Source organism: Cnephaeus nilssonii (genome assembly GCF_951640355.1).
Source record: "Cnephaeus nilssonii genome assembly, chromosome: 10".
Lineage (NCBI taxonomy): Eukaryota > Metazoa > Chordata > Mammalia > Chiroptera > Vespertilionidae > Cnephaeus > Cnephaeus nilssonii.
The window spans coordinates 30,633,844-30,705,254 of NC_137081.1; the positions used below are offsets into that span (position 1 = coordinate 30,633,844).

Consider the following 71,411-nt stretch of genomic DNA (forward strand, 5'->3'; position numbering starts at 1 on the left):
ACAAAAGCCAGGGATTTTTGTGCTGAAATTTTTTTGTGAATGGAAGAATGAAACCAGCAAAACAGAAAGGGCATGATATGTCCTAAAAATGCATAGAGATGAAGGGGGGTTTTATGTAAGAAAAGCTCAATTCAAAAAACCTGGAATACTTCCAACTCTTGGATTGGCTACTTCACAAGAAGCTTTTATGAAAGCATCCTCTAAGATTGCTTACCCGAAGGCCAAAGAAAATCTCCCACACTCTTAGGGAGGCATGTCAGAGTGTCGGGACATGCGCACAGAAATTATTGAGCTACTTTCTGGATTGAGTCAAAAGAAAACATTGGAAGCAGTTCCCCCATCAAATGATGTAACGTGTAGAATAGATGACATTTATTTTAACATTTTAAAGTAGGTGTTTCAGGAAACAGCAGCCTCACTATTCCCCAAGGAGGCCTTTTGCTCATGCTTTTGCTCACTATGAGCATGCTGACGCTACTGAAGAATTCTTACTTTGTAAATCGCCTTTGCAAACTACAAAGGCTGTCAACATTTTGGAAGTGGTAAAAAGGTTTTTTGCCAAATAAAACTTCGCCTGAATAGAAAAGGTTCATTCTCTGAGCAGATGGGCCTCCTGCAAAACTGATTTTGCAAATTTAGCGATAAAGCTCTCCTTGTCGTCATTTTACATAGACGTGCACGGGCAACAAAGACTTTTCCAACATCCTGAAAGATGTTTTGTCAACATTTCTAAAAGTCATTGACTTTATCAGAAGCAGGTCTCTCAATCATTGCATTTGAAAAAAAAGTTTATCAGCCCTAACCGGTTTGGCTCAGTGGATAGAGCGTCGGCCTGCAGACTCAAGGGTCCCAGGTTCGATCCTGGTCAAGGGCATGTACCTATGTTGTGGGTACATACCCAGTAGGGAGTGTGCAGGAGGCAGCTGATCAATGCTTCTCTCTCATTGTTGTTTCTAGCTCTCTATCCCTCTCCCTTCCTCTCTGTAAAAAAATCAATAAAATATATTTTTTTTAAATAAAAAAGTTTATCAGGAAATGGGAAAACAGTCATTTGAAGCACTTCTTAGTGACTTTTGAAGGACAAGTTCTAAAGCATTTGCTCAGAATGACAGCAGAAATCTTTTTCTGAGAGGGAGAAAGCCCACTTCTGGAAAGACTTTGAAGAAAAAAATTGTATTCTTAACATTACCTTATTTGGTGGACACTTTTCACCATCTAAATGAGATGTCTTCGCATTCGAGGTTCTGAAACAACCATTTTGATCTAGGAAATTTACAAGCTTTCTTGGTAGTGCTTTCCACATAGAAGAAAATAAAGCCAAGAACGGCCTTGCAAAGTTCAAGTGCTGAGGAGCACTTTACCCAGAGAGCAGGCACAAAACACTATCAATTTCTTTGCAAAGAGAAATTGGACAACACCTGAAAACACTACAACCACAGGCTAAGCATGAATCTCACCTAGTGTCCTTATCTTATTTCAATGATAGTGTCTGCTTCAGTTTCTGGTATTGTTTGTCCTTCAACACCTCCAAAAGTTGGTATTTTACATTTGTCCAGTTCATAATTATCAGCATAAGGGTTAGTCTGTTAGAAGCCAGTCCACCATTATCAGAACCAACTCTCTAACAGTATTTTAAATGTCAATACATTTTATCTAATGCATCAATACATATGATTCTATCACAAAAGCTGTTCTTAAAATATTTTAGTAACTATTCTAATAGTTTCCCCTTGAAATTAAAAAAAAAAAAATGATTTTGAGACCTGGCTGGGTGGCTCAGTTGGTTGGAGCATCGTCCCATACAGCAAAAGGTTCCAGCTTCAATCATTGATCAGGGTACATATCTACATTGTGGGTTTGACCCCTGGTTGGGGCAGCACAGAGGCAACCATCCTCTCTCAGTTGATGTCGCTCTCTCTTTCTCCCTTCCTCTCAGAAAACTCAGTAAGAACCTGTCCTTTATGAAAATTAAAAATAATTTTGAAGACATTTATTCTAATAGGGGTTCAAAGGCTTTACCAGACTCCCAAAAAATTCCCAACACAAAAAAGAACTTTATACTTAGGAACTCCTGGCCATAAGATCCTCTCCCACTGCCACCATAGGGTTCCCTGCAGTCAAGGGAAGGAGTTTCTCCAGGGTTCCTTCATTCATCGCTGAGTACCTGGTATGTCAGGTACTGTTCTACACCCACAGGACAGAACAGTGAACAAAACCAAGTCCCTTCATTCAGAGTTTGCCAAGAACATGTTCATGTTTCCATGTAGAGCAGTGGTTCTCAACCTTTCTAATGCGCGACCCTTTAATACAGTTCATGTTGTGGTGACCCCCAACCGTAAAATTATTTTCGTTGCTACTTCATAACTGTAATTTTGCCCGTTATGAATCGTAATGTAAATATGTTTTCTGATGGTCTTAGGCCAGGCGTCCTCAAAACTATGGCCTGCGGGCCACATGCGGGTGTTTTTGCCGTTTTGTTTCTTTTACTTCAAAATAAGGTATGTGCAGTGTGCATAGAAATTTGTTCATAGTTTTTTTTAAACTCTAGTCCGGCCCTCCAACGGTCTGAGGGACAGTGAACTGGCCCCCTATTTAAAAAGTTTGAGGACCCCTGTCTTAGGCGACCCTGCTAGCGGTTCTCAACCTGTAGAGCCTAAGACCATCGGAAAACAGATATTTACATTACAATTCATTAACAGTAGCAAAATTAGTTATGACGTAGCAACGAAAATAATTTTATGGTTGGGGGTCACCACCACATTAGAAATGTTGAGAACCACTGATAGAGGGACCAGCAATGAACCAGGCCTGTCTCCTGCCATTACAGGTTACCTGGCCTATGAGTAACAGCCATTGGTTCATATCCATTAATTGGTGAAAATCAGTCTGCTGAGATAAGCCCTAATCCCAGGATTTGTTATTTTCCTTCCCTTTCCACCTCAGCCTACTGTCACAGAGCCACCACTCTGGTGTGTCAGCCCACCTTTGAAGGGTGGAGAGGGGGTTTCAGGCAAAGAAAAGGGATCATCTGTCAGATGCTCCAGAGAAGCCATAAACTGGAGGAAAGACTGATCACTGATTTTCAGCCTTTGACTCTTAATGAGCACCAGAGGGGTAGGGGTATGAGGACTGAAGCTACAATGCTGAGAGCCAGATTGTGGTATTTCTGTTTGGCAATGAAAGGAAGAGGGAACAGCTTGGTGGGGAGGGAGGGTCAGGGGACAACCTCTTTTTGGAAGGAAGATTTGGGCACTTCTTAAAGCTGAGGAGAGACAGAGATTGAGATATAAGGAGATAGTAGACCATAGAAGGGATAACTCAAGAGAAAAGAGCACAGAAACATTCTGATTTTAGTTCTTGGATCCAATTGGAATCCATTTAGGGGCTTCCGCAACATCTCTCAGTGTCTTTTTTTTTTTTTTTTAATTGATTTTTTACAGAGAGGAAGAGAGAGGGATAGAGAGTTAGAAACATCGATGAGAGAGAAACATCAATCAGCTGCCTCTTGCACACCCCCTACTGGGGATGTGCCCGCAACCAAGGTACATGCCCTTGACCGGAATCGAACCTGGGACCCTTGAGTCTGCAGGCCGACGCTATATCCACTGAGCCAAACCGGTTTCGGCATCAAAGTGTCTTGAGTAGACTTCCTGCAGATTCCCAGACCCTGTCACTAATCTGAGGGAAGAGGATAAGAGTTCAAGATCCACTGGCTTGAAACTAATATTCATGCTTCCCTGACACATCAGGTTTCCACATTCTTGTGGATGTGCTGCCACCTGCTGGAAGAATGACAAAAGTAGCGACAACCATTTCCTGAAAGGGACTGCTTTTCTAAAATGGCAGCAAAGTCCTCACCCAACCCACCAAATTAGAAACCAGACAGGTACCAGCAAGGCCTGGGATGTTCACACGGCCTGACCCTAAATGCAAGCCATAGCACTCCTCTCCAGCCTGCAGGGTAATCACCCTCCATCCTCACCTTTTTAAAATATTTTTATTGATTTCAGAAAGGGGAGAGGGATAGAAATATCAATGATGATCATCATTAATCTGCTGCCTCCTGCACACCCCCCACTGGAAATTGAGCCCTCAGCCTGGGTATGTGTCCTGACTGGGAATCGACCAGTGACCTCCTGGTTCCATAGGTCAAAGTTCAACTAGGATCACGCTGGCTGGGCCTCCATCCTCATCTTCATTCTACTGTAAACCAGCACACCTCTGGAGTTAAAAGGACCTGATGTTTTCATCCCTTAATGGGAAGGAAATAGCAAGAACCTTAACTTTCCTGCCCATATTGTGGACACAGTATCAGCATTATCAGAGACTAGCTCTAATGGCAGGACAGGTATCTTATAGTACAGGCCCTACCCTAGCAGCCAAGAACTCCTCTTGCAATTATCATGTCAGGCTCCTTTCCCTTCCCTTCAACAAGCCCCCAAAACCCTACTCCAAGTTTCCAAGTCAGACAAACATTGAGTAAGCACCGACTGTTGGGCCTGAGCTAGTTGCGATCCTACTTAATGCTCCTGGATTCCCAAATTGCCTATTGCACTCTTAGGCCTCTTAATAGCAGAGCAAAGCAGCCAAGCATCTGCTTGGGAGAAGGCCCTAGTCAATGTAGATGGGTCCCTGGAGGCCCACAAAGATCCCTCACAGGCCCTTGACAGTCAAGGAGGGATTAAGCACCATTAACAAAACAACTTTTGATATGTTCAGTTCTAACTGCACTCAGCCTTTTAAGAGTTGAAATTTAATGACATGCATAGACTAATTGGAACTTTTAAAGTCTAGGAAAATACTGGCTCCCAGCTCGTTTTGGTTCCCCGATCAGAGGACAGACCTCCCTTGGCAGCACCACTTTCATTAGCACTTGCCATCCCTCAAAAGCAGTATCTGTTTTGCTCTTAAGTCCTTAGTACTTGGAACAGGACTGGTAAGTGGCTGATGTGCAACGTGGCTTCAACATCCCACTAGCAAAAAAAGACAAAACTACCCATTTACCTTTTAGGTTGGTTTCCCTGTAAGTTTATTGAATTCTACCAGTATTGCATTTTTATTTCATTTTTACTAGTCTGATTAATTAGTCAACAGGTAGTTAAGTCCACCTGCTTTTCAAGTTGGCAGATTTCAAAAATCTCAGCTGTGCCCTAGCCCGTTTGGCTCAGTGGATAGAACATCGGCCTGTGGACTGAGGTCCCATGTTCAGTCCCCAGTAGGGGATATGCAGGAGGCAGCCGATCAATGATTCTCTCTCCCTCTAAAATCAATAAAAATAGGTATTTTTAAAATCTCAGCTGTCACCTGGGGCACTTAAAAATTTTTTTTCTTCTCTATTTCAGTGGGAGGGAAACATGAGAATTACCCCTAATCAGTTTGGCTCAGTGGATAGCGCTTCAGCCTGTGGACTGAAAGGTCCCGGGTTTGATTCTGGTCAAGGGCATGTACCTTGGTTGGGGGCACATCCCCAGTGGGAAATGTGCAGGAGGCAGCTGATCAATGTCTCTATCCCTCTCCCTTCCTCTATAAAAAATACTTAAAAAATAAACATGAGAATCATTGATCAGTTGTCTCCTGCATGCCCCCTACTAGAGAGCAAGCCTGCAACTCTGGCATGTGCCCACACCAGGAATTGAACTGTGACATCTGGCTCATAGGTCTATACTTAACCATTGAGCCACATCAGCTGGGCTGGGACACCATCTCATCAGCCTTTAACTTCTAACAAAAGTGTGTATGTGTAACAGGGACAGGGAATGTTTAATAAATCAGTTAGAATGTCTGGGTACTACATAGTGCAAAACCAAAGGCCTTCTTATAGTTCCACCTAAGGTTGCTGGTAGACAAAAAAATGCCAGGCCCATCTATTGGATTGGTAGTTTCCTCCCCAGCCACACAGTCCCCATTGGTCCATCCATCTGTCATGAATTCTATCCGTTAGTCACTGACTATTCCAGAATCCATATTCTCAGTGTGTATCTAAGGAGGCCTAACCACCATCTTCCATGGCTCCTGTTCCTCTTTCCAGAGCACTTGTCAGAACACACTGGACTCCCAAGAAGCCAGAGGAAACTTCCATTTCACCAAACTTTTGGCTAGAGCATTTGAAACCTAAGCACCAAGCATTTCCATCAGGGGGTGGGGGTGGATCTGAAGTGGGTTTACCATGCTCGACCTTCAGCAATATTCCAGGAGAAACACTCTAGGAAGTACAAGTCTGGCACCAGAGTTTAGGACTTTTAATTTGTCCCATAGCTGCTGAAGCAAAATTATGATAAAACATTCTGCTTTCCTTTATACCCCAACACACACAAAAAAAACTATTTGTAGGAAAAAAATGGTTTTGTACACGGGAAGAAACAATATAAATTCAAAACTTACAGATAAGGGTTAGCTCTACCACTCATCTCTTTAAAAAGTTTATACGAATATCCAGTCAAAACCAACAGGGTATCTCCTTTGAAATGTTATCTAAATGGATATCCAAGTAGACCACAGGACTGTATACTGTCTTGGAATGTCCTTAGAAGGCTCTGTCATTGATCAGGTAACAGAGTAAAAACACCAGAGTCCTTTCTTTTTCAAATGGAAGAGGGAAAGACGGGGATAGAACTATTCAAACTTTGTCTTCTTTCCTTGTGGCTTATGGTCTCCTCCTCCTCCTCTGCCTCCTCGGAAGCCTCCTCGACCTGGAGGAAGGGAAGACATTATTAAAGAACAGGTGCAAAGCTGCCAGGTTTCCCTCCCCCAGTGACAGTGACCACTGAATGCAGACCTTGATGCTCCTTACCTCCAAAACCTCCCCGGCCTCTGCCACCAAATCCACCTCGGCCTCCTCTGCCACCACCTCTGCCTCCAAAGCCACCTCTGCCTCCACCACGACCTCCGAAGCCACCTTCACCCTTAGGCTTGGCCCAGTCCAAAGTAACTTTGTTTCCATCAATTTCACCATCTTCCATGGCCTCCTTAGCGGCTTTGGCATCTTCCTCACTGTTGAAGTCTACAAAACCAAACCTAAAATACCAAATGGAATTGTCCATTATAAAGCAAAGATATATGGAATACAGTGGAACCTAGGTTCTCTAATTCATTCTAGAAGGCTCTTCAAAAAGCAAATTGTTCAAAAATGGAATCATTTTTCCCCACTAGAAATGTAAACTGAATCCATTCCAGACTACTAAATGATTCCATTTTAACCTTTCTTATATATAGTACATGTCTAACATATTGTTTAATATATAAACAAACATTTGTCTTCTTACTTTTATGGAACCACCCCTACTAGCTTAATTTACTTAATATATATTTTTATTATTAATGTTAGAGACAAAGGAAGAGGGAGAGAGAGAAACATCAATGATCAGCAAGGATGATCTGGGGATCAAGCCCACAAGCCCAGCTTGTGCCCTGATCAGGAATGGAATCGTGACCTCCTGGTTCATAGGTCGATTCGGCCTTAACTGGCCTTCACTTTCAGCACCCATTCCAGTGGTGCAGCATCTTCTTTCTCAGAAATCATGGCCTCAGCCAGCTGCTTTTCATTTATCCAAATCAACAACAGTTTTTCTATCTCAATTTCCTGTGATCATTGTTTTGCGAACACTTTCACACAGCAACATCAGCACTCGTTTTAAAATTATGCTAATCATCCATTTCACCAGCAAAACACACAAAAATATTCACAGCACAATTTCCTGAGATGCTAACAACTAGAACAGTGGTCGGTCCTCAACCTTCCTAATGCCGCAACCCTTAAATCCAGTTCCTCATGTTGTGGTGACCCCCCAACCATAAAATTATTTTCGTTGCTACTTCATAACTGTAATTTTGCTACTGTTATGAATCATAATGTAAATATCTGATATGCAGGATGATGTCTTAGGCGACCCCTGTGAAAGGGTCGTTCAACCCCCAAAGGGGTTGCGACCCACTGGTTGAGAACCGTAGTTACCAGAAGTTTAGAGGTAAACTGACTTACATTATCTCCTGTTTGTAGTCTGAGAGATGCTTTTTTTCATGCTAATGTATCAGCATGAAAGGGTTATCAGGTCTAGATGAAAGGGTTATCAGGTCTAGAACTGCAGTTTTGTTATTAGAAAAAAATTTTCTGTGAACAAGTTGGTCAAGAACAGAACTGTTTGAGATGGGAGACATTTGAGAACTGAGGTTTGACTGTAAATGCCAAAGTTAACCCCTAGAAAGTAGCCTTGCTCAATTGAGAAAAGACCAAAGTGGTAAGAGTAGCTCTCTCCAAAAGTTGAAACTGGGTTTACCGACAGCTTAAATGCAAAAATGTCTCACAAAACAGCAGCATATACCTCTGAAGACAGGAGGCAAAATAATGCTAGCTCTGTGAATTGTCTCTTCTTCTCGTGCGAATCCATAACTGCCACAGAGCGACAGAAAGGAGCTCAATGAGAAGACACATTGGATGAGAGGTCCCCACTCAGTGGACACTGTACCCTCCTGCACCTTACCCTTTGGAAGAGCCCGTCTCCCGGTCAGTGACTATCCTTGCCCGGACAGAGCCATCAAATGACTCCTTCAATGTCTCTTCCGTAGTCTCCTCAGACAGACCTTTGACAAATAGAGTTTTGGATGGTTCTGGGGAAGAACAAAAAATAACACTTCATTCATAATGATGACATGGACTTATGTAATATTCAGAATAACTACTAGCCAAGAATGCTTGTCATATTGGAACCCTAAAGTGTCTCTATGAGAAAAAGAAGGTTATCTTAGCTAACTAATATTTAATGAAAGCAAAGGGCTTAAATCAACTGCTATCTCAAGTCTACCTTGACCACCAAAGCAGATCTTTTATAGAAATCAGGAGAGCCAATCCAAACAAGTGAGACAGATCTTAAGCAGGTAGCGACAACCACCACACAGGCAGTAAACCATGGGCAGATCTGTTGCTCAGAGATGACATGGCTGGATCAGAACTTGACTATCTAGAGGAATTTTCTTGGATTTCATCAATTATTTCTCAGATAATCGGTCATCATATCCAGTGTCATTTACTCGGCAACAACAGAAAAAAAAGTTCACTTCTAGATCTGACCCAAGTTAAAGCATGGCACTGAGGAGTTATCCCCCAACCACAACACCCTGGTAATTGTAACTTACGGCTTCTTGCATTAGGCGATCCTCTGGGTCCTTGCAATTCAAGTCTGATTGCTCTGCCCTCGATTTCTCTTTTATTACAGGAATTTAAAGCTTCTTTAGCATCTTCAAATGAAGCAAATTCTATAAATGCATACCTGAGGATGAACAGTATTTAGAATACGTTATCAAGCTCATGGCTCCTCTGCAATCACATCTTGATGCCATAAGCCAGGCGTCCTCAAACTACGGCCCGCGGGCCACATGCGGGTGTTTTTGCAGTTTTGTTTTTTTACTTCAAAATAAGATATGCGCAGTGTGCATAGGAATTTGTTCATAGTATTTTTTAAACTATAGTCCGGCCCTCCAACGGTCTGAGGGACAGTGAACTGGCCCCGTTTAAAAAGTTTGAGGACCCCTGCCATAAGCCCTTTCCCCCCCTCAAGCAAATAAATGAGGCTCTTTTTATTTTATACTTATTTATATAGCTAAAAATGATCCAGCTTCTAACAGACAGGGTTAGAGGATTATATCTATTATTCAAGACACTCTTACAGCAATGACTGACAACATAGAGATACAAATTATTATACCCTTTAGATTTGCCATTTTGGTTCTGGGGCACTTTGATAAATGTTGCCTTCTCAAATACTTCCTGAAGAGTTTCTTCTGTTGCACTGTAGGAAAGGTTGCTTAAAACCAGAGTTTTTGATTCACCTACAAATAAAGAGATGCCAAATTAAGACTGTCAAACAGTGGTTTGCAACTTCAGTCATAGCTATATCTTGTTAAGAATTTCTGTGCTTAGGAGAGTTAACATATGAATGTTGATGCAGATAGAATCCTATTCCGAGTGTCTCAATATACTGAGTACCTATAATGCAGTTATGTCTGGCTTCCTTTCATTCCTGTTATTCAAAAGTGTAAGCTGACTACTGATCTATATCTTCCTAGAACAATATTCTAATTTGAAAATGTACATTAAAAATTTGAAAATGTACATTCAAGACACAATTACTATTACAAATATAAGCGTAACTTGCTTAGCTTAACTACATCTACACTCAGTCAACTTATATAAAGTTCAAAAATGCAAAGCATTTCGCTCCATCAATTCTGGAACCCTGTAGGAAGACTATAAATTCTTACCACTCCACGTACTGTTCTTTCCACCTCTATGGTCTTGATTTTGACCTTTCTCTCCAGTATAGTACAGAGAAATGGATCGCCCATCTATTTCTGTTCCTTGCTTTTCTTCCAAGGTTTTCTCTGCATCAGCTTCTGTCTTAAATTCAATATAAGCAATCCTGCAAAAGGGTGTTTTTTAAAAAAGAATTTGCTTGAATTTTAAAACCATATTAATTTTTTAATTATATATTTTTTATCTATTTCAGAGAGGGAGAGGGAGAGGGAGAAACATCAATGATGAGAGAGAATCTGACTGGCCACCTCCTTCACGCCCCACACTGGGGATTGAGCCCGCAACCTGGCTGGCCTCAATCAAACCGTGACCTCCTGGTTTGCCATGAAGGTTGGACAATGACATTAATTTTTAACAAATGTTTTAATCTCAGCAATGACCTTACTTCAGCTGAGTACAACAAAAATGTCCAATTTTACACTAGTTGAAATGTTTGAGGTTTCTGCCATCTTCCACTTTTCAATTAAAACTTTCCTCCCACCCAGGCTGGTGTGGGTTACTGGTTAGTGTCAGACTCACTAACAAAGGCTCAGGGGCACAGCCGGAGGCAACCAGTCTATGTGTCTGTCTCACATCAATGACTCTCTCTTCCATTCTCCGAAAAAGAAAGGGACAAAAATGTCCTCAGGTAAGATTAGCAAAAAACTTTCCTCCCATTAAGTTTGCCAAGTATTCCTAGAAAATGTGTTCACAGTTAAGCCCACCTCATTTCAAAATAATTGCCATTCCTTACAAAGCACACACTATACATTTTGTAATCCTTTTTTCACATTAACTCGTCTTTTAAAATCACTATGAGTTAAGTACATTATCCCGATTGTATGGATAGAAAATCAAGGCACAGGTTATAGATTTGCCCAAATCATATACATAGGAAGTTGGGTCATTCCTTTTATAAATTAGAATCACACTGACTTATAAAACTTGTAACATTTGGATAGACACAAAACATACCCTTTACTTTTTCCATCCTTGCTGACTAATCTGATTTCCATAGCATCTTCAAACACTTCTTTTAATTCGTCCTGAGTAACTTTATAAGGCAGATTTTTTGCCAAAAGTGTTCTTGCATCTCGATCTAGATTTAAAAAAACACAAAATGAATAGGATGGGTTAAAAGACCTTTCTCCTTACCTCCAAGATAATGACCAATAGAAAAGTTCTGTTTAGGAAATAATTTGGGGTCCTATAAATGTACAAGAAAGACACTAATAGTATGGCGATACAGAGGTATCAAGACACAAGCTCCTGTCACACCCGACATCAAACTATGGGCTGGATGGATACTTAGACCTCAACCTAGTAGGTGCTTAGCAGTTTATTTTGTTTCAAAAATATACTATTTTCGCCCTAGATGGTTTGGCTCCATGGATAGAGCATCAGCCAATGGACTGAAGGATCCCAGATTTGATTCCAGTCAAGGACACATGCCGGGTTGCAGGCTCAATCCCCAGTGGGGGGCTTGCAAAAAGGCAGCCGATCCATGATTCTCTCTCATCATTGATGTTTCTCTCTCCACCTTCCTCTCTGAAATCTAAATATATACATATTTTTAAATATATTTTTATTGATTTCAGAGAGGAAGGCAGAGGGAGATGGAAACATCAATGACGAGAGAACCATGGATTGGCTGCTTCCTGTACGCCCCACAGGGGGTATCGAACCGTGACCTCCTGGCTTATAGGCCAATGCTATCCACTGAGCCACACCAGTGGGCAGTTTTTAATTTAAAGTCATGAGCAGCCCTGGCCAGTGTAGCTCAATTGGCTGGGCAAAGGCACAAGCCTGGGTTGTGGGCTTGATCCCCAGTGGCCGATTGATGGATCTCTCTCTCCCCCTTCCTCTCTCAAAATCAATTTAAACATCTTAAAAAAGTCATGAACACACATGAAACATGACAAAGTATATGAAGGATACAAAAAGAATAGTCGGGGATTTGATCTAATTCCAGTGAGGAAAGATCTCCCCATATTAGGGTATGCCTGTACATCTAAACAATTACATATTTTTTAAATACATTTTTATGGATTTCAGAGAGGGAGCTAGATTAGAAACATCAACAATGAGAATCATTGATCAGCTGCCTCCCCCCACGCCCCACAATGGGGTTCAAGCCTGCAACCTGGGCATATATATGCCCCGACCAGGAATGGAACCCTGACCACCTGGTTCCCTGGTTCATAGGTCACTACTCAATGACTGAACCACGACGCTAGGCTATTATATTTCTTTTTAAGATTTTTTAAAATTTAGGAACGGAGGCATCAATTGGCTGCCTCCTGCACACCCCCTACTTGGGGATCAAGCCCCGCAACCTGGGCATGTGTCGTGACTGGGAATTTGAACAGGCAACCTTTCAGTGCACGAGATGATGTTCACAAACTCAGTCACACCGGCCAGAGCTAAACAGTTATTTTTTGTAAGTTAATTATTGCTTGCTGACTCAGGAATTCCTAGCACCAGCAAACACTGCCAGGCACTACTGTAAACATTTAACATTCTAACTTATTTAATCCTCACAACACTGGGGGGGGGGGGGGGGGAGGAAAAAGTAATTATTTAACCTGGCCAATTAGACTAGAAACACATCAATTAAGGAATTACCTATCAGTATCATAATTACCTAAAGCAGTACATACCTTTTTTACTGTCTTTTCCCTTTGGTTTTTCTAGTTTAATTTCATTGCCAAAGACTTTTAAACCAGTGAGTTCTAAGGCTTTTTCCAGGTCCTCAGCAGATTCAAAATCCACATAGCCAAACTTCCTTTAAGGTGATAAGGCAAAGGATAAAAATTACAGGTTTAAAAAAAGCAAGAGCCCCATTTACATGTATACTAGACAATCAGCAACACTAATGCAATGGGGCAAGCAATGATTAAGTTAAAAAGCAGCATACTCTATTAACAAAACTAAGACACTGAAAGCTCAGGATACAGACTGAGGTTTAAGTACCAAGCAAGACCTGATGCAGGTCCATCTCTGAGTTTGTCTTTATTAACTACACTGCTCATAACAGCTAACAAAAGAACCTGTTAAAGCATCAAGGAAGGAGAATCCTGTCTGGTTATTTGGATCTAATAGTTTTACATATTTTTAAGAATAAAAGCTCATAGCTTATTAAAAATTGTTTTGTGCTATATCAAAAGTTAAGGGAGATTATGGAAACTTCAATTGGGGAAGGTCATACAATTTAATAATCAAAGTAATAGTTCATTAATGTCTAAAAACTTTGAAGACGCATTCATGCTTAAGAGTAAAGTACTAATATTCTAAAAAGGGAGGGAAAAAAGCATTAGCGGACCCAGGAATTCGGTTGGCTTAACTTCCCCTTACTTACCTGGACACACCAATTCTGACATCCACAACAGCAAGATCGTTTTTAGCAAAAACATCACTGATACCCGTTTTTAATTCAGGAGCAGACTTGCTAGAGTTCAGGTTTCCAACAAAGAGATTGAAAGCCGTAGTTGGTTCTGTGGCTGCACAAAAAATTAACTCAAATTAATCTGATTTATAAAGTATGGGATGAATTTCATTTCCAGCATAAATTTCTATACTCAGCACATCAGCATACTGCAATGTAACATCAGGTTTCAGTATTAAGTCCCTTTGTGGTTCATCACTTGTGCTATCAGGTGCAAATGCCTCCCCCTCTCCATTCTGACAAGTTACCTTCCACTTTCTGTTTCTTGGCCTCAGGAGCAGCTTTCTGTTTGGCCATTTCCTTCTTTCGTTTTCCAGGTGCTTCTTTGACAGGTTCTGGACAAGATTTCAATCAATCTGTGTTATCCATAAGTAGCCACACATATTCAGTACCTTCTTTAAATAAAACTCACACCAAACCACTTTAGAATCTAGCTCAATTACCTTCCTCCTCCTCTTCATCATCCTCCTCCTCTTCATCATCTTCATCGTCCTCTTCGTCATCTTCATCATCCTCTTCATCATCCTCATCGTCCTCTTCATCTTCATCCTCAGCTGTGCTCTTAGCCTTCACAGGAACAGCTTTTACAGGAACTTTCTTGCCTTTGGCTGGTGCAATCTCCATAGGTTCTTCCTCAGAGTCTGAAAGAAAAGCTACCTAGTCAAAAACTCAAGAGAATTATCCCCAAACCAACATTAGTTCCAGATAAATCTAAAGAAAAAAAATATAATACAGTACTGTGCTTAGTAGTTATAGCAAGAATTAACTGATTACTTGGAAGTGAAACCCTGTATTATGAAAACTACTCATAGAATGTGCTGTTAAACATTTTATCAGGGGCAGGCAATCATTCATGGCTACCATCCTAATACACAACCAGAAGAGAACCCCTGGGAGGATTTTTATCTACCCCCAAGGTGTCATGGAAGGAGTATGTTGGCATGTTGCTCACCCATCCCACAATCTCACCCCTAATGTACCTTGCAAACAAGAGCCCAAAGACTACCAATAGAACACCTTACCATCTTCTTCGTCATCATCCTCATCCTCATCTTCGTCCTCATCTTCGTCATCATCCTCATCATCTGAGGCAGGAGCAGCAGCAGTAGCTTTCATCACTGCTGGCTGAAATTCATCCTCATCTTCATCCTCATCCTCCTCATCGTCGTCATCATCCTCTTCACTGTCGTCATCATCATCCTCATCACTATCTTCCTTCTTGGCATTCTTGCCGTTCTTTGCTCCCTTGACTGGGGTGGCTGCTCCCTTCTTACCAGGGGTTGCTACCAATGCTTTGCCTGGTGTGCCTCCTTTCTTACCAGGTGTAGCTAATGCTTTGGCTGGTGTAACTGCTGCCTTTTTGCCAGGGGTTGGCACAGCCACTGCCTTTTTGCCAGGGGTGACTACTGCTTTCTTGCCTGGTGTGGCAACTGCAATCTTTTTTGTTGGGGAAACCATCACCTTCTTTCCTGGAGTTGTAGCCTTCTTGCCTTTTTTCTGAGGAATGATAACCTGGAAATTAAATAAAATAAACATATATCTATTTTTAAACTGAGTGACCACTGGTTCCCACATAAATGAGTGCTAAATTCTGGCACTACCTCTGGTTCAAGACCACATGCATTAGATCTATACTAGCATGCTGAACTATAGCATCATGTTACATGTCCTTCTCTGTACCTATGAAATCACAATCCTCATTTTCAGGTAAACTATCCAATCATAATGATCCCATAACACTTCAAATACCTCTGGACCCAGACTTGTGAATTTCTGTACCTCATCCTCTAGTAATTGCTTCAGCTTTGGCGAAGCTCTTCATATCACCAAAAAGTGCCCAAATGCAGTCTGAAAATAGACTGTCTGGATCTCATCTGCTACTGTGTGACCCGAGGAAAGATTTTTTACAGCCTCAACTTTTTTTCTCTTCTGACTATGATAACCAATGTTACATGTTGTTTTAAGGATTATGAATTAATTCCTATAACTAAAATCTCTGTTAAGTGTTATTAATTCATTTGAGGAGGTGGTATAAAGTTCACTGAACGCTCAGAATTAGGACCAGAGATAAAATGAGTATCAAATAGGCTGGACAGTCCTTGCAAAATTAATACAGAGTGAGCAGTTAGCTTGATAAAAACATTATCTACATTCAAGTCACACTCAAAGGTACTTTTTGTTGACCACCAGTTTTATCAAGTTATGTGTTAAAATAAAACTTGTAGTAGTCTTTACAGTAAGCAACACTAGCCAGGAGTACCAGAGTATCATTATCAGCACAAAAGGAGGTGGCGTTCCTCACTCCACAACATAAAATTGTGACTAGTATTACAAAACTCATACAAAAAAACAAGAAAGGAAAAAAAGACCTGCTTGGCAGCTAGGAAAGAAATCTGGTAAGGCTAACCTCAGACTTGAATAGAATGCTCAGCACTGCCACACACAAGACAGCTAAGTGTCCAGGCTGTTTCCTCCCCTAGCATGTGCGGCTAGTATGTTGAAATTGGAAATGATTTAATACATCATCACACTAAGCCCTGTAGAGGGCACATGAAGAGGCTCCAGATCTTTTCTCTCAAGCTCATCCAAATACCCTTATGGTATTTTTGACACTCAACCATTACAAAAGGGCATATATGAAGGAATACAATCTTACCTTTGCCAGTATTTTCAGACATACAACATGACTGTATAGGACTCTGCATTAAATTGTACATAATTACCTCTTCTCCACTGCTTTCATCTTCTTCATCTGACATTTCCTCATCTTCACTATCTTCTTCTACCTCCTTTGGAGGAGGAGCCATTTTCTTGGACTCACCTTGATTTTTACCAGCCTAAAACAGACAAGATTATTAGCACATTACACCTCCCACATTTCAGGCCACTACCATTTTGCTCACATTCCTCATAGTACAATGGTCATCTCCCTTTCTCAGAACCCACTTTTCATTCTGTTAAATATTACAAATAACATAAACCAACTTTAGGAAAGAGAGAATTTCAAAGAAATCATCTCCCTCTTCCTGTTTGCCTAAGCACATCCGTTTTAAAATTTATACTTCCAAAATCTACTCTTATATCAGGCACAATTTCTTAATACTCACTAGCCTACAATGGGACCATTTTAATGGCCAATAACTCAAAACCTCACCTGGGGAAAACTACCTTAAAAAACCCTTTGATGGCCCTAACTGGTTTGGCTCAGTGGATAGAGTATTGGCCTGCGGACCAAGAGGTCCCAGGTTCGATTCCAGTAAAGGGCATGTACCTTGGTTGCGGGCACATCCCCAGTAGGAGGTGTGCAGGAGGCAGCTGGTCGATGTTTCTAGCTCTCTATCCCTCTCCCTTCCTCTGTGTAAAAAAATCAATATATTAAAAACAAAAACAAAAAACCTTTGGTGATGGCAATAGGAGGGGAAATATATGGTGACAGGAGATTTGACTGCGTAGTGAACACATGGTGCAATACACAGATCTTGTAACATAGAAATCCACACCTGAAACCTATATGTTCACGTTGACCAATGTCACCCCAATAGTTTAAGAAAAAAAAGCCTTCAGTAAATTCTGGCACCTTATCCCACCACTCCTCTGAAATTAAATTAGGGCAACATTAAAGAAAAATCACCTCTTAAGCTAAGTTTAAGACCATTGGTCTTATAATTTTCCTTTCCCGGGGAAACCCCGCCCCAGGGCCACGTGGGGCCATCTCCACCATGTGCGCACAGCCAGGCACTGAAAGCACGCGGCGGGGCCTCCTTCCGGGGCCCACCTCATATTTAAGATCCTATAGGCCGCGGGCCTCCAAACGAAGAAATCCCGCCGCTCCCCACCTCACGGAACGGTCCCCTCCAGAGATGCCAGGACCCACGCGGCACGGCCCACGTGGCGGGCCGCCCGCCGAGGCACGTGCGTCAGGAGGCGGTGTCCGCTCGCACGGGTCCCAGGAGTTTGGCCTCATCCCTCTACCGAGGGGCAGCGCCCCCTCGGGACTACGCTCACTAGCGAAGTCTTTCCACGCCAAATCGGCAACACCTGCCGAAGCTCTCCACCTCGCCAAAAAGTACCCAAAAAACGCGAGACGTCCGCACTAATCACGCGAGACTTCCCGCAGCATGGCGCCCTCGAATGCGCCTGGGACAGCGCGCAGGCCCTCCTCCTCGCGGCGCCGCGCGCGCGCTCCTCAGAAAATAGGCCTCGGCGTCCGTGATTGCGCGAGGAAGGCCTCTTACCTTTGCGAGCTTCACCATGACGGCGGCTTATGACGGTGGAGTGTGTGGCGGGTGAATGGCGTAGATGTGCCCAAAGGAATCAAACGGCGACGATGGCGGCCGCTGGTACTGAAGAACCGGAGCGCGTACGTCTCGCTACCAGCTAGAGCTCGAGACTGAGGCGAAAGACTGAGCCTGCCCAGTAATCCCCTCTGGAAAGGCGACGACTCTGCCCTCGTGACTCCACTTCAACCAACCAGAGTTTGCGCTCATCCCACAAGCCAATCGCGAATCTCCATCGAGGACGTTGCGAGGCGGAGCCTGGGCAGGAGTGGGCGGGACAAGGCCGCCAGAGGAAAGGGTGGAGATTCCGTTTGGGCGGCCTGGGGGGAGGTTCGCTTTGTGCAAGGCCGACGTTGATTGGGTGGTGGGCGCGCGGTTACTGAAGTGCCCTCCGCGGAGCCTGCGCCTTGGAACGGACATTTTTTGGCGCCGCGTGTGCCGATTTCGGGGGGCTGTGGGAACTGGCCCTTTCCTGCTTCCGATGTGTCCGGATCCTGTCGATTCGGGCAGAGTTTTTCGATATCCCCGTCCCGCACTCCATGCTTAGCTTCTCGGCTGCCATGGAGAAAGGAATTCGCCCATATTTTCTTGATGAGCCCGAGACCTAGGTTCACAACGCCAGAGTGGGAGGCCCACCTTAGCCCGGGTCAGAAAATCCCCCGGTCGCTCTGCAAGGGATTCCTTCCCGGCCACGTGCCTAAAGTTGCCTCCTGAGAGCAGTCAGGGCTAGTGTGGGAGGCAACCAATCGATGTGTCTCTTGCATTGATGTTTCTCTCCCATCCTCTCCCTCCCAACTCCCTGAAAAAAAGAATGGAAAAAATACCTCCAGGTGAGGATTAAAAATAAACATTGGTTCCAAGGTTAATGGAATTGCTGAGAAGCCAAATGGGACCTAAGACACAAGCAGGAAGTTGCTGCCTCCCACAGAGGATCCCTTTCCAGGGACAAGGAAACCGGGCCTCAGGCGGCAGAGTGAAAGGACCTGGCCTTCCTCTCCTGGAGGCAGCCTGAGAACTTCACCTGCCAGCTCAGGGCTCAGCCCTCAGCTCTCAGTGAGGAGAGAAAATCATTGATCGGCTGCATCCTGCATGCTCCCTACTGGGGATCCAGCCTGCAACCCAGGCATGTTCCCTGACCAGGAATTGAACCAGGGACCTCAGGGTGGATGGCACCACCCTTAACCAACTGTGCCAGTGACCAGGGGACCCCTGAGCCTGCTGGAGGAGGGCTGGTCGTGGGCTCAGTTGCTCACCCTCCCTGACTCTCCTGCTGCACCTCCTAGTCCGGGCCCGTGATCAGCTTTCCCTTCTACCTACAGAAGGCTGAGCCCTACCGGAGAGAAATCCTGCTATACACAGGCCGGGGTTTCTAACCATACTGCTCAGCAGCAGCTCAGAAAATCTTCCAGGAGCTTCAAATGGATCTTGCCTCTGGTTTCCATCTCCCCAGCATCTATTCCCTGTCTTCTCTCCAGGGATCCTCACTTCTCCCCCACCCCCCACCCCCATCATTTACCCACTTTCCACTTCACAGGGAAAAAACAGACCTCCCCAGGGTGTCCCCACCTTGGAGTTGCATACAGCCCTGGTCCTTAGCTTTCCCCTCCAGACCCTGAGGAAGCTGGAGTCTCTCTAAAACAATATCCTTTCACTGGGGACAGGGGAGCCTCTCTCCACCTCTCCCTCACCCTCCTTTCCTTCTCTTGTCCTTCACAAGAGCAAGCAGCAGGGAAGAGGAGAAAAGTTGCTGCCAGTCCCTCTCAGGACCCCCAACACCCCCTTGATTGCTAGCCCAAAGGACACTTCTGAACCTTCTCGTTCACCTCTCTGTGGCTTTTTCCTTGACCATGTCCTCCATGGAACCTTTCCCCTGCCTCCTTTCTCTTCCTCCACATTCTTCCTCCTCCCTGTAAGTTCTCTCGTTGGATAATGCTCTTGGCTCTGTGGTCTCAACTCCTTTCTGTATATACCCCTACCTCCTGCCCTCTGCTTGGGGCACCTTCTCTGGCAGCAACTGTGGCTCCACCTCCCAGTGGGGGGCTGCCCCTAACCCCCATGGTGCCCAAATGGTGTTCCTCTCCAGGAACAACTTGCCTCCTGGGATCCAGAAATCTCCCTTTGGTGTTCTATAACTCTTCATATTCAGAATGTCACAAACTGAACCCAGCTTCTTCTTCCACCCCAAACTGCCATTTTTCATACCTCATTAAATGAGACACATTGACCAATTGCCTTTATTCACAGTGCCAAGAACCAGATGTTACCTTAGACCCAACCTCTCCCTCAACTCCCACAGCAGGGGCTTCCCAAGGCCTGGCCTTCAGTTGTCTTTGGGATCCATCCACTGCTCTACCCACTACTTCCATTTAAGCCTTCATCGTTTCCTGCCTGGATCGTTGCAGCAACTCTGAATCAGCCTCCCTGGCACCTGTAGGATAATCCACCACACTGCAGCACACCTGGTTTTATTTTATTTTTTTTTTAATATATTTTACTGATTTTTTACAGAGAGGAAAGAAGAGGGACAGAGAGCTAGAAACATCGATGAGAGAGAAACATCAACCAACTCCCTCTTGCACACCCCCTACCGGGGATGTGCCCGCAACCAATGTACATGCCCTTGACCGGAATCGAACCTCGGACCTTTCAGTCCGCAGACCGACGCTCTATCCACTGAGCCAAACCGGTTTCAGCCACACCTGGTTTTTAAATCAACGGTTATGGGTTATGGGTGAGAATGCTTCTTGAGGTCATGTGGAATTCATCCTCTAACAGCGTCAGCAAATGATTGGTGCTCAATAAATGCTGATTCCATGAAGGATGGCTTAGAGCAGTGGTCAGCAAACTCATTAGTCAACAGAGCCAAATATCAACAGTACAATGATTGAAATTTCTTTTGAGAGCCAAAAACCGATTTCTGCACATGGGCCACGAAGTTTCAATCGCACTGTAAGTGCGCGCCCGCACGTGGTATTTTGTGGAAGAGCCACACTCAAGGGGCCAAAGAGCCGCATGTGGCTCGCGAGCCGCAGTTTGCCGACGACTGGCTTAGAGCTGTTGGAGGAATGTCAGGATAAGCCAGGGAGGTCCCAGGAACTCTGGTGAGTATTCCAGACAGTGTGGGATCACAGATACTCCAGAGAACAGGGCATCTGCTCTAGGTCCTCCAGTCTAACCCCAGCCCATGGCCACCTTGCCTGAGCGGGAGCAGGCTTCCCAGCAAAGGACTGTCTTTCCTGAATCCCCACTGTTCCCCACCTGGGCCTCAGCCTCTGTTCCTGTCCAGTCCTCCAGCTGCCCTACTGTGCAGAGGATTGAAAGAAGGTGAGGTTGAAAGTAGCTGAGGATCTGGACCTCTGCCTTGTAAATTCAGAAACCTGAACTTTTAAAAGATCATTTACACCTCACACCCGTTAGGATAGCTATTATTAAAAAACAAAACAATCCCTAGCCAATTTGGCTCAGTGGATAGAGTGTCAACCTGAGACTGAAGGGTCCCGGGTTCCATTCCAGTCAAGGCACATATCTCGTTTGCAGGCTCCATCCCCAGCCCCAGTGGAGGTGCCTGGAGGAGGCAACCAATCTATGTGTCTCTCCCATCCATGACACTCTCTCTCTGTCTCTCCCCTTCCCTTCCACTCTCTTTAAAAATCAATGGAGGCGACCCAGTAATCCCACTCCTAGGAATATATCCTAAGAAACCAGAAACACCAATAAGAAAGGATATATGCACCCCTATGTTCATAGCAGCACAATTTACAATAGCTAAGATCTGGAAACAGCCTAGGTGCCCATCAGCAGATGACTGGATCAGAAAACTATGGTACATCTACACAATGGAATATTATGCTGCCATAAAAAAGAAGGAATTCTTACCATGGAATTGGAGAACATTATGTTGAGTGAAATAAGCCAGTCAATGAAAGAAAAATACCACATGATCTCACTCATTTATGGATAATAAAGAACATTATAAACTTGAACAAAAAGATAGATACAGAGGCAGTAAAGCATCAAACAGTCTGTCAAATTATAGCAGGAAGGTTAGGGAGAGGTGGGGAAGATAAGAGATCAATCAAAGGACTTGTATGCATGCATATAAACATAACCAATGGACGCAAAACTCTGGGGGGTGAGGGCATGTATGGGAGTGGGGGGGGCAATGGTAAGATATGTACACATATAATACCTTAATAAAAAAAATTGAAAAAAAAATCAATGGAGGCGCCGAAGCTGGTTTGGCTCAGTGGATAGAGCGTCGGCCTGCAAACTAAAGGGTCCCGAGTTCGATTCCGGTCAAGGGCATGTACATTGGTTGCGGGCACATCCCCGGTGGGGGGTGTGTGGAAGGCAGCTGGTCGATGTTTCTCTCTCATCGATGTTTCTAGCTCTCTATCCCTCTCCCTTCCTCTCTGTAAGAAATCAATAAAATATATATATTTTTAAAAATCAATGGAGCCCTAACTGGTTTGGCTCAGTGGATAGAGCGTCAGCCTGCAGACTGAAGGGTCCCAGGTTCAATTCCGGTCAAGGGCATGTACCTTGGTTGCGGGCACATCCCCAGTAGGGGGTGTGCAGGAGGCAACTGATGGATGTTTCTCTCTTATCGATGTTTCTAACTATCCCCCTCCCTTCCTCTCTGTAAAAAATAATAATAATAATAAAATATATTAAACAAAAAAACAAACAAATGCTGGACACTATTTTTAAAAAATCAATGGAAAAATATCCTTGGGTAAAGATTAACAAAACAAAAGAACAAGTGTTGGTGGGGATGTGGAGAAATCAGAATCCTATACTGTGCTAGTAGAAATATAAAACAATGCAGCTGCTTTGGAAAATAGTCTGGCAGCTCCTTAAATGGTTCAACAGTTACCAGATAATCACGCAAATCCACTGCTATGTATATACCCCAAAAATGAAATCATATGTCCATATAAAAATGTGTACATGCCCTAGCTGGTTTGGTTCAGCAGATAGGGCATCAGCCTTTGGACTAAAGGGTCCTGGGTTCAATTCCTGTCAAGGGCACATGCCTGGATTGCGGACTCGATCCCCATTAGGGGGCAAGTAGGAGGCAGCCTATCAATGATTCTCTGTCATCATTGATGTTTCTATCTCTCTCCCTTTCTCTCTGAAATCAATTTTAAAAATATATAAATAGCCCTAACTGGTTTGGCTCAGTGGATAGAGCGTCGGCCTGCGGACTGAGAGATCCCGGGTTCGATTATCGTCAAGGGCATGTACCTTGGTTGCAGGCTCATACCCAGCAGGAGGTGTGCAGGAGGCAACTGATCAATGTTTCTCTCTCATCGATGTTTCTGACTCTCTGTCCCTCTCCCTTTCTCTCTGTAAAAAATCAATAAAAAATATATTTAAAAAAACAAAACAAAACAAGCCATATCCAGTTTGGCTCAGTGGATAGAGTGTCAGCCTGAGACTGAAGGGTCCTGGGTTCGATTCCAGTCAAAGGCACATATCTCGGTTGCAGGCTCCATCCCCGGCCCCAGTGGAGGTGCCTGCAGGAGACAACCAATCTATGTGTCTCTCCCATCCATGTTTCTCTCTCTCTCTCTGTCTCTCCCCCTCCCTTCCACTCTCTTTAAAAATCAATAGAAAAATATATTTGGGTGAGGATTAACAAAACAAACAAAACAAAAGAACAGGTGTTGGTGGGGATGTGGAGAAATCAGAACCCAATACTGTGCTAGTAGAAATATAGAACAGTGCAGCTGCTTTGGAAAAGAGTCTGGCAGCTCCTTAAATGGTTAAACAGAGTTACCAGATAATCCCGCAAATCCACTCCTATGTATATACCCAAGAAAAATGAAATCATATGTTCACATAAAAATGTGTACATGCCCTAGCTGGTTTGGTTCACCAGATAGAGCATTGGCCTGCGGACTGAAGTATCCCGGGTTCAATTCGGGTCAAGGGCACATGCCCGGATTGCAGGCTCGATCCCCAGTAGGGGGCAAGCAGGAGGCAGCCTATCAATGATTCTCTGTCATCATTGATGTTTCTCTCTCTCTTTCCCTTTATCTCTGAAATCAATAAAGAAATATATTTAAAATAAAAATATAAAAATACATATAAATATATGACCTGGTTCATAGGTTGATGCTCAACCACTGAATTGTACACTAAATTGTCAGGCTGAGTTGTACACTTTTGTGGATGAAAAAGGGGTTCTGTGGAAAGTAACCTCACAGGATGGTCTGATCATAAACTCCTATCTGGGCAGCTCATGGTGAGCAGTCACAGCCCAAATCTATAACTTTGTTTTTTAAATATATTTTTTATTGATTTTTTAGAGAGAGGGAAGGGAGAGGGAGAGAGAGCTAGAAACATCAATGATGAGAGAAAATCATTGATCGACTGCTTCCTGCATGCTCCCTGCTGGGGATCCAGCCTGCAACCTGGGCATGTGCTCTGACCAGGAATTGAACCAGGGACCTCAGGGTGGATGACACCACACTTAACCAACTGAGCCACACTGGCCAGGGCAGGCCCACAACTTTTTAGTAAAAGGTTTATCTTGGCCTTAAACAAGCCCTTTCCATTGTTTTTGTGCATCTAGGTTAACATACTTTTGAAATAACCACCCTCAAGAGCACATAATTATTACATAATTATCCTATAATGCAATCCCTGCCTCTCTTTCCCACCTCCATGTAATCTCCCTTATTTTCCCTCCTTAATTTCAAGTACATACAAAATGCTGCTAAACTGTTATTTCTTGGAGCCTTTGAGGTCTTGCTCCCCAGTATGTCATCTGTTTGGCTCAAATAAACTCATAAAACTTCTCCATAGGTTCAGACATTTTTTACGTTGATACTTTAAAAGGGTGACTAAAAAAAAAAAAAAATAGCCCTAGCCGGTTTGGCTCTGTGGATTGAGCTTAGGTCTGCAGACGAAAGGGTTCTGGTTTTGATCCTGATCAAGGGCAAGTACCTTGGTTGCAGGCTCCTCCCCAGCCCAGGCCGCTGGTCCAGGGTTTGTGCAGGAGGCAACCAATCGATGTGTTTCTCTCACACTGATATTTCTCTCTGTCTTTCCCCCTCTCTTCCACTCTCTCTAAAAAAATCAATGGAAAAATATCCTCAGGTAAGGATTTAAAAAAAAAAAAGGTGACTATTATGGCATATGAATGATATCACAATAACAAATTCTATATAAAAATATATGAAGTTCAAGGAGAAATACATGAACCATGACCATTATTTGGAGACCTGCAATGGAAGCTGAATCAGAGGTAGTTTGGCAAACATGGAAGGCCAATTGACTGACTACCTTCACAACATATCCAGAATCCCAACCCTCCTCAGCATCGCCACACTGCCAAGACAGTGAGGTCTGTTCCCAACTTCCCCCCTCTGCTTTCCAGCCTCATGGCTTTCTTTGACATCTCCGGAATCACCCAGGTACACTCACTTCCAATCCAGGTCTCATTTCTCTCATCTGAGGACAAGAGTGTGGCCATTTGATTCCTGTTGCCTCCCATGAGATCAGCAGCAGCTCCAGAGCTCCCCATGGGGAGCTGGGCCTCACCTGCTGCCTGGGAGAGCAGGAGCTCAGCAGATGTTTCTGGAGTGACCTGGAGCCAGGAAGAGACTTATCGAGGAGATGTCATTTAGGTTGAGACCATAAGGGGAGGGGAGAGTGTCCTGGGCAGGCACAGCAGCTTGTACAATGGCCCTGGAAAGAGGGCAGGTGCCCTGTTGAGGACTCAAGGGAGACAGAGGGACTTGAAGACTCTGGATCCATGTCAAGGAAGAAGATCCACAGCAGAGGGAGCTAGAGACCCAGATAGAGGTTTGAAAGACATGCATGAGACACCTTTCAATGCAGCTGCTCAAAACTGTTTACATACTCAAGGGGATTCACTGGCTCCCAGTACTGCAAAGTGCTGGGCACCCTGACTCAGCACATCAGGGCTGGCTTGATCCAGCAGCTCAAAGATATCATCCTAGACTCTATTTTGTGTCTTTCTTCCCCCACTTCTCCATGTCAGCTTCATGCTCAAACCAGCTTTCATCATTGTGGCAAAATGCCTCTCTTGTTGCGGTTCAAGCAATAAACCTCATGTCTATATATCTTAGAGTCAGGAGGGAGCTAGAAATATCCTTCCCAGCTACCCAGCTAAAAAGAAAGTCTACTCCACTGCCCTTGGGTAATAGGCTGACCCTGAAGCCAGGTAATAGGACTGTGCTGATAAGTGTGGGCCTGAGCCACCACCCTGCCCCTAGGCTCAACTGGGTCCGTATTTGGGACAGTGCGTATCCGAGAATAATCAGGGGAGTGGCTAGACAACAGAGAAGGGTCATGTGAGACAACCACAGTAGCCAAAATGCTCAAATTCTTTTTTTTCTAATAAATCTTTATTGTTCAGATAATTACAGTTGTTCCTCTTTTTTCCCCCCATAGCTCCCCTCCTCCTGGTTCCCATCCCACCCTCTGCCCTTACCCCCCTGCCACTGTCCTCATCCATAGGTGTACGATTTTTGTCCAGTCTCTTCCCACACCCCCACACCCCTTTCCCCCCAAGAATTGTCAGTCCACTCCCTTTCTATGCCCCTGATCCTATTATATTCACCAGTTTATTCTGTTCATCAGACTTTTTATTCACTTGATTTTTAGATTCACTTGTTGATAGATATGTATTTGCTGTCACTTTGTTGTTCATAAATTTTTGTCTTTACCTTTTTCTTCTTTTTCCTCTTCTTAAAGAATACCCTTCAGCATTTTATATAATACTGGTTTGGTGGTGATGAAGTATTTTAGCTTTTTCTTGTCTATGAAGCTCTTTATCTGACCTTCAATTCTAAATGATAGAATTTGCTTTGCTGGGTAATCTTGGTTGTAGGTTCTTGCTAATCATCACTTTGAATATTTCTTACCACTCCCTTCTGGCCTGCATAGTTTCTGTTGAGAAATCAGCTGACAGTCATATGGTACTCCCTTGTAGGTAACTAACTGTTTTTCTCTTGCTGCTTTTAAGATTCTCTCTTTGTCTTTTGCTCTTGGCATTTTAATTATGATGTGTCTTGGTGTGGTCCTCTTTGGATTCCTTTTGTTTGGGGTTCTGTGCGCTTCCTGGACTTGTAAGTCTATTTCTTTCACCAGGTAGGGGAAATTTTTTGTCATTATTTTTTCAAATAGGTTTTCAGTATCTAGCTCTCTCTCTTCTTCTGGAACCAACGTAATTCGGATGTTGGTACGCTTGAAGATGTCCCAGAAGCTCCTTACACTATCTTCATATTTTTAGATTCTTTTTGCTTTTCCAGTTAGGTGTTTTTTGCTTCTTTGTATTTCAAATCTTTGACTTAATTCTTGGGATCCTCTAGTCCAGTGGTTGGCAAACTGAAGCTCACGAGGAACATTCGGCTCTTTGGCCTTGAGTGTTCTAATGCCACTTCTTCAAAATAGACTCGCCTAGGCCGAAAACTGACTTCTGCACATGGGCCATGAAGTTTCAATCGCACTGTACGCGCGCCCGCACCGGGTATTTTGTGGAAGAGCCACACTCAAGGGGCCAAAAAGAGACTCATGTGGGTCACAAGCTGTGGTTTGCGGACCACTGCTCCAGTCTACTGTTGGATCTCTGTATATTATTCTTATTTCAGTCAGTGTATGCTTAATTTCTAGTTGGTCCTTTTTCATATCCTAGAGGGTCTCACTAAATTTCTTGGAGGTTTCTAGAAGACTCTTGAGTAACCTTATAACCGTGGTTTTTGAACTCTATATTCAGTCATTTGCTTTCCTCCATTTCTTTCATTTGTGACCTGTTTCTTTGTCTCCGCATTTTGGCTGCTTCCCTGAGTTGATAGAGTGGCTTTGTGTGCTACGTGTCCTATAGGGCCCAGTGGCTCAACCTCCCTTATTACCTGAGGTGGACACTCTTGGTGCACCCCTTTGTGGGCTGTGTGCACAGTCTTGTTGTAGTTAAGCCTTGATTGTTGTCAGTATCACTGGGAGGAATTGACCTCCAGGCTAATTGGCTGTGAGGATCAATTGTGTCTATGATGGGAGAACTTCTGTGCTGGAGACACCCTTATGGGGCAAGGCTTTGGCGCTCACTGAATCTGCACCCCCCGAGTGTGTCTCTTATGGATCTGAAGAATTGTAGTCTCGATGGTCTCTCTCTGACCACTGGGTACACTGGCTCTTGGATCTCTAAGGAGAGAGGCCACCCAGCAGGAGAGATCTGCAGATTCCTCTTCTTTGTTTGAGGTTTAGAGGTGCCCAGATGAGGCCCAGCTATGAAGCAATGTAAGCTGCTGTCGAGCCTTGGGTCTTCTTTTGGAGGCTCAGGGGCTCTTTGACCCAGCTGCAGTATGTTAGGTTTCAGATTGCAAAGGGCCAGGCCATTCATATGCAAAAGCCTCTGTGCACAGCTTGGGTGGGGTTGTAAATTGGGTAGGGCCGGGTCTCAGGAAATCACCAGGGTGGAGCAAACAGCAATGGCTGACCATCAGCCCTGCCTGGAAGAGGTCCCGTGTCTCTGTGTCCTGCGGCACTGTGCAGGAACAATGATTGCTGCAAGCACTTGAGAGAAAGCCACCCTCGAGTTCCGCCCAATGCCAGACAGTCCAGTTTCTCCCCGTATGAGTCTGGGTCCCCTGAGTCTCGCCCGGAACTGGAGTTCAGAGCAGTCGGGAGCTTGTATCTTCCTCCCGATTGAGAAAGACAACAGCTTACTCAGTTGCCAGCCCTTTCCACGCACGTGCCTCCATACCTCTGCACTTCACTTCTGCACCTCCGGACCTCCTCCGAGTCTCAGTGTGCTTTTCTCTTTCCTTCTAGTTGTATAATTTCCACTCAGCCATCCTTCCTGTGGTTCTGGATGATACCTGTTTTGTCTTTTAGTTCTAGTTTTGAAGTGGTTGTGCGAGGCAGCAAGTTCAGGTGTTTACCTATGCCGCCATCTTGGTTTCTCTATCTCTCTGTCTTTTTCCAAAATGCTCAAATTCTTAACCCACCAGTGTGGCTCAGTGTTTGAGCATCTACCCAGGAACCAAGAGGTCACTGGTTCCATGCCAGCTTTTGGGCTTGATCTCCAATAGTGCAGAAGGCAGCCGATCAATGATGCTCTCATCAATGTTTTTGTCTCTCTATCCCTCTCCCTTTCTCTCTCTCTAAAAAACAAAACAAACAAAAAAACACAATAAAAATGTCTTAAAAAAGAAAGCTCAGCCCTAGCTGGTTTGGCTCAGTGGATAGAGCGCTGGCCTGCAGACTGAAGGGTCCCAGGTTTGATTCTGGTCAAGGACACATGCCTGCATTGTGGGCTCGATCCCCAGGAGGGGTCGTGCAGGAGTCAGCTGATCAATGATTCTCTCTCATCATTGATGTTTCAATCTCTCTCTTCCTCTCCCTTCTTCAATAAAAATAAAAATAAAAAAGAAAGCTCAAATTCTTTTTTTAAAAAAAAATATAGTTTTTTTTAAAACTATCTCTTGCATGCCCCCTACTAGAGATCGAGCCGCAACCCAGGCATGTGCCCTGGCGGAGAATCCAGCTATGATCTCCTGGTTCATAGGTCAAGTCTCACTACACTGGCTGGGTCAAAAAGCTCAAATTCTTAATTTCATTTTCTCATCTATATGGGGGTATCATCTTTACTTTGAGGGATTGTAAAGAACAGACAAGTAAGTGTCTGAGGTGACCTCAGACAGAATACCCTGTCCTGGGAAGGAGGGGGTGGGAGTGGGGGTGCTGATTCCCCTTCAGTGAAAGGAAAGTCTGAGTGACCTGGCCATCACTATGCCAATTTTACTGCTTGCTCAAGGTCCTTCTTGCTGAAGAGAGGTGCAGTGGCCCTGGTTGGCCAGCAGGTGGCAGCGCTGAAGCGAGCCCTAGTTCCGGTGCAGCTCCAGAGCCTGCGCTGGGTGAAGGCTGCTGGGCCTCTCCAGGCTCAGCGCCAGTGCTTTCTTCAGAACCTGAACTCTAAGGTGCCCGCAGGGATGGCTTCGTGGGCATGTGACTCACACTTGGAAGGGCCCTGGGACTGATTTAAACCATATGGTTTCATATGTTTGAAACCATAACAGTGTTGCACAGGAGCCCTGAATTTTCATTTTGCACTAGTCCCCCAAATTATGGTGCAGGTGGCAGGGCTGGTCCTGCCTCAGGATCCCCATCACTATTTCCCACAAATGTGCTGAACCTTCTTCCCTTTGTTGGGCCTTTGCTCAGCCTCCCAGGGCTCCTGATCATGCTTGTCTCCATCAGCTTACCTTCTGCTAGAAAGCTAGAGAGGATGGGAGCCCTACAGGGGGAAGATGGGACCCTATATCAGTGGTTCTCAACCTGTGGGTCGCGACCCCTTTGGTGGTCAAACGACCCTTTCACAGGGGTCACCTAAGACCATCGGAAAACACATATTTCCGGTGGTCTTAGGGACCGAGACACCGCTCCTCTATCCGTCTCCAGGCGGGTCCGCCCACATGCAGATACGCCCACATAGGAGTACCCGGCGGGATGACATCATCGCGCCAACCCCATCACATACACCCCGGTACAAATACAGGTGTATGTGACAGGGTTGGCGCCATAATGTACTTACGCGGACCAGTCACACGTGTGTAGAGAGCAGTTACTGTGTAGAGAGCAGCTGCTGTGTTGAAAGCAGCAGTATTGGAGGTAAAACGACACTTCATGAATTATAATTACTGGGTAAATGTAAAATCATCAACTACTGCAAAAAAATATCTGTACCACGGGAACTCTATTAAAGGGTCGCGGCATTAGGAAGGTTGAGAACCTCTGGCCTAGAATAAAAACTTTTTATTTTTTCTATATTTTACTGTGATAGTTTTATGTGTCAACTCAGTGGAAGGCAGGCCTGAGAGGTACCAAGCTAGGCTACAGTGCCCAGTTACTTATTCAAATACTAACATAAATGCTGTCCTGAGCCCTAACTGTTTTTCTCAGTGGTTAGAGCATCAGCTGGAGGACTGAAGGGTTCGATTCTGCTCAAGGGCACATACCTCAGTTGCGGACTCCATCCCCAACCCTGGTCAGGGTGCAAGTGGGAGGCAACCAATTGATGTGTCTCTCTCACATTGATGTTTCTCTCTCTGTCTCTCCCCCCTCCCTTCCACTCTATCTAAAAATCAATGGAAAGAATATCCTCAGGTGAGGATTAACGAAAACAAACAAGCAAAAAAAACCAGAAAGATAAATGCTGCTGTGAAGGTATTTTGCACAAGTGGTTTACATCCACAAGGAGTTTATTACCCTCATAATGTGGGTGGGCCTTATCCAATCAGGTGAAGGCTTTAAGAGCAAAACCTGAGTTCCTTCCAGAGCAGAACTTCTGCCTCAAGACACATCATCAACTCCTACCTGAGTCCAGCCTGCCAGCCTACCCTATAGATTTCAGATTTGCCAGCCCCCACAAACACATAACCCAATTCCTTAACATAAAATATAGATGTAATTATAGGTAGAGATAAATGAGATAGAGATAGAGATAGAGACAAAGGCAGAGATAGAGATAGATCTATTGATTTATCTATTGATTCAGTTTTTCTGGAGAGCCTTGTCGGATGCACCTACCCTCAGTGGAAGGCAGGCCTAAGAAGTGCTGAGTGGCATGAGTGTCCCTCTCAGCGGAGACAATCCTCGAGGTCACAGAGAAACATCTGGGACATTTGCTGAAACGTGTTCTATTGCTCTGCATCCTGCTGTTGGTTCAACTGGAATGGCCAGACATCCAAGAATAACCTTCATAAAGCTATATCAATGCTGTAAACAGAAAATTGCAGAAACCACTCAAAGGACTCACGAAGCACAGTTCTCATAGTCAGCTCCCATATAAATCAGACCAGGTCACGCCACTGCCCTGCCAAAAATCCCCCCAAGTCTCTTGGAATAATCCCAATTTTGTTTTCAATTTAAATTTTTATTGTTTAAAGTATTACACGAGTCTCCTTTTTCACCCATTGACTTCTCCCTGGCCACCCCCACCCCCCAGCACATTCCCTCACCCCCCTACTGTCTGTGTCCCTTGGTTATGCTCATAATAATCCCAAATTTAATTCAGCCTGTAGCCCAGCCCTGCCCACCTCTGCTCAGCTTCCCCTCCCTGAGCTCCACCAGACCACTCTGCCACCTCGGGGCCTTTGCACGTGCTGTTTGCTCTGCTGGGAATCCCTTTTCCTGCTTCTTTGCCTGCACCTTCTCATACTTCAGGGTTCTAAGATAGTTTCCTGACCACACATTCTGACACAAACACCCCCCTCAGTGAAATCTTCTACTAAATCCCATTTATCACAGTCTGGAATGATTTTATTTGTTTGTTTTGTTTATTGTCAGCCCCCCTGTTCTGGTCTGGAAGTTCCAGGAGAATGTGCCCTGTCATTCTCTTGTGTCTCCCCAGTACTGGATCATAGGAGGCGCTATGACACATCCTATATAATAAAACCCTAATATGCAAATCAACCGAACTGCAGAACAACACAGGAGCTGCCCCCAGCCCACAGGCCCCAACCGGAAATGGTGGGGGCGGGGCTGGCGAGTGGGTGGGACCAGGCCAGCCAAGGTTGGTGCCAGGGGGAGCTCCCTGATTAACCTGCCAGTTACCCCGAAGATTAGCCCTGATCGCCGGCCAGGCCTAGGGATCCTACCGGTGCATGAATTTCTAGTATTAAATAAAAGAATGATTCCTCAGCTCCTAAGCTCATTCATATTTGGGCCAGCTCCCTCCCCATATCCCACAGTACCCTGGGCCTACCCCATCATGTCCCTTGGTGATGGACAGTAGTAGAGCATGACATTCAGCTGTCCAGTGGTGTGGACCCCTGACTGGAGGGTGGAGGAAGGACTTGGTTACCCTGTATGGGGTTGCGCCTCAAGAAGAATGTGCCACTGAACTAAAGGGAACTGACCTGAGCCCTGAAGGACGGGGAAAGAGGATTCCAGGGGAGGGAACAGCAAGGAGAAGGTCTGGAAGAGGGAGCATCTCCAGGAACTGGTTAGAAGCCAGAGCACCTCCCACTATGAGCCAGGAGGAGGGTGGCATGAGCTGAGGGCAGAAATGGGGGCAGGGCCCAAGAGCAGATTCTGAGATCCATGGAAGGGACTTCACCAGGGAAATGACAGGGTCCGGTTCATACATTGAAAATTCAGTCCGGGTGAGGCCGTGTGCCCCTGGATCCGGGTGAGGCTGGATCCTGGGTCCGGGTGAGGCCACGTGCCCCTGGGTCTGGGAGAGGCCACGCGCCCCTGGGTCCGGGTGAGGCCACGCGCCCCTGCGTCCGGGTGATGCTAGATCCCGGGTCCGGGTGAGGCCGTGTGCCCCTGGATCCGGGTGAGGCTGGGTCCCGGGTCCGGGTGAGGCCACGCGACCCTGGGTCTAGGAGAGGCCACGCGCCCCTGGGTCTGGGTGAGGCTACGCGCCCCTGGGTCCGGGTTAAGCCGGATCCCGGGTCCGGGTGAGGCCGTGTGCCCCTGGATCCGGGTGACACTGGGTCCTGGGTCCGGGTGAAGCCACGCACCCCCTGGGTCCGGGTGAGGCCACATGCCCCTGGGTCCGGGTGAAGCCGTGCCCCTGGGTCCGGCCGAGACCAAACCAGAGGGAGTCGGACCTGCATTACCACCATTTGTCCACCATCCAGAGCTGAGGGGTCAGTGCTGACATGTACTCATAAGGAACTGGTGGACATTGATATTGGGTCTCAAAAGAACTGTTGGTCCAGAAAGAAACTCACTACAGACTGATTCATTTGCCTGTCAGCATAACTATTATTGCTCGTCTCACATTCAGTTCTTATAAGTATATCTCTAGTGACACATGATTTCGCTCATCTAGGGGAAATGATGAACAACATAGACTGATGAACAACAACAGAACCAGAAACAAGGAGGCATCGATCGGACTATCGGGCCTCAGAAGGAGGATAGGGGAGGGTGGGGGGAGTGGGGAGAGATCAACCAAAGGTCTTGTGTGCATGCATATGAGCCTAACCAATGGTTAAGTTCAACAGGGGGTTGGGGCATCCGTGGGGAGGGGTGTGGGATGGGAATGGGGGGATGAGGACAAATATGTGACACCTTAATCAATAAAGAAATTTAAAAAAAAAAAGAGAATGAGAAAAAAAAGAAAATTCAGAGATTGTTTCTGGCTGAGGAAGTGGGGAACAGGCACAGTAGGGAGACTTATTTTTTACTGTAGTATCAGCTACACTGCTAGCATTTTTTTTGGAAAAAATTATGTACATGTATTGCCTTAAAATTTAAACAAGTAATCATCTGGATGCTAAGCAGAGCCTGGACTGTAAGAGACCGGAGGGAATTTTGGTTGGTACCCAGGACAGAGACTGCAGGCTGACCACCTAGTGACCATTCTCCTCTCTCCCTCGTTCCTCACTGACAGATCCTAGTTCCTTTGTTTTCCCAAGTGACCATTTATACAGCATGTGTCCAGCCAAATGATGTTTCCCAACTAGGGGGTGCTATTGAGTAGAAGATGTTGAGTGGGAGTTAAGGAAAAATTCTTTAAAAGAGAAACAGAGAACTGACAAGGGCCATTTTTACCCTCTTCTTAGCCTCTGCCGCCTGCTGTGTTTCCAGGATATTGCACTGTCCTGGGGGTCCCACCTGCAGAGAAGATGTGTTGCCAAGCAGATTTGCCAACACAGCTGTTTATCCCGAAGCAAAGAGGAAGGCTGGAAGCAAGCAGGAAAGTCAGCCCTTGGCACAGAGCTCTATAGCACCCTCTGCCACGATAATGACGATGCTCACTAACACATAGCACTCAACTAGGGCCAGTCACGGCTCCAAGCACATGACTCATTAACTCGGGTAATCCTCACAACAGCCCAATGCAGTAGGTGCTATCATTGTCACTTTACAGATGAGGAAACTGAGGCACAAGGAGATAAAACTAACACAGCTAGTACGAGGTAGAGCCAGGATTCAAGGTGGCCTGGACCCCAAGGCCATACTCTTTACAACTCTTCCAGCTTTAACACATGTCCTGTGGGGATCCCCCAATTCTTGGCTGACCCTGGCTCCAGAGGTAGGCGTGAGGCCCAGGCCAGATATCCCGTCCCCTTGGCCTCAGTGCATGGTTCCAGGAGAGAGCATGGGAGCCAAGCCAGGCCCTGTGGGACCCTCCCCCAGGACTCTCCTGCCAGAGCCAGTGGGAACAAGGGCCTCTCTTTCCAAGAAGGTGTCTGAGCCACCTGAGAATAGAGCCAGCACAGACTGGGGGAGGGGGGTTGGAGCTGGAAAGATAGAACCCTGAGGACAAGGCTGAACCCTGGGCCCGGCCACACCCACACTTGGCCGTTGTGCTAGTCAGCTAATCCCTTCACCCAGTCAGGGCTGGTTTCTGTCCCTTCTGAACTGTTGGTTACCTCTGAAGTTCCAGTGTCTAGTAGTAGCTGGCACATAGTGGCATTTACCTGGCTCAGAATTTTTTATTGACAGCCTTTGGGGCCTACGCCGGCAGCTTTATCGCCCATTCTCTGCTCTGGGCTCAGCCCAGGTTGAACTGCTGAACTACCCGCCCCCACCAAGTACCCGTCACATCCGCATCAGCTTTCCTTCCTTTGGCCTCTGTCGGGGACCCCACCTCTCCTCTCTTTCTGGGTCTGATTCAATTGCTTCTCCAAGGGGCCTTGATCACTGGGAGCTGAATTGACATCCTCCTTCCTCTGAACCTTTGCTTTCACTACATGGAAACCTACAGCAAGTGGCAGCTGCTCGAGGAAAAAGGTAGACACACCGGGTTCACCTGGTACCCCTCCCCTTGGGGCTTGGTATTAGATTTCCTCGCGAGCCATCTGCAGGGTAGGGGTGGCGAATATGCACCTCTGGGGGCCGGCAGGTGACATCAGTCACTGATGCAGGCCAGGTAGGTCTCTCTTAAAGCGGGCAGCTCACCTGCCAGTTGCTCTGAAGTAATAAGGCCCCTGGATTTTTTAAGAGAAGCAGAAATTTATATGTTTATATAAGCATTCTGGGTATTTAAATGTTAGCAGTTAATTCACAATCTGAGAGACACTGTGTAGGGCAAACACATTTGGAGACGCTGCTAGAAGTGAGGAGTGAATGACTCCGCGTCCAGGGCTGCAGCACGAAGGAGTGCGGGGTGTGACCTGCCTAAGGCACCGGGCCAAGGGCAGGAGTGGGGCTCATGTCCAGTAGGAGCTTCACTCACCAAGTCACGTGACCAGTGTGATACTGTATCCAGCCAGAGGGCTAGTGGATTTCCAAAGCAGGCGGCTGCCTTCCCAAGGTGGACAGCGTCACAGACAAGAGTAAAAACCACAGAAACAGACCTGGGTCTAGGGTGACCCACTTGTCCTGGTTTGCCTGAGGTTTTCCTGCTTTTAAAGCTGAAAGTCTCACCTCCCAGGAACCTCTTAGTCCCAGGCAAACTGGGACGGGCAAACTGGGACGGCTGGTCACCCTACCTAGATCCCTGTTCCCACCGTGTCCCTGGCCCGCTAGAGGATATCGTAGTGACAGCTGAAATGTTCGAGCTCATCAAGTGCCAGACCCCATGTGTTAGGACCTGCATGGTTTCCCTTCTGTCTCATAACATCTTCGTGGTGTGGTTCGTTATCCGTCCTGCAGAGGGCAGTCGGAGGTTCAGAGGTGAAGTGACTGGCCCAGGGCCAGCAGTGGCGCTGGGGTTTCCACCCACGTTGGTCTGGCTCCGTGTCCGCAGGCCCTCGCAGAGAGCCCCAGCCTCCCAGGCCAGGAGGCCTGGGGAGGGTCAGGCCCCTTCCTCAGGAGCACACTTACCCGGTTGGAGGTCCCGCCAGGATCAGTTTTATATTTTATTGATTTTTTACAGAGAGGAAGAGAGAGGGATAGAGAGTTAGAAACAACGATGAGAGAGAAACATCGATCAGCTGCCTCCTGCACACCCCCTACTGGGTATGTGCCCGCAACCAAGGTACATGCCCTTGACCGGAATCGAACCTGGGACCCTTGAGTCAGCAGGCCGACGCTCTATCCACTGAGCCAAACCGGTTTCGGCGAGGATCAGTTTTTGCAGGTCTGAGACCTCTACTCCTGGCCCCCACCGCTGCCCGGCTCGTTCATTTCTGCACTTTGGCTCCAGCCCCTGAATGGGACCACCCGGGAAGCCCTCAGGGGACCCCTTTCTGTTTCCAGACACCCTAGCCCGCTCCTATCCCTCTACCCAGTGCCCATTGCAGAAACCAGCTTGGTCTGGGGAGAGCTATCGCAGGCTGGCAGGGGCAAGGGGGCAGGGCATGAGTGTCCCAGGGTTTCAGGAGGCTCCTGAGCCAGTCCTTTGGGGGCTTGCTGTGCAGGGTCTAGTCATAGTTGAGGCCAGAGTGGGTGAGTTGGCTGGTCATGTAACACACGGCTGAGCGGTTGCCTTCTACAGTCCTCTGCTCCGTCCGCTCCAGCATGCAGTTGACAGAGCGAAGGACCTAGCCAGTCCCGGCTACCAGCCCGGAGGAGAAGGCCGACCTGGCGTTCCCCAGGATGATGGAGACCGAGCACAGGCTGGGCCCTGGGCTGTGAAGCAGGTCTGTACGGAGCTGTGTCCCGAGGCCAGGAGGCCCGTGGCCATGCTCATGGTGGCCTCAGACCAGACCAGGATGTCTGCCAGGGAGCTGATGGACCCCTCGCCCCCTCCCAGCAAGCTGGTCATGGAGCGCATGTAGGCGTTCTCCTCACAGGCTGTGTACAGACTGGAGTCCAGATGCCTTCTCCCCAGGGCCACCGTGGGGGCGCCAGGCAAGCAGGTCACACTGCTTCCTGGGGAGGGCGGGACCAGTGGAGCCTGCAGGTCTCTTGAGCAGTCTATCAAACCCCCCTCGGTCACTGCCTGGGACTCAGCCGATGGCAAAGCTTCAGTGTCAGGGTTCACGGCCTCCGGACCCTCAGATTTCCCAACAGCTTCAATGGTGTCAAGCTGGCTGTCTGCATCTGCAGTGCCCGCGGCAGGCACGTTTGGGGGGAACTGTGCTCCAGCACTTGGGGTAGATGGGGCTAAGTCTTGCTCCCTGTCTGGGACACCCGCTGTTTGTGGTGTCTCTTCCTTAACCAGGGAGTCACTTTGGGAAATCTGAAGACTCCGGGTCTTCCTCGAATCTCGCACCGGCCCAGCCCACACTAGGTTCTGGAGACTCAAGGATGTTTGCAGGGCATCTGGGGCCGGGTGGGCCAGCTAGGCCGTGGCCTCCTTGGGCTCCTGCCTGTGCCCTGCATCAGCTTCATCTTCATGCTGGTTCTGGTCCCAGATGCTGCCGTGGCCTTGGAGGCGGCTGGCTTGATGGAGGCCGGATCTACATCCTGCTGTTCAGTTGACGCTGCACCGCCAGCCGCTGGGCCAACTGCAGGGAGGGAGACCTGACTTTGGGATCCCACTGCAGGGCTGTCTGAAGACCTGCCGTCACTGCGCGTGGGGGTGCCGGCCTCTCCCCAGGGGACAGTGGTCATCCAGGCCTTCTGTTACTTGTGCTGCTTGAGGGAGTAGTGATGGCCCTGCTGGGTGAGTTGTCCAGGTGGTGAGGTCACAGGGGGCTGAGGGCCTCCAACGATGTCACAGGCACCAGCAGAGCAAGGGTAGATGCTTTTAGTGGGCTCAGTCCCCAGGACTGTTTATAGCCAAGTCTGCCAGTGCATAAGGAGAGAAAGACAAATACATTAGAAAAAGGTGGAGGTTTGTATGCAGGTGCAGGTGCCACAGGAATCATGATGGCTGTGACTCTGATGAAAGAGAATGGGATGCAGTTGCTCACTTATAATAAACTAGAGGCCCAGCACGCTATTGAAATCGCCCGAGGAGGCACCCCGAGGGGGGCCGGGACCCGCACCTGACTCACGCAGCACCGGCGCTGCAGGAATCAGGCCAAATCGGCACCACGGGAGGCCAGATTGGTGCCACAGGGGGCCAGGACCCGTGCCTGACTCACAGCGTGCCCTGGCCCCCCTGCCTGTGTCTGCTCCGGGGCCACCCGAGCCACCAGCTGACTCGGGCAGGCCCCCTGCCTCTGTCTCCGTCTCTGCTCCAGGCCTCACCTGCGTGCACAACCTCCTCCTGTCTGGTCGTGACCCGTTACAGAGTTCTGTCCTAATTTGCATACTACCTCTTTATAATACAGATGTTATAAGGGACCACTCCCAGCACCTCCCCAAGAAGATGTAGTCCTCTGCTCCTGGACACAGTCACATCTCGTTGTGCCTCTTCTGACCACAAGGGACCTGGCCTGAGAAAAAGCCCCATGTAGAGGATGGTGGAGCCAGGGGGATTGCAGAAAAGTAGGGCAAAGCCTTGATCAAACTGCACCTGCAGCCCCCAGCCCCCAGCCCCCAGCCCCCAGACTTCCTATGAGGGCAGGAGATTTACTTCCAAATTGCTTTAGCAAGTTGAGCCAGGGCTTGTTGTTACTAGCAGTCACGGGCAGCTTCAGGGATAACATCTAAAGTCGTCCAGGGAACCTGAGTAGTAGAGACCCCACCATCCTATCTCCCCTGAACACCCTGGCTCCTCTGGCCACTAGGGTGGTTGCTCTCGTGTCACCTCTTTCCTGCCTTGGCTTCAGACCTCTCCTCCCGGGACCTCTGTCCACACTGGTCCAGAAATCACCCCACAGAGTCCCTCCCACCCCCTTCCTTGGATTCGTCCTTGGCACTGGCGCTCAGTTGAAGCAGTTGAAGCTATCTCCGCGGACTAAGCACTACAGGGCTCACCATTTGAAGCAGCAAAGATGGTCATTTCTCCCCCAGAGTCTACACTAATGAGCAGAGAGCTATAAACCAATCTAGTCAATTGGCCCCTGGGCTCCCCAGTCTTTGGCTGGCTGCTCCTCAGGATGCTCCATCTCAGCTCTGGGCTCCCAGGGCAGCCTCTCTGAATATCCGCTCTGTAAGAGGGTCTCCAGGTTCTCCTTCTTCCCAGAACTCCACTTCTTGCATGTTCAAGGCACAAGGAGAGAGAGTAACCTGGGTGCCATTAGCAGATGGTATGAGAATTCCACCTAGAACATCACTGGGTTTGTTTGCAAGAAACAGGATAATCAGCCCCAGGGGGTGGGGCTGAGACCCCAAAGGCATTCTCAAGTGACAAGGAAGTTGCTACCCAGCTTTCTAAGGAGGCAGATGCCATTAGCCAGAGGGCCTTTGTTTGGAAAGAGCTGGGTTTGGGCCAGGGGCCTACAGCCCAATTGTTCCGCTGGAGAGGGGGCAGGGTTCTGGGAAATGAAGGCCGAGTTAGAGGGGAGCAGCAAGGCAGCTGTGCTGAGAGGGAGGGTCAGGCTTCCCTGGGGATGCAGCAGGTGAGGCTTGGGGAGAATAGAAATATCTAGAGGGAATTTTTAAGTTGTTTGTGTTGAGGTCTCCAGGGTACACCCCTTACCTTCTCCACACATCAGAAATCATACCTTGTTTGCTAGTGCTTTTGGGTAAGTGCTGGCAGTCAGGGGACTACAGGTTTTTGTTTTTTGTTTTTTGTGTTTTTTCTTTTTCTTTTTTTTTTTTTTTTTTTTTTGTGTGTGTGTGTGTGTGTGTGTGTGTGTGTGTGTATCTCCTAGACATTGGCTTGGAGCAGATGACTGTCTTTGGGGACACAGATACAGAGATAGTGGAGGGCTGAGTAACAAAATGGTGCTGGGACAATTGGTTAAGTATTTGGAAAAACACTAAGTTAGTTTCTAACTTTCACTTTCAGTTTTTAAAGAGGTAAATGCAGAGAGAGGGGATCAAAGACAAACTAAAAAAAAATTTTGATTTTGTGAAGGAGAAGTACTTTCTAAGCTTTAAAGCCCGTAAAAAAAAATTCTGAAGGGGAAGATAGAGATTTAAAAAATGCTCTAAAAATTTTAAGAGCAAACCACAAACTGGGAAAAATATATTTGCTACAAATACAACTGAGTTAATCTTATATGCATACTAGGGACCCAGTGCACGAATTCGTGCACCTTGAAAGGAACTCTGGGCCACTGATTCCGAGCTCCCCCTGCTTGGCCCCTCCCACCAGGGCCCCTGGGCTCCTGTCTGCAGGCAGCCCTGCTCCTGCTCCCACCACGGCTGCTCCCACATGCTGACGGAGCCGGCCCCACTTGCATCTGCTGATGGCGTGAAGCGATTGGGGCCCTGCACCAGCAGTGGGTGTGTGTGCCAGTTGGGACCACAGCACACAGGAGGGCGGAGTGTGTGGGAGCAAAGAATTTTCAGTAATCACCAGAGGCTCGCCTCCATGACAGTGACCCGCACCCCACCTTGGTCTGGCGCCCCCGCTCACCTGCTCCACCATCCTGCTGCAGCCAATGCCCGTCATGTTCCGCACATGCCCCCTGGTGGTCTGCACACATCATAGCGACCGGTTGTTCGGTTGTTCTGGTTGTTCCACCGTTTGGTCTATTTGCATATTAACCTTTATATATATATGTGTGTGTGTGTGTGTGTGTGTGTGTGTGTGTGTGTGTGTGTATTCCAAGTGATGGACCAGACACCATTAGTTACCCAGTAACACAATATGCAAAAGATGAGAACAGACCATTCATCCAAGAAATCTAAATAACTAATAAACAAAGGAAAATATTCAAATGTATTAGCAGTCAAAGAAATATATGATTAAAAAATAAACTATCTGTAGGTAGTGGTATTATAAGTGACTTAAACTTGTTTTCTTTGGCATTTTGTAATTAATTGTTTTACAGTAACATTTATTGCTTGCATGAAGAGAAGATCCTAAAAGGTAAAAGCACAGGATACCATTAAATAATGAGTAGCCAGAGTCAGAGATTTCTAGTTGTGGTGGATCACGGGCAAGTTTTTTCTTTCAACAATGAGTAGGTATTACTTTAAGTATTAGAACTAATTTGCAAGTTAAAATAAATTCCTTCTTTCTAACCTCCCAGAAGCCTGTGCTCTGCATGCAAATAGGATTCCTGGGGCCACCCAAACGCCCACTCCTCAGTGGGAAGGCAACTGAACTGAGAGACCACCCCTCCCACATCCATCCCTAAAACAAAGGGGTGCATCAGCCCCCCCCCCCCACACACACACACCACATACACACCCCCAGGGCTGCCCAGGCCTTAGACATCCCCATCTCCAGGGCCCACCTAGTTTCTCCTGGCCCTTAGGTCTGGCTTGCCAACTGCTAGGAGAGGACTCAGGGCCAGAGTAGGACTGCTTGAAGGCCCAGGGAGGAGGGGCGGGCCACCCCAGGCCCCTCAGAGGCCTGGCTGGTGGCTGTGCAGTGGCCTGAGGGGGCTCTGAGGGGCTCTGGTGCAGACCAGCCTTGAGAGGGCGGAAATCAAACCATGATCCCTCTGCCTGCGGCATGTCCCCCCACCCATCCTTCTCATTTACTCCTGGGTGTCTGAAGTGTGTCCCCTTAAAAGGCACGTGTTGACGTCCTAATCCCCAGTATCTCAGAATGTGACTGTATTTGGAGACTGGGCCTTTAAATTCTAATTGAGTTAGAATGAGGCCATTGGTGTGGGCCCTAATGCAGTGTGACTGGTGTCCTTTTAAGAAGAGGCAGTTTGGACACAAACACACATAAATGTCTATAAACCGAGGGGAGAGGCCAGGAACAGCTCCTTCCCTCACAGCCCTCAGAAGGAACGAACCCCTCCAACATCTTGATTTCTGTCTCCTGCCTCCAGAACTGTGGGAAAATACAGTTCTGCTGTTTCAGCCCCCAGTCTGTGGTACCTGTAATGGCAACCTTGGCAGACGGATACAGTGCTCTTGAGCCGGATTGGGCCTCAAATAGAATTTTAAAAAATATATTTTATTGATTTTTTACAGAGAGGAAGGGAGAGGATAGAGAGTTAAAAACATGCATCAGCTGCCTCCTGCACACTCCCCACTGGGGATGTGCCCGCAACCAAGGTACATGCCCTTGACTGGAATTGAACCTGGGACCCTTCAGTCCGCAGGCCAATGCTCTATCCACTGAGCCAAACTGGTTAGGGCTCAAATAGAATTTTAAAGAAGTTAAAGATAGATGTCTGCTCGAAAAAAAATTATTATCCAGTTTGAGAGACAGGTCATCAGTCTGTTGTCACAACACAGCCCAGTGGGCCAAATGCACAATCACAGCAGTGTGCAGTGGCAAGATCCAGGATGCTGGCTAGACTTACAGATAAGGCCAGCTGGGAGCCAAGCCACAGGGTACAGGGAGGTCACAGTGTTTTGCCCTCAGGCTGCCCAGCTCTCTCCCAGGCCCAGGGATCTGCTAGTCATCTACAGGGTAGCAGTGGGATGGGGTGGGGGTGCTGTGACTCTGCATGGAGCCAGCTTTGTTCCATCCCTGGGGCATCCTGTGGATGGTGACTCCTTTGAAATGCCTGTGTCTCCCAGGATTGAGGCTCCTCAGCTCAGATGGAGTGGGAAGGAGAAACCAAGATGGTGGCATAGGTAAACACCTAAACTGCTGCCTCGCACAACAATTTCAAAACTACAACTGAAAGACAAAACGGACGTCACCCAGAACCACTTGAAAGCTGGCTGAGTGGAAATTCTACAACTAGAAGGAAAGAGAAAAGCACACTGAGACTCAGAGGAGCTGCGGAAGGCAGAGGTATGGAGGCGCAAGGGTGGAGAGGGGCAGCAACTGAGTACGCAGCTGGCTTTCTCAATCGGGAGGGAGACAAAAGCTCCCGACTGCTCTGAACTCCAGTTCTGGGCAAGACTCTGGGGACCCAGACTCATACAAGGAGAAACTGGACTGTCTGGCAGTGGGTAAAACTCAACGGTGGCTTTCTCTCAGAGGTGCTTGTAGCAATTACCGCAGGACACTGAGACCCAAGGGCCTCTTAGGGCAGGGCTGAAGGGAAGCCATTGCTATTTGCTCTGCCCTGAGATCCCACCCCACGAAGCCATTGCTGTTTGCTCTGCCCTGAGACTCCGCCCCATCCAAGCTGAGCAGAGAGGCTTTTGCATATTAATAGCCTGGTCCTTTGAATTCTAAACTTACCTAACAAACTGCAGCTGAGTCAGTGAGACCCAGAACATCCAAAAGGCCCAAAGCCCTGCAGCAGCTTACATTGGTTCACAGCTGGGCCTCATCTGGGCACCTCCAAAACCAAAACAAAGAAGAGGAATCTGCAGATCTCTCCATAGCCCCTGCTGGATGGTCTCAGGCAGAGGCTAAATTAGCACCTCCTTAGAGATCCAACAGCCAGTGTACCCAGGGGTCAGAGTGGGACCATCCAGACTACAACTCCTCAGATCCATAAGGGACACACTCAGGGGGCAGACGCAGTGAGCACCAAAGCCCCACTGAAGCAAGTTTGCCCCATAAGTGTGTCTCCAGCACAAAAGTTCTCCCATTGTAGACACAGCTGATCCTCACAGCCAATTGGCCTGGAGGTCAATTCCTCCCAGTGATACTGACAACAATCAAGGCTTAACTACAACAAGACTGTGCACACAGCCCACAAAGGGGTGCAACAAGAGTGTCCACCTCAGGTAATAAGGGAGGCTGAGCCACTGGGCCCTAGTGGACACCTAGCACACAAAGCCACTCTATCAACTCAAGGAAGCAGCCAAAATGCGGAGACAAAGAAACAGGTCACAAATGAAAGAAATGGAGGAAAGCAAACTTCTGGATATAGAGTTCAAAACCACGGTTATAAGGTTTTTCAATAATTTTCTAGAAAAGGCTGATAAATTTAGCAAGACCCTTGAGAATATGAAAAAGCACCAACTAGAAAGTAAGCATACACTGATTGAAATAAAAAATCATATACAAAAATCCAACAGTAGACTAGAGGATCACAAGAATCAAGTCAAAGATTTGAAATACAAAGAAGCAAAAAACATGCAACCAGAAAAGAAAAAAGAATCCAAAAATATGAAGATAGTGTAAGGAGCCTCTGGGACAACTTCAAGCGTACCAACATCCGAATTACGTTGGTTCCAGAAGAAGAGAGAGAGAGCAAGATACTGAAAACCTATTTGAAGAAATAATGACAGAAAACTTCCCCCACCTGGTGAAAGAAATAGACTTACAAGTCCAGGAAGCGCACAGAACCCCAAACAAAAGGAATCCAAAGAGAACCACACCAAGACACATCATAATTAAAATGCCAAGGGCAAAAGACAAAGAAAGAATATTAAAATCAGCAAGAGAAAAACAGTTAGTTACCTACAAGGGAGCACCCATACAATTGTCAGCTGATTTCTCAACAGAAACTATGTAGGCCAGAAGGGAATGGCAACAAATATTCAAAGTGATGAATAGCAAGAACCTACAAGCAAGATTACTCTACCCAGCAAAGCAAATTCTATCATTTAGAATTGAAGGTCAGATAAAGAGCTTCACAGATAAGAAAAAGCTAACGGAGTTCATCACTGCCAAACCAGTATTATATGAAATGCTGAAAGGTATTCTTTAAGAAGAGGAAGAAGAAGAAAAAGGTAAAGATAAAAAATATGAACAACAAATACATATATATCAACAAGTGAATCTAAAAATCAAGTGAATTAAAAATCTGATGAACAGAATAAACTAGTGAATATAATAGAATCAGGGGCATAGAAAGGGAGTGGACTGACAATTCTCAGGGGGAAGGGGGTTCAGGGGGTTCGGGAAGAGACTGGACAAAAATTGTACACCTATGGATGAGGACGGGGGGGGGGTGCGGTAAGGGCAGAGGTTGGGGTGGGAACCGGGTGGAGGGAAGCTATGGGGGGGAAAGGAGGAACAATTGTAATAATCTGAACAATAAAGATTTATTTTTTAAAAAAAGGAGTGGGAAGAGGGGTTTCCCTGGGGTTACTGCTCTAAGAGAGAGTTATTCACTGAGCCGTAGTTCTTAACTAGTGGTTTTTAGCCGCTTTAAGTCTGGAAGAACCATTTGGAGAAGTGATGAAAGATATGGACCCCTCCCCAGAAATAATGCACACACATGCATTCCCTGAGCCCCACCTCTACGATCTGAGCCATCTCTGGTTATTTGCATTCCAGGGACCTGCAGATCCTTGAAACCCACCTGCCGGGTGGCTTGTAGGCAAGCAGAGTGTGGAGCGGCGGTAGGGGTGGGTGAGCAGGGATGCAATCCAGGCGGAAGACACCAGAGAAGCAAGAAGTGCCAATAGGCCCTAGCTGGTTTGGCTCAGTGGATAGAGCGTCGGCCTGCAGACTGAAGAGTCCCAGGTTCTTTTCTGGTTAAGGACACATGCCAGGGTTGCGGGCTCCATCCCCAGTAGGGGGCGTGCAGGAGGCAGCTGATCAATGATTCTCTCTCATCATTGATGTTTCTATTTCTCACTCTCCTCTCTGAAATCATTAAAAAAGACATATTTTTTTAAAAAAGTGCCAACAGTAAGAACACTCAGGCTGGTCCTGGAGGGAGGAGGTCTCACTTCCTCCTGGAGGCTGAGAGGGTGGGGCAGTGTTCTGGGCAGGAGAGAGGCCTGGAGGAAGGAGGAAGCAGAGCTTTGAGAAGACTTGGGGAGAAAGCCTCTAGAAGCACAGCCCTGTAAGAGCCTTCCTACCACATTGCTACAATGGCTGAGCATCAGTTTTTGTAAATGTTTCCAGCAATTCAGGCCTTATCTTCCAGGACAGAGCAGAAAGAACAGGGTCAGAAAGTCCAGTTCAGGTTTTGAATGAGTAGAACAGTAAGTCCTGACCTGCCCCAAACAGGAATGTGATCATGGGGGATGGTCAGCAAGGAGTTCAGGAAAGGAGGGTTTGTGGATCCAGCATTGCTGACAGGAGAGTGCTCTTCCGAGTGTGTCCCTTGGAGGGGATGGACCCTGAGCTTGCACACGCCTAGAGGAGTCCCACTCACCCTGCTCTGTGTCCACACTCAGCCAGCACCTTGGGTGTCCTTTGGCTTCTGCAGTGAATGCTGTTATGTTCCCCAAAGACATGTCAACCTGCAACCTTAGAATGTGACCTATTTGGAATAAGGGTCTTTGCAGGTGTAATTAAGTGAAGGATGGTCAGATGAGGTCATCTTGTAGGGTGGGCCCTGAATCTGATGACTGGGGCCCTTATAAGAGAAAGAGGAGGGAGTTGAGAATGAGACACGGAAGGGAAGGTCTTGTGAAGATGGAGGCAGAGGTGGGGGTCAATGATGCATCTACAAGCCCAGGACACCGAGGGTTGTCGGCAACCACCAGAAGAGAGGAAGGAGGCGGAGGGTTCTCCCTCAGAGCTCCAGAGGAACCAGTCCTGCCACCGTCTTGATTTCTGACATCTGGCCTCCAGACTGTGAGAGAATAAGGCCATCAAGTTTGGGTTGTTTGTTACATCAGCACTAGAAGTGAATATAGCTTCTGATGGTGATCAGAGGTGCTGGCAAAGGACCTCATATTTGAATAAAATTGGGAAACACTGTGTTAAACTATAGGTTTCTTTTTTTTTAAATTGAGGTATTATATGTGTACATATCTTACCATTACCCCCCCCACCCCACACCCACACATGCCCTCACCCCCCAGAGTTTTGCGTCCATTGAGAGTCTTTTTTTTTTTTTATCCTAACTTGAGGATATATATTTTTTTTCTTTTTGTGTGTGTGTTTTTATTTTGAGGCTATTTCCCCATTGATTTTTCAGAGAGAGTGGAATGGAGAGGCAGAGACAGAGAGAGAAACATCGATGTTGTGTGGCTCCCACATGCACCCCGACCAGGGCTGGGAGCCTGCAATCGAGGTATGTGCCCTTCACTGGAATCGAACCCAGGACCCTTCAGTCCACAGGCTGACACTCTATACACTGAGCCAAACCTGCTATGGCTCTCAGAGTCTTTAATAGGCCACAGAGCTTTATGAATTTCCAAGGGTGGAGGATCAGTATTGAACATGCATTTCCCAAACTTATTTAACCAAGAATCCCTTTTGTATTAGTCAGCTTGGGCTGCCATAATAGAATATCACAGACTGGGTGGTACAACAGACATTTTCTACAGTTCTAGGGGCTGCAAGTCTGAGATCAAGGTATTGGCAGGATTGATGTCTGGTGAGACTTCTTTTACTGGCTTGCAGGTACCCACCTTCTCATTGTGTTCTCACATGGCCTTTTCTCTGTGCATATCTGGAGAGGGGGAGGGGTGGTGGGAGGGAACTCAGGAACTCTGATATCTCTTCAACTTCTTATAAGAATATGGATTTTATTGGATTAGGGTCCTATGAATCTGGCCTCATTTAATCTGGTTGTCTCATTAAAAGCCTATCTCAAGCCCTGACTGGTTTGGCTCAGTGGATAGAGCGTTGGCCTGCGAACTGAAGGGTCCTAGGTTCGATTCCGGTCAAGGGCATGTACCTCGGTTGCAGACACATCCCCGGTGGGAGGTGTGCAGGAGGCAGCTGATCGATGTTTCTCTCTCATTGATGTTTCTGACTCTCTATCCCTCTCCCTTCCTCTCTGTAAAAAATCAATTAAAAAAAAAGCCTATCTCGAAATATAGTCATACTGGGGTTAGAGTTTCAACATATGAATTTTGTTGAACACAATTTAGCCCCTTACTGCATATTGATTTTCTGGGGGATTGGTTTACCCCAGACACACCTGGGGAAATGTAGAATTTAATCTCAGGAGTATAGGGTATGGGTAGTATAAGGATGCCCTATATAAGGATGTTCTCAGTAACAGGAGGAGAGGAGAAAGAGCATGTGTTAAGATATTTCTTAAAGCTCCTCCTGTCAAAAGATGGAATCTATGTTCTCTACCCCCTGAATCAGGGCTTGGCCATGTGACTTGCTTTGGTGCAGGGGACAGTAGGAAATATGACTCAAGCAGAGACCTAAAAAGTGTTTGTGCACGGGGGCTTGGCTCCTCTTGTTCCTTTTGGAACCCAGCTGCCAAGCGACAAAGGCTGGCCTGCTGGGTAATGAGACCAATGTGGCCCAGTTGCCCTCACCACCCTAGCCAAAAGCCAGGCATGTGAGCGGGGCTATCAGGGACCTGGACCATCCAGTCCCCCTACTGCAGCCAGGTAGACTAGCAGAAGAATCAACCAGCTGAGCCCAGCCCAAATAATAATAATAATAATAATAATAATAATAATAATAATATTATAATAGTTTCTTTAAATTATCAAGTTTTGAGGTGTTTTGTTCAATAGTAGCTAAGGCATTTCAGAAGAGACCTGTGACTATCACTGATTTATACGGAATAGTTTTCTCAGGGTGTCTTTGTACCAAAGTTACTGGTAACTTCAGTTCTATGAAGAAGCAATATTTGCCACCAGTCTTGCTTCTAAAGTTTTCTATCCTCTTAAACTTTAAGACTTAAAGACATCAGCATGATGAATATAGGATGTGAGCTTTATTAAGCCAGTCCCTGAAGTCAGCCATAGACTGAAATTGAAAACACATTTTAAATGATAGAACGTGTTAAACATGTAAAAACTGAGCTATCTTGAATAGTCCATGGGAAGGACGTGGTGAACACTTAGGTTTTACTTGCAAAGCAATTTCCTTTTGAGAAATGACACCATCTTCTGAAAACCAAGCTGAAGTGACTGTCTTGGTGGTTAAGGGTCGTCAGAGATGGGGGGTTGGGGGAGAGCAGTGGATGTGCAAACAGCTCCCACGTGCCCCTCCAGCTTGACTTAGCTCTCTGCTGCCCCCCAGTGCTGACTCTTTGGAATTGCAGGAGGGTGCCACCCTTCATTCAGCCTCCTGGCTCTGTAGACAGCTGATCCCTCCCAGGGTCTGGGCTTAGACCCAGACCCCGTGTCACAGGGTGAGGAGGAGGTTTGTGATCCATACTTCCCTTCCCCCCCCCCAAGCTAAACATGTCCACCAAGCCAAACCATCTAGGGCAACAGTTCTTAACTTTTATTAACATTTATTAACCCAGGAATTATACTTCAATTTTTATATTTGAAGCCAATTAATCTTTTTTTTTTTTTTTAAGTCACACATATTCTCATAGGACCTTAGCTGCTAGGTTTATGGCTGTGCCTGGGATGCCTGGTATAAGGAGACCATCCCCCACCAGGACCTACTGGGACCCTGGACCCTGCTGCCTTCCCAGGGCTCCCTGCCTTCCACATTGCCATCAGCTATTGATTATTTTAAACATACTTGTATAACCATTTTGCTAAGTTACAAAATCATGATATGATAATTTTAGACAAGTTGGAAATTATAGATGAGTATAAAGGAGGATAACCACCCTTCCTGATTTTACCACCTTGAGATAACCAGTTAACATTTTTTAAAAATATATTTTTATTGATTTTTTACAGAGAGGAAGGGGGAGGGATAGAGAGCTAGAAACATCGATGAGAGAGAAACATCGATCAGCTGCCCCCTGCACACCTCCCACTGGGGACGTGCCCGCAACCAGGGCACACACCCCTGACCGGAATTGAACCCGGGACCCTTCAGTCCGCAGGCCGACACTCTATCCACTGAGCCAAACCTGCCAGGGCAACCAGTTAACATTTAAGGGTCTTCCCCCAATCCATTTTTTTAGGTAAAATTACCACCCAACTTATCTCAATCAATATTTACAAGATATGCCCTATCCGGTTTGGCTCAGTGGATAGAGCGTCGGCCTGTGGACTAAAGGGTCCCGGGTTTGATTCTAATCAAGGGCATGTACATTGGATGCCGGCACATCCCCGGTGGGGGGGTGTGGGAGGCAGCTGATTGGTGTTTATCTCTCATCAATCTTTCTAACTCTATCCCTTTCCCTTCCTCTCTCTAAAAAACAAAAACAAAAAAATGTATTTTTAAAAATATTTACAAGATATATTTTTATTTGAAAAATTGGGATCCCACTGTACTTTCAGTTTTAAACTTTTGTTCACTTATTTAAAATATTTTGAGCGCCCTAGTCAGTTTGGCTCAGTGGATAGAGCATCAGCCTGTGGACTGAAGGGTTCCAGGTTCAATTTCAGTCAAGGGCACTGGCCAGGTTGTAGGCTTGATCCTCAGTAGGGGCATGCAGGCGGCAGCCAATCAGTGATTCTCTCTCATCATTGGTGTTTCTATCTTTCTCTTCCTCTCCCTTCCTCTCTGAAATTAATAAAAATATGTTTTAAAAAACACATGTTTTTTGAGCAATTTCCTATGTCCTTAAATAGAATCTTAATAGGTGCATACATTTAAGTATAAATTTAAATTTAATATCATTTAAAACATAACTTTAAATTTTATAGCTGCATTCCCACCATAAAGGTACATTATATGGCCAGTCACCTATTGTAGGGTATTTTTTAGTCTGTGTTCACTGGGTGTAGCTGCAGTAACAACATATCTCAACATCTTAGTAGCTCACAATCCTAAAGGCTCATTTCTTGCCTGTCTTAAATAGGTGTCTCCCCAAAATTTATACACACTTTAAAAGCTGTTAGCTCAATTTTGGTGAAAATGAAATGCATTTTAATTAACACTGCCTTTATAATTCAAAGTGTGTGTATATATTTGGGGGGACACCCTATATTTCTGTCACAGGTTTCTTGTGGCTTAGCTCCTTTTGGCTGTGGGTCACCTGTGGCTGTAATTCTTCTTCCTTCTACAATACAAGTCAAAGAAACAGCCCCAACTGGAGACATGTCAATCTTGTGGCAGAGGTTAAGAGCAAGTGAGCAGGTGGAAATAAGCAATATCTCTTAAAGTTTCAGCTTGAGCCCTAGCTGGTTTGGCTCAGTAGATAGGGCATCAGCCTGCAGACCAAAGGGTCCCAGGTTCGATTCTGGTCAAGGGCACTACCTTTGTTGCAGGCTCCTCCGGCCAGCCCAGGTCCTGGTCAGGGCTCATGCAGGAGGCAACCAATCATTGTGTTTCTCTCACATCGATGTTTCTCTCTGTCTTTTCCTCTCTCTTCTACTCTCTCTAAAAATCAATGAAAAAATATTATCGGGTTAGGATTAACAAACAAACAAAAAAGACAAAGCTTTAAAAAAAGTTTCAGCTTGAGGTGCCACAAACCATGTTCATACACAAGCCATTGGCAAAGGCAGTCAGGAGGTCAAGGGCAAAGCCAGTGGGGCAGGAAATAGTGCCCCCTGGAGGCAGTGCAGGTGAGCGGGGATGTATAATCTCCTTCCAGGAAGAGAGAGTGAACAATTGGGAACTAGAACACGATTGTCTCCAGGTGTTTTCAGGTTTAAACTATTAAGCTACTTTTAACTTCTCTTTTTGAATATTAAATCTTACGTAATTTTTTGACTAAAATTTAATTTTAACCATGGTTGCACAGGTACATGCTTTTTAAAGTCAAATAATTCTTTAAGGTTTATAAACCTCCCTACCCCCGAAACAGTAGCAGCCTTCCAGCCAAATTTCTACACCTCAACCACTTGGAAAATAACTTTACCCCATTCTTAATATGTGCCAGGAATTGTGCTAAAGAATTTACCCAAATTGTCTTCATTTAATCGCCACAAACATCTCGGTAGGTAAATACTAGTATATATCTAACACAGCGGTTCTCAACCTTTGGGTCGCGACCCCTTTTGGGGTCAAATGACCCTTTCACAGGGGTCACCTAAGACAATTGGAAAACACATATTTCCGGTGGTCTTAGGAATCGAGACACAGCTCCTCTATCCGTCTCCAGGCGGGTCCGCCCACATGCAGATACGCCCCCACACAGGAGTACCCTGCGTGATGACATCATCGCGCCAACCCCATCACATACACCCGGTACAAATACAGGTGTATGTGACAGGGTTGGTGCCATAATGTACTTACGCGGACCAGTCACACGTGTGTAGAGAGCAGTTACTGTGTAGAAAGCAGCTACTGTGTTGAAAGCAGCAGTATTGGAGGTAAAACGACACTTCATGAATTATAATTACTGGGTAAATGTAAAATCATCAACTACTACAAAAAAAATCTGTAACTTGGGAACTTAATCTGGATGCTGATTGGTCTTTTTATATTCAGCTGTGGTTGATGTGAATACTGCCCCCTTGTGATAGTAACAGGTATGTTAAAAAACAACAACACAGAATGGTAAATCATAGGAAACTTTAATAAACTGAATTGACTGAACTATGCCATGTGTCATCTTTTGTATTATTAAAGCTATTGTTTATATTATTTTGATTAGCAAACCATCCCATGACAATGGAGCGTGTAGAGAAGAACGTTAAGAAAAGAAAACATAGTGAGGATTTTTTACAGTATGGTTTTACCTCAATAATTACAGCAGGAATTGAGAAACCGCAATGTGTTATTTGTTGTGAAGTTCTATCAGCTGAATCTATGAAGCCGAACAAACTAAAACGCCATTTTGATAGCAAGCATCCGAGCTTTGCCAGCAAGGATACCAACTATTTTAGAAGCAAAGCTGATGGACTCAAGAAAGCCAGACTTGACACTGGTAGCAAGTACCACAAACAAAACATAGCAGCCATTGAAGCTTCATATTTGGTGGCACTCAGAATCGCCAGAGCTATGAAACCTCACACCATTGCTGAGGATTTACTGTTCCCAGCGGCTGAAGACATTGTTCGAGTTATGACCAGAGACGAATTTGTTAGGAAACTGAGTGCAATTTCCTTATCTAACGACACTGTCCGCAGAAGAATAGATGACATGTCTGCTGATATTCTTTTCTTTTAAATAATAAATCTTTATTGTTCAGATTATTACAATTGTTTCTCCTTTTTTCCCCCATAGCTCCCCTCCACCCGGTTCCCACTCCACCCTCTGCCCTTACCTTCCCCCCACTGTCCTCATCCATAGGTGTACGATTTTTGTCCAGTCTCTTCCCGCACCCCCGCACCCCTTTCCCCCTGAGAATTATCAATCCCCTCCCATTCTATGCACTGATTCTACTATATTCACCAGTTTATTCTGTTCCTCAGAATTTTAATTCACTTGATTTTTAGATTCACTTGTTGATAGATATGTATGTGTTGTTCATAATTTTTATCTTTACTTTTTTCTTCTTCTTCCTCTTCTTAAAGAATACCTTTCAGCATTTCATATAATTCTGGTTTGATGGTGATGAACTCCTTTAGCTTTTTCTTGTCTGTGAAGCTCTTTATCTGACCTTCAATTCTGAATGATAACTTTCCGCGTTTCCAAGTCCCCGTGTCCCGCGCCCCAGCGCAGTAAACAATGATTGCTGGGCGCACCTCTGCAAGAAAGCCGCCCTCACTTTCTGACCCGATGGGAGACAGTCCAGCTTTTCCCCGTAGGAGTTTGGGTCCCCAGCGTCTCCCCAGAAACTGGAGTTCAGAGTAATTGGGAGCTTGTCTCCCTTCGGGTTGAAAAAAAGCAGCGGATCCAATAGCCCGCCACCAGCTTGTTAGTTATCAAGTCTAAATACAGAAGTAGACTTATGGAAGATGATCTTCATTGTGCTCTTGCAAAGACTGCCCCGAGAATTTCTGATCTGGTGAGAAAGAAGCAATCTCAACCTTCACACTGACGTTGGCTTTTTACGCATACTGTCGCAAAATATAGCAATGTAGTTTACTGTTATATTAAGACTGTTATCCATGCCACACCATGCTTCAAGACAAAATTTCATTTATTTGTAATTAGAAATAAATATTTCACAATATATAATTACATATTGTTTTTGTGACTAATCACTATGCTTTAATTATGTTCAATTTGTAACAATAAAAATACATACTGCATATCACATATTGACATTACGATTCATAACAGTAGCAAAATTACAGTTATCAAGTAGCAACGAAAATAATTTTATGGTTGGGGTCACCACAACACGAGGAACTGTATTAAAGGGTCGTGGCATTAGGAAGGTTGAGAACCACTGATCTAACAGAAGAAATTGAAGCTGAAGAAGCGATTTCTTTGGCCAGCAGGGGGCAGACTTGCGCTTGTCATCAGGATACTGGATGCTGGAAACCAGGACCCGAACTTCTGCACCATCTTTCTCAAAGTGCAGTCCTCACCAGCAGCTTCCGCCTCATCTGGGAACTTGTTAGAGATTCACGTGCTTAGACCTCACCGCAGCCCTGCTGGCTCAGAAACTCTGAGGTTGCAACCAGCAATCAGGTGACTAATGGACACCCAGCTGGCGTGGCTCAGTGGTGGAGCGTTCACCTATAAAACAGGAGGTCCCAGTTCAATTCCACTCAGGGCATATGCCCGGTTGCTGGTTTGATCCCCACTGTGGGGTGTGCAGGAGGCAGCCACTCAATGATTCTCTCTCATCATTGATGTTTCTATCTCCCTCTCCCTCTCCCTAAATAACTTAAAAAAGAAGAAGAAGGCCCGGGAGAGGCCACGCGCCCCTGGGTCCGGGTGAGGCCGTGCGCCCCTGAGTCTGGGTGAAGCCATGCCCCTGGGTCCGGGCGAGACCAAACCAGAGGGAGTCGGACCTGCATTACCACCATTTGTCCACCATCCAGAGCTGAAAAGTCAGTGCCGACATGTACACATAAGGAACTGGTGGACATTGAAATTGGGTCTCAAAAGAACGGTTGGTCCAGAAAGAAACTCACTATAGACTGATTCATTTGCCTGTCAGCATAACTATTATTGCTCGTCTCACATTCGGTTCTTATAAGTATACTAGAGGCCCAGTGCACGAAATTCATGCACGGGGCAGGGGAAGGGATGTCCCTCAGCCCAGCCTGCACCCTCTCCAATCTAGGATCTCTCTCACAATCCAGGACTGCTAGCTCCCAACTGCTCGCCTACCTGCCTGTCTGATTCCCCTAACTGCTTCTGCCTGCCAGCCTGATCACCCCCTAACCATGCCCCTGACAGCTGATTGATGTCTAACTGCTCCCCTGCCAGCCCAATTGCCCCTTATTGCCCTCCCCTGCCAGCCTGGTCACCCCCAACTGTCCTCCCCTGCAGGCCTGCTCACCCCCAACTGCTCCCCCCCCCCCCCCGCCAGCCTGGTTGCCCCTAACTGCCCTCCCCTGCTGGCCTGATTGCCTCTAACTGCCCTCCCCTGCAGGCCGGGTCATCCCCAACTGCCCTCCCCTGCCTGGTCGCCCCCAACTGTCCTTCCCTGCAGGCCTGGGTCCCCCCCAACTGTCCTTCCCTGCAGGCCTGATCGCCTCCAACTGCCCTCCCCTTCCGGCAATTTTGTGGTGGCCATCTTGGTGTCCACATGAGGGCAGCCATCTTGAGTGTTAGATTGGTGGTCAATTTGCATATTGCCTTTTTATTATATAGGATTTCTAGTAACACATGATCTCACTCATCTAGGGGAAATGATGAACAACACAGACTGATGAACAAGAACAGACCCAGAAACAAGGAGGCATCGATCGGACTGTCGGGCCTCAGAGGGTGGGTAGGGGAAGGTGGGGGTAGGGGGGAGAGATCAACCAAAGGACTTGTGTGCACGCATACAAGCCTAACCAATGGTTAAGGACAACAGGGGGGTGGGGGCATCCGTGGGAGGGGTGTGGGATGGGAATGGGGGGATGAGGACAAATATGTGACACCTTAATCAATAAAGAAATTAAAAAAAAGAAGAAGAAGAAGAAGAAGATTGACAACTGGGCTCCATTAGCCGGCCTCACTCCCTCCTCCCGGGAGGCAGGAAGGTGCCTGTGCCCTGTGCCTCTCCCACTGGCTTCAGTGACTACCTGCTGGATAGCGGTGAGCGCTATGGAGACACTACCCCTGCTTCTCCCAGCTTCAGGGGACCCCACCTACCCACTGCCACCACTGCTAGGCTCAGGACAGTGATCATGGAGCCCCTTGGATCATTGGTTCGTGGGGGATCCCTGGTCCACAGATGGAGAGATGTGCACCTTGGAGAATCTGGGGTCAGAATGAGGAAGAATGTGAGTCAGAGGGCTTCTACGGGAGAAGGGGAAGATCTGGGGTCCGAAGGCTTAGGGAAAGGATCCCCGGTTATGGGGAGAAAGGGGCACCTGGGTCAGGTGGAACACCTCTAGGACTGCCCCTCCCAGGGAAGTTTCTGGGAGAGCTGCTTGCGCCCCTCACCTGGGTACCAGTGCACTCGGGGAGAAGGTCAGGGCTGCACACTCAGAGGAGTCCAACACGGAGAGAAGTGGGCACACCCCAGTACTGGAAAAGGCGGCCTGAGCGAGAAAGGAAAGGCCCCTCCCCAGGCAAGAGGGAGCAGTTCATAGACACAGGAGCAGTCAGCAAGCAGGAGTCACCACGGGCATATGGACCACCTTGGCAGATGCATAAAAATTGAAGAAGGGGAGCACTATTGGGGAGAGGCAGTGCGTAGGCACAGACGGTGGTGTTTAAGGGGGAAAATAGCCCAGCTGCCGTGGCTCAGTGGTTGAGTGTCGACCAGGAGGTCACAGTTTGATACTCAGTTAGGGCACATGCCTGGGTTGTGGACCTGATGATCCCCAGTGTGAGGCCTGCAGGAGGCAGCCGGTCAACGATTCTCTCTCATCATTGAGGTTTCTATCTCGCTCTCCCTTTCCCTTCCTTTCTGAAATCAATAAAAATATACTTTAAAAGAAAAGGGGGAAACAATGAGCAGTCAGAATAACAGGGTGGCTGTATGTAGGGTACTCTTTCGTGTTGAGAACTGAGGCATGACAAAGTTACAAATTCACCCCAACAAAGCTGGCCCCTTCTCACTGCCGCTCCTCTATACAACAGGGTTCCCACCTGACTAACACCCATCTTTCTCTAGGAGAGACAGCCATCTTTCTGGGTGGGTCTTCTGCCCCTGGGAGATTGGCCAGAAAGCAGAGGATCTGCTTAAAGGAACATTTAGGCTGGGCCAAGAGCCAGCCGGGCAGGCACAGTAGCCTAACATCTGAGCCCAGCAGGGGCTTGGCTAAGGGAAGGGCACCGACAAGTCCTGGCAGATGGCAGCAGGGACACGGTGCCCCCCCCCCCCCCCCCCCGCCAGGGTGGATTGTCCCCTTCATTGAAGGACCGGTTCCCGCAGCTGCTATGAGCACCATCAGCGGACAGCTTTCAGTGCCAGCCCCTTCAAAGCACCACCTGGCCCAAGGTCACGCCCTCCTGGGTGGCCCGATCCAGTGACTGGTCTGTGAGGGAGTGTAAGGCCCGACTGTCCTGGGCCAGCTTGGAACAACTCCAGCTCCAGCTCTAGAGCTCCTGGGGAGCTGATGGGAGTGATGTGGGGTCTGCAGGGCAGTCTCCCTCCCCCTCCACACACTAGGCTTTCTCCTGGCTGAGAGCCCGTGTTCAGGAAAAACCAACCTGTGACTAGAGACTGCTGTTTTCCACCATCTGAGATGGGTATTGAGGAGTGGGATCCACACATTCAAATGATCTTTAAAGTTTGAAAATTTTGCCCTGGCCGGGTAGTTTAGTTGGTTAGAGCATTGTCCCATGCACCAAAATGGTTTTAGGTTCAATTCCCAGTCAGGGCACATACTAGGTTTCAGGTTTGATCCCTGGTCGGGGCACGTATGGGAGGCAACTGATGGATGTTTCTCTCTCACATCGATGTTTCTCTCTCTCCTGCCCTCCCTTCCTCTCTTAACACATATCCTCCGGTGAGGATTTAAAAAAAAAAAAAAAAAGTTTGACCCCGCTGGTGTGGCTCAGTGGTTGAGCATCAGTCGATGAACCAGGACGTCATTGGTGTGATTCCCAGTCAGGGCACATGCCCAGGTTGCAGGCTCGACCCCTGGTTGGGGGCTGTGCAGGAGACAGCTGATCGATAATTCTCTCTCATCATTGATGTTTCTATCTCTCTTTCCCCCACCCTTCCACTCTGAAATCAATGAAAAAAAATTTAAGTTGGAAGATTATTTTTAAAAAAGAATCTCTTTTTTTGTAAGAATAGTTAGAAATTTGAGGCCACTTTGAATATGGTAAGAAAAAATAAAAATAAATCTGTCAGTGTTTTGACTTGTTTTGTAAGGACAATATTCTTGTTTAATCTATGGCCACTAGGCTAATTGGTTAGTCACCACAGGACTACAGTCAAGTTTATAGGTTTGGCTGGTTGATGCACAGGTTCTATCCCGGAAAGTGTCTCCTGAAGAAAGTGATCATAGATAAGGACAGTCCCCCAGGGAATGTGATAAAGTATAAAGGTAAACTTAAGTACACATTTAAGTATTTAAATGCAAAACTGGACCCTCTCTGGACTAAGAGAAAGCCCTATTTCTTAGGCCTCCTGGATCTTGAGCTTTGAATCCCCTAAGACCATGGTCGGCAAACTGCAGCTCGCGAGCCACATGCGGCTCTTTGGCCCCTTGAGTGTGGCTCTTCCTCAAAATACCACGGCCTGGGCGAGTCTATTTTGAAGAAGTGACATTAGAAGAAGTTTAAGTTGAAAAAATTTGGCTCTCAAAAGAAATTTCAATCGTTGTACTGTTGATATTTGGCTCTGTTGACTAATGAGTTTGCCTACCACTGCCGTAAGGGAGCAGAGCACGCCCTCTGCTGGAGAGAAGGCATCACTAGCCTGCACCAAGGAGGGCCCCAGACTATTTGAGGTTAATCTCTCAAGAGAAGTGAGTTCAATAAAAACTGTTTCTTTACTCACAACACTTCCAACACTAAATGTGTGAGTTTTCCACACCAAACAATTCTTCAGTTCTCTGTGGGTGTCCTGCAATTCAATTCTGACACTAACCACCTCGGGTCAGTACAGACCCCACAGGTTAAGTCCCATAAGACTGCATCACTAAAGATGCCATCACTAAAGGTGGGTCCCCAGGTTACCCACACGTCTGTCTGACTTGGCTACAAAATCAGGGATTCCCATGACTTCCTCCTCAGGTTGGATAATTTGCTATAACAGCTCACAGAATTCAGGGAAACACATTACTCACTATTGCCAGTTTATTATAAAGGATATTATAAAAGATATAAATGAGCAGCCAGAGGAAAAGTACATCGGGCAAGGTCCAGAAGGGTCCAGAGCACAAGAGTTTCTGTCTCCATGGAGTTGGGGGCCACAGCTTCCTGGTATAGGGATCCATTCAGCAACCCAGAAGCAATCTGAACCTTGTGGTTTAGGGTTGTTATGGAAGTTTCATTATGCAGGCATGATTGATTAAAGTAAAGCACTGGCCATCGGTGATTAACTCAATCTCCAGCCTGCTCTCCCCAGAGGTTTGTGTGTGTGTGTGGTGGGGGGGGGGGGGGGGGGGCGGGGGGGCGGGGGGGCAGGACTAAAAGTTCCAACTCTCTAATCTCAAGGTTGGTTCTTCTGGTGAGCAGTCAATGACTTCCAAGAGTCATTCCTACCACTCAGGAAATTACACGGGTGTTAGAAACTGTGCCAGGAACCAAGGGGGCAGAAACCAATATATATTTGTTACATCACTGGGGTTCAGAATAAACCTGAGATGCCACCAGTTGAGCTGATTGACTCAGGTGGGAAATGTGTTCAGAATCTCCGAGGAACAAAGCCAGACGGGCAGAAGGGCACAGACTGTCCAACTGGACTTGCTGCCAGAGCCCAACACTATGGCATAGTTTGCATAACAGTGCCCCGACCTCAGACCACAGCAGGCTCAGGGGCCTCCAGGAAGGGCCTAGCCATGGCAGAGTCTGTAAAGGGCAGGGCTTGGTGAGGGGTCTCTGGACGGACAGTATCCATTGAACCTCCACTGGCCCATCCTGTGGAGTCCTCCTCAAGTGGACACTGTGGTCCTAGATGAGGGCCTTACTGTCTCCAAACCTCCGTCTCTTCATCTATAAAATAGGTCTCCCATTCCCTCACAGGGATGCTGTGATCAATAATGCACACTAAAAAGAAACAAACAACGTTGAACAGTTGGCATGTGACAAGTGACAGGTGTGCTTTTATTTTTTCTTCCTTGGGGTGTTCTGCTTTGTGGAAATCTCTTAGTTGGAACTGACAGAAACGCAACATGAAGTAACTTACTTGGGCACTAATAGATGGATGGGCTGGGCGGAGAAGGGCTAGGAAGAACCTGGCTTTGGAGATGCCTGATGTCAGGGACTCCAAGCTGTAAGGACTGTCTCCATTGCTTGTGCCCACTACCTACCATGGCAACTCTGCCTCTTGAGAAATAGAGCGAAGAAATATAATGGAGTCACCATAGTCAAGTTGCTCAATTACTAAAATCAAGTAGGTTGAAGCCTGAGGAAATGATTCTATTCTTGCTTTAACTAGCCTGGGAACTTAAGTTTTTGAACTTTCCAGTCCTGTGCGAATGCCTCGATATACAACAGACCTCCAGATAACCCTCCGATTACCCCTGAAGGACTGAGGAAGAATGTTCAGGTATCCAGACCACCAACATCCAGGATGCAGACAATCGGTCATCTAAAGAATTATCATCTCCAACCAATCCAGAGGAGAAGAATGCAGGACTAATTCTTCTCAAGAATGTGCTTTTTACTGTAAGAGCCCTCAGCTTTTCTTTCTTCTTTGAAACACTGGATATTGTCCAGTTGTTTCTGGTATGCAAACCTTAAGACCTTTGAATAAACCTTTATCATTTATTTCTAGCTGAAGCCTCCAGAGCCTTTTTAGGTTTGTTCAGCATTCTCCTCCAGGTTTCTGCTCCTGCAGGGAACATGGCTCCTGGAGGCTCCAGGCCCACACGCTCACATTTCCAGGACTAAGAAGAAAAACCTGTTTCCCTGCTCCAGTCTGATAAATGCCAAGTGTAAGGATCTGGTTGGCCCGGTCTGGGACGCTTTCCTTTAACCATGTGCTTTAGAAAGATCTGAGGCATTCTTAGTTGTACTCCCACCACTCTGTGGATTAAAAAATTCCTCTGCATCTCTGAATTTTAAGTACTAACCAATGAGGAAATAGGATTCACCTAAAACACCTGGTTTCATTTTTGACCACCTGCATTTTATTAGTACTTGTTAAAATAGAGTGTTTGGTGAAGAAAATCACCTCCCACAGATGGCCTTCACCACAGTGAGCTTGAACAAGACAAGCAGGGTCCTCTTAGCAGGAGGAGGTGGTCATTATTACCCTGGTCAAAGTTGGGTAAGTTGAGGTAGGGCAGGGCACAATGGCAGATTACTGCTGGCCCCTGCATGAAATTCTGGACCTTGTCTCCCAGCCTGGGCTTTGGGATTCAGCAATGGTGAGAAACGAAGCTGGGCAGGAGAAGGAATAACCTAATAAGGAGGCCCACTCCAGAAACTTGGGCCGGTGGTCAGACAGGCCCCCACTCCCCCTCTCCACTCCCAGGACCACAGCTGGCTCCCAAGACTGTTAGGGGCAGAAATAGAATATTGGGGATTGTTAAGGTAAAAAAAAAACATCGAGCCGAAACCGGTTTGGCTCAGTGGATAGAGCGTCGGCCTGCAGACTGAAAGGTCCCAGGTTCGATTCTGGTCAAGGGCATGTACCTTGGTTGCGGGCACATCCCCAGTAGGGGGTGCGCAGGAGGCAGCTGGTCGATGTTTCTCTCTCATCGATGTTTCTAACTCTCTATCCCTCTCCCTTCCTCTCTGTAAAAAATCAATAAAATATATTTTAAAAAACAAAAACAAAAAAACATCGAAACCTGTAAAGAATTTTTGTGAGTTTATTTGAGCCAAACTGTCGACATATGCCGGGAAGCAGAACCTCAGCGAATTGAGATAATGTTCCGGAGAAAGGCGGGTTACATTTGTATTTATACGTTGCAATCAAAGGAGGGACATAGGTGGGTTACAGGAAATTCATTGGTTATAGATTAAGAAAGTGGGATAAAGCAAAGACCACAACCCCGGGATGTGGATGCCACCGCACAGACGCCAGGGGAAGGCACAGGAGTGAAGAAGGGCTCCAGGGATGGGGGCGGAGGGGCATGAGCAGAGCCCAGCGTTCCCACCTCCAAGAAAGGTGTCCAAGCGGCAGATTTCCTGGGCGACTGAGCGGGGACGAAAACGCCCCATACGGTCTCTGCTCCTTGCTACTGGGGCAGGAGTCCAGGTTGGGGCCTGGCGAGAAACTAGGCTGGGACAGAAAGCAGGGTGACAGCGAACAAAGGCCTCTCTCTGGGAGAGAAATCCCGGCCGGTTGCAGGCTGCTCGGGGACCACCTCGGGCCCTTGCCCACCGGCCCGAGGCCTGGTGGCGCCGTCTCCTCCGTTGGGGTTTCCTTCCTCGCAGGGTGGAGCCCCGCGGGGATCCGGGTGGCAGCTCCAGCGCGGGACGAGGGCGCGGCCCGCGGGCGAGGGGCGGCGAGGAGGGCGCGGCCGGGCTAAGGCTGGGTCAGCACCGCCTCGCCCCGCGGTCTCCACGTCCCGCGACCTCAGCCCGCGGGCGGGGGGAGCGGGTGGGAGAGTCTGTGCCGGTTGCTACGCAACGGCCCGGTGACGTCAGGCAATTGAGTTTGGTTCCCAAGGTAACTGGCCCGGCAGCTGGGCCGGGAACTATTTGCGTCTGTCCCCAGAGGGGCCGCGGAGCCTCCGGGGTCTGGCGCAGCTGAGGAAGCGCTCCTGGCCCGCGGGCAGGCGGAGGACGGAACACAGAGGCCCTTTCAGCTCCCGGAGGCCGGCCGCCCGGGCGGGGCGGGGCGGGGCGGGTCTGAGCGCGGCCCGACAGCGCCCCTCCTCCGCTCCCTGCCGCCGCGGTTTTCTCCCCGATCCTGGGGAGGCCCCTGGAGGGCCAGGCTTTGTCCTGCTTATAAGCGCTCTCCTGGGTAAACCCCTTGGAAAGGGGGCGTCTGTCTGCAGCAACCCGCCCCGAACCCTCACTGGCACACAGTAGGTACTCAGCCCGGCCTTCCCAGGGGATTGGCTACCCTTTCAGAATTGCCATATGACTCCAGTGCTGAGAAGCCCTTGTCAGATTCTGATCTTGAGCACCTCCGTACCTGTCCTTCGTGCCCTGGTCAGCAGATCAGCTCCATAATTTGGGGAGCACAATGCAAAAATAAAATGAGAGGCAAAATGACCCGGGGGGGTGTAAAAAATGACAGAGGGACAATGTAGGAAACAGGCCCAGCCCTGCCCACTGAGGGTGAACTGCAGGAGTAAAAGTGACAAGTACATGGGTAAACGGTGGCAAGTGGCATCAGTCACAGAAAAAGAGGATAAGGCTCAAACCCAGAGTGGAAGAAGGTGAGGGACAAGACACAACAGGATTAGAAAGACAATCAGATGTGCAGAGGCAAAGCAATGACCTAAATTTGGGCCTGAGAGCTGGCCCAGCCCCACCTGGGCGTCCCTCAGGACTCAGGGTGCTGTAACTGGGTCCTCCCACCTAATGGCCCCTGTAGCAGCAACGGAGCAACATCCAAGCCTCTCACAATCGATTTCGGAGGAGCTGCCACCACTTCCCCCCAGTCCAATGGCCGGGCAGGCTGGACTCAAGAGACACAGAGATCTGGGCCCAGCCCAGTATTGGCATCCAGACCAGCTAGGTGCCTGCCCAGAAGCCAGGGCATGCTCTGCCTATCCTGCCTCAGGGAGGCATCTGCCCCAACCCTGTAAACCCTAGCATCTCTTGTCAACAGTCTGACAGCTGACCACGGGCTGAGGGCGGGAGACATGTGGCCTCTTTGAAAGAGAGGCCTAGAGCTGGCTTTCTCCTGGCAGGGCAGCCCCTTAGCCTGACTCATAGTTGGGAAAAACCTCCATCCCTCTGAGTGAAGCAGACTCTGTGATCCCTGTTTCACATGCAGAACCTGTTCAAGGATGCACCAAGGTTGCCCAGTCTCTCCGAGACGATCCTGGGGAACTAGCCCTGGGCCAGGAACCAGAGCTGGTGAGCAGAACCAGCTACCTAATTTGGCGGGCCCAATGCAAAGTGAAAATATAAGGTCCCTTGCTCAAAATCCTACCTAATAATAGAGTAATATGCAAATTGACCGTACCTTCGCTACACCCACAAGCCACGCCCACCAGCAAACCGTTGCAGGGACGCTGGTGTGCGGCCGAGCCCAAGGCCGGGCACCAGCAGGGAGCCTGCAAGGATTGCAGGAAACCACTGGGGGTCGGCTCCTATTATCCTTAGCAGGGACGCTGGGTGTGGCCTAGCCCAAGGTCGGGAAAGCCTTGGGCACCAGCGGGGAGCCTGCATGGATCGCAGGCAACCACTGGGGGTCCGCTCCTACGATCCGTAGAAGGGAGGCTGGGGTGCAGCCAAGCCCAAGGCTGCCGCCCGGGGCCAAGCCCCAACCCTGAAAGAAGGCAGAAGGCAGTGGCCACAGCCAAGGCCTGGGTCCCTGGTGCCAGCAGAAAACTGGTGCAGGCAGCCAGGTGAATGAAGGTCTATTGCACGAATCTTCGTGCAAACGGGCTGCTAGTGTATTAAGAATATAAAGAAAATGACAGCAAAGCATTAAGCCAATCATGGGGCTCTATGCCACTGCCCAGGTTGCATGCATGAAGCCAACCCAGCTGGTGAATCTCATACACTAAGCAAGCCTCCTTCCTGGGCACAGTCCACCTGTCCCCTCTCTCAGGGTCCATCTGTTGGTCTCTCCCCCACACTGCTGCTGGCTAGTTCCTAACCATTCAACACAATCTGGGGATGCGGGGGTGAGGGGTGTCCTCAGAGAGGCCCAGCAGACACCACTGGGGGGATGCCCAGTGCTTGGCCATCAAAGGACCAAAATCACAGAACCCTTCCAGAAATGCTCATTTCTGCAAATGTTGGATATTTGGTTCTCTAGTCAGGAGAAGAACACTTGCTCTTGAATAAAATATATGAAGGCTGCCTACATAAGAGGAGGAAATATGAAGCACAGCAGCAGATTGATGAGAATTTGGCACTGACCAACACTGAAACATATAAGAACAAAGTCAAGCCCTGACCAGTGTGGCTCATGCCTTCAAACTGAAGGGTTGTGATTCAATTCCTGGTCCAACATACCTGGTTTGCAGGTTCAATCCCTGACCGGGGCTGAGCGAATTCAGGAAGCAACCAATGGATATATGCCTCTCACATCATTCTCTTTCTCTCTCTCCCCCTCTCCCCCTCTCCCTCCCTCCCTCCCTCCCTCCCTCCCTCCCTCCCTCCCTCCCTCCTTTCCACCTCTCTCTAAGAATCTATGGAAAAAATATCCTGGGAGATATATATATATATATACACACACATACTAGGACCCAGTGCATGAATTTGTGCACCGTGAAAGGAACTGTGGGCCTCTAGGCTGCAGTGGGCGCAGGGGCAGGTCTCGGCTCATCCTCCCTGCCTCTCCCGCCACAGCCCCCAGTCCCCTGTCTGCTGGCAGCCCCGCTCCCGCCGTCACCGCTCCCACATGCTGCTGGTACTGGTCCCACTTGCACCCGCTGACGGCACAGAGCAATTGGGGCCAGTGCTGGCAGCAGGTGTGAGTGCCGGGCGGGACCGTGGTGCATGGGAGCAAAGAATTTTCAGTAACCACCAGAGGCTCACCCCAATGACAGCTACCAGCGCCCTGCCTTGGTCTGGTGCCCCCGCTCACCTGCTCCACCATCCCACCATGGTCGACGCCCGCCATGTTCCGTGCTCTGCTGCCTGCTGCCGACACTCACCATGTTCTGCGCATGCCCCCTGGTGGTCAACACACATCATAGCCACCAGTTGTTCGGTTGTACCGTCTTTCAGTCTATTTGCATATTAGGGATATATATATATATATATATATATATATATATATATATATATATAATTTTAAAATATATTTTTATTGATTTCAGAGAGGAAGAGAGAGGGAGAATAAAAATATCAATGATTAGAATCATTGATCGCCTGCCACCTGCTCACCCCCTACTGGGGATTGAGCCCTCAACCAGGCATGTGCCCTTGACTGGAATCGAACCTGGGACCCTTCAATCCACAGGCTGATATCTAGCCACTGAACCAAACCAGCAAGGGCTATTTTTTAAAAAATACACCAGCCCGGGCTGGCAAGAGGTCTCTGGGTCGGGGCACATGCCTGCGTTTCAGGCTTCATCCCAGTAGGCAGCCACTCAATGTTTCTATCTCTCCCTCTCTCTTCTTCTCTCTAAAATCAATGAAAACATATTTTTTTTAAAAAGCAACCAACAGCCCTAGCTAGTTTGGCTCAGTGGATGACACATCAGTCTGCAGACTGAAGGGTCCCGGGTTCGATCCCAGCCAAGGGCACATGCCTGGGTTAAGGGCTCGATCCCCAGTAGGGGGCGTGCAGGAGGCAGCCAATCAATGGCTTTTTTTCCTTCTCTTTCTTCAATGATTCTGTCTTATCATTGATGTTTCTATCCCTCTCTCCCTCTTCTTTCCTCTCTGAAGTCAATAAAAAAATTTTTTTAAAAAGCAACCAACAATAAATGCCATAACATTGAACTTAGAATTTCTTTTTTTTAAAAACACTGATACGATGGAGAATATCTGACCTGGACTGGGGGCAGCTACTTTAGACCATACTTCCTTTAGGTTAATGACGGTCTTTCTGGGAAGCAATTAGAGGCTGAATAAGAGGCCAGGTGCTTACCAGTTTGAAGGACAAGCATTAACCAGGCAAATTCAAAGGATCTCAGGAAGAAGTGGGGTATTGGGTTCAAGGGAACAAAAGGTGAGTCTAGAATGAAGCTGAGTGACGGGAGATGAGGTCAGAAGCAAGACAAGATGACTCAGGACCTGAAGAATCCAGGAGACTTAGCCTTTTATTCTGAGTGAGATGGGAGCCATTGGACAGCTGTTAGCAGGGCAGCTGTGAAATCTTCACTGGTTTAGAGCACCACTCTGGCTACTGGGCAGAGAATGGATTCACCACCTACTATCTGGCACATGTTTGCCCCTTGGCCTGATTTTGTTTTAACCTGTGTTTGTGCAATAATCCTGCTGCTTGAGGTTGGAAGCCATCCTTCAGACTGTTTTGATCCTTGCACTGAGTAGGTCCTCAATAAATGTTTAAAGGTCAATTATCTGACAATTCTGTTTCTGCAATACTCTTTGGGAGTCTTGCTTCTCAGACCAGCATCAACACCACCTAGGAGCTTGTAGGAAATGTAGAATCCCAGGCCCCGCTCAGACCAAACTCAATTGGAACCTGAAATTTAACAAGATCCCCCAGAAATTCAGACAAATGGTAAAGTTTGAGCAGTTCTAGAGAGCAGAATAAATGGAGGGCCAGACAAGCAGGAGTGACAGGCAGGAGGTGAGCCCAGTGCACACAGTGGACTTACTTGTGGAGTCTCCCTAAAAGTAGCAATCACCCTGAGTCACTGAGTTTGAGAGGACACAGGACAGGTAATAAAGCTAACTCTTATTGGGTGTTTTTTATGGTTTCTCAATCTTTTACATGCATTAGCTAATTTAGTCTTCACCACAGCTCTAAAAAGCAGTACTATTACAGTCACCGTGCCCAAATTGCAGATGGAGAAACCGAGGCCCAGTGAGGTTGGGGTTATTCCAGTATATTCCATAGCTACACAGCATTTGCCCCTACCCCGTTCCTGGTGTTTGTGGCAGGGTCTGTTCCGACTGGTTATTCGGTGTTTTGAATGTCGTCCTGGTTACGAAGCTGGATGGAGGAAGCAGGATCCAAACTGTGCTGGAGCCATGCTGTAAACCACGATCTATATCCATCTAGCGCCATCACCACCCAGAAACAGTACACCTCAGGGACAAGTAATGTGTCAATGTGCTTGTGAGCTATAAAGCACAGTATAAATGCCAAATGCATGGATTCCTCCGGGGGAAACTTTTTAAAGCTGGAGAAGCTGGGCTGTGAGAGGAGAGGCTGCTGTGGGGAAGCAGCATGCTCTCTCCTTGTTCGAGGGGGTAACTGAGTCAGAAGGAAAGGTCTCCCTGAGTGGAGCCCCACGACCAGCCCCTGCAGGCTCCAACTTGTCAGATGCCATTAGGCACTAACCAGGTTAGCCCATGCCTGTCTTCCCCAATTGACCCGGCCCTCCTGATACCCACCACAAGGCGGCGCTGCACCCCAGCCTCCATCCCACTGGACCCCACCTGCTCACAGGAAACGGACTTGGAAGGAGTCCTAGTGACCAGGGACTTTGAGAAGAGAAGCGGGGATAGAAGGGGGACTTACATCCATTTTCAATCCCCAAAAAACCCCCGTGAAGGAGGAGCTCTTGTATCCATTTTACAGATGAGGAACTTGAGGCCCAAACATTCCCCCAAACCAGGAAGCTAAGAGAGGCAGGGCTAGGTCATGTGATGACAACCTCAGTTCCCCAAGGGACCACAAGCTGATGTCAGCTCATTTGACCCTGTCGTCTCACTGGTGTCCCTACTATGCTGATTCTGTATTCTAAATGGTGGCCAGAACCTCAACCACAACTGTATTCTCACAACTCCAACAGCCAGGCCCCATAAAGGTGGTGCCTTCTTGAACTTGAACCTTTTTGAAGTCATGGGTTCCTGCTTCATTGCCCTCTGGCCTTCAGGAACCCCTACCTGCCACCCCAACTCAGAGAGCCTGGGGTCTCCTCTGCTCCCAGAGACTGGCTCCAGGCCCCCAGAGTCTGTCCTATTCTACATCCCTTCTCCACCCCAGGGCCCCACCGGTTCAGGCTTTGCCTCCCCTGACACCCAACAGCAGGCAGCAGCACAAATAAACAAAGGGACATTTGAACCAGGAAGAGCCTGTGGCTGAGTTCAAACCAGGCACCGGAGGCTTTTTCTCATCTCCCACCAACTCCTTTTATGGTCTCTGGGTCCGGTTCTTCCCTCCTAAGTCAGAACTGGAAAGGCCTCAGGAGTACTGGGTCCACTGCGCCAAAACTTTCCTTTTCTACAGAGTAAAACACAGCGTGCTGCTTTCCACCTCCGGGCAGGTTCACAAGACTAGGACAGGGCGGGCAGCGTCTGGCAAGGGACGTTAACTCCAGCCCTGGGGCGGGACCGGGCACATCGGCCTTAGGAGGCCCAATTTCCCGAGCCTCCCGCTCCGCCCCCGTGGAGCGCTCTGGGGCCGGGGCCGGGGCCGGGGCCGAGAGCGGCCCCTCCCGGGCGGCTGGTGAGCGCGGCCGGGCTGCTGGGCGCCCGCCGCCCCGCCCCTGCCTCCCCCGCCCCGGCGCCCTGTTGGGTTTCTCCTTGACTGCATCCGGCCGCGGGCCGCCTTTGTTCCCTGGGTCCCCCGCAGCGGCCCGCCTCTCCCCCGCGCGCTGGGGTTTTTCCAGGGCTCAACTGGAGCATGGCGGTGCCGCCTCCCTCACTTCCCGACTCAGATCCCGGCCTCCTGCGCCCGGGCTCGGGCTCGGGCGGCGACCCCGAGATCAGCTGCGGGGAGCTGTGCCCTCCCCAGATGCGCCGCTCGCTCCGTCCCTCCGGGCCTCTAAGCCCCACGTGTGTGCGCAAAGGTGACCGTCTCCTGGCCCGCACGCCTCCGCGCTTCCTGAGGCGCTCTTGGCACCCCGAGCCCCTCCCGGACTGCAAGTTGGGGTACGGGGGGTGAGGCGGGTGCGGTGCCGGGCCGCCTCTGCCTGCAGGTTGTGGAAGAGTCTTAGGTTTTCCCCAAGGGATTGGGGGTGCAGTCCTGGCGGTAGGAGGTTTGGTGCCCCGCCCCGCCCCCCCCCCCCCCCCCCATGGAGGGGAACCCAGGAGCGCGCGCACACGGCCCGGCACAGCGGGGAGATCATCCCTGCCCCACCGCGCCCACCCCCACAGGAAAATGGGCACATCGAGGGCAGTAAGCCCCAGAGCACCGAGAACCCCCTCCCAGCCATCAGGAAGAAAGGGAGATAGGCAGGCAGAAAGGGGGCGATGGGGAGATGCAAGGGCGCTGGAATGTTCCAGGGAGTGAGGGCAGGAGTGGGGACTGTGTGACCTTGGCAAGCCTGGGTTCCACACAGCTGGGCTTCTTGCTCACAGGCTACTCAGATGCCCTTTGCCCTTGTGAAGTTGCAGAAGCTGAAACAGCCTGTGGCTGGGCACCAGCCCCTGGAATAGAGGAACTTTCACTGAGGTGAGGCTAGCTTTAAGCAAAATGCAATTCCGTTTCCCAGATGATGGCATTCTGGCTTTTTTGTCCTCGTACCCTGCACAGGGATGCAAGTCATGTCATGTTTAAGATCTTAGCACGAGATCTGTCAGTACACAAGGTTCAAATGGTGAACCAGTTTCTACTTGTCCTCCCTGGCCAGGGACAGTAGTTAGAATCTGCTGGCACTAGCATCCTGCTTGCTGTTCCTTTGTCCAAAGTTGTCTTGTCCACCACTTACCCTTCATTCTCCCTGTTCTTGCTCAGGCTAATATTAAACCCGGGCCTTAACTATTATCTGTAGTTGTCTCACCTATAAAATAGGGATACTAATGGTGGCTACTTCCCAGGGTGGTTATATGAGTTTATCTGAATTTAATATACATAAAGAGCGTACACATAGCAAGTAGTAAAGCATTGCTATCATTATGGGAAGTTAGGTAACTTGTCCAAAGTCATATAGTAAGCAAAGTTTGATGTCAGCCCAGGCCACCTGGCTCTGTAGCCCATGCACTCATCCTGTGCTAGTGCACTAGCACAATTGGGAAATGGTATTCATGTACATAGCTCATCTGTAAAGTGGGGGAAACAGTAGCTGCTAGGGCAGTTGTTCTCAACCTTCCTAATGCTGCGGCCCTTTAATACAGTTCCTCCTATTGTGGTGACCCCAACCATAAAATTATTTTCGTTGCTACTTCATAACTGTAATTTTGCTACTGTTATGAATCATAATGTAAATATCAGATATGCAGGATGTATTTTCA

At 47.6% G+C, this 71,411-nt stretch overlaps 2 protein-coding genes across 2 annotated transcripts; both read right to left on the reverse strand.

Annotated features, from left to right (window-relative positions):
* Nucleotides 1-6,224: 6,224 nt before the first annotated feature.
* On the reverse strand, nucleotides 6,225-18,157 carry NCL (nucleolin). Its single transcript, XM_079782024.1, has 14 exons — nucleotides 17,966-18,157; nucleotides 16,454-16,567; nucleotides 14,753-15,242; nucleotides 14,174-14,371; nucleotides 13,979-14,065; nucleotides 13,644-13,785; nucleotides 12,946-13,070; nucleotides 11,261-11,384; nucleotides 10,255-10,412; nucleotides 9,699-9,822; nucleotides 9,130-9,263; nucleotides 8,478-8,604; nucleotides 6,791-7,014; nucleotides 6,225-6,689 (listed from the first exon to the last, which is right to left on the reverse strand). The coding sequence occupies exons 1-14, from the start codon at nucleotides 17,981-17,983 to the stop codon at nucleotides 6,613-6,615; spliced, it is 2,142 nt and encodes a 713-aa protein (XP_079638150.1). The 5' UTR covers nucleotides 17,984-18,157; the 3' UTR covers nucleotides 6,225-6,612.
* Nucleotides 18,158-37,308: 19,151 nt separating this feature from the next.
* Nucleotides 37,309-38,227, reverse strand: TEX44 (testis expressed 44; the record flags this gene model as incomplete). Its single annotated transcript, XM_079783133.1, is given in 4 exon segments — nucleotides 37,309-37,428; nucleotides 37,432-37,535; nucleotides 37,538-38,152; nucleotides 38,200-38,227. Coding segments are annotated over 4 exon segments (867 nt in total).
* Nucleotides 38,228-71,411: the final 33,184 nt, after the last annotated feature.

Coding starts and splice junctions, on each gene's coding strand:
- NCL (XM_079782024.1), bottom strand. Junction 15,243..16,453: donor ATGAAAGCAGTGGAGAAGAG/GTAATTATGTAC, acceptor TTTAATTTCCAG/GTTATCATTCCTCAGAAAAA. Junction 7,015..8,477: donor GAGACGGGCTCTTCCAAAGG/GTAAGGTGCAGG, acceptor TTGGTATTTTAG/GTTTGGTTTTGTAGACTTCA.